The sequence below is a fragment of the Oryx dammah genome, unplaced genomic scaffold, assembly GCF_014754425.2.
Source record: "Oryx dammah isolate SB20612 unplaced genomic scaffold, SCBI_Odam_1.1 HiC_scaffold_16, whole genome shotgun sequence".
Classification (NCBI taxonomy): domain Eukaryota; kingdom Metazoa; phylum Chordata; class Mammalia; order Artiodactyla; family Bovidae; genus Oryx; species Oryx dammah.
In genome coordinates, this window is record NW_024070200.1 from 55,868,832 (window position 1) to 55,940,920 (window position 72,089).

The 72,089-nt window shown below is 40.2% G+C and overlaps 1 long non-coding RNA gene across 1 annotated transcript in view; it reads right to left on the minus strand.

Annotated features, from left to right (window-relative positions):
• Window positions 1-72,055: 72,055 nt before the first annotated feature.
• The window catches only part of LOC120875236, an 854-nt gene continuing 820 nt past the window's right edge, over window positions 72,056-72,089 (minus strand). The window contains exon 2 of the long non-coding RNA XR_005723877.1: window positions 72,056-72,089. This exon is cut by the window's right edge and continues 608 nt beyond it. This is a non-coding gene — a long non-coding RNA (uncharacterized LOC120875236).

Sequence of the window (72,089 nt, forward strand, 5' to 3'; positions counted from 1 at the left end):
ATTCCATGAACAGAGGAGCCTGGCTGCTACAGTCACAAAGAGTCACACAAGACCCAGCACATAGCACTCTTACAGTCTTATCCAATAGCATCTTACCTGTCGGATTCTATCCAGTGATGTTCCGGCAAATGTTTAATAACCAGTTCTCTTAAAAAATATAGACATGTATGTATGCACATAAGTTTATTATGAATTTTACCTGTATAAATGGTATATAACAACATATGTATAATATATAACATACAAAATTGTTGTTGTTCAGTCGCTCAGTTGTGTCTGACCCTTTGCGACCCCATGGATTGCAGCGTGGTTGCAAAATACTCTGTTACAGATTTCATATTGCCAATTGATTCTCGTAGAATACTTTTGTTGATATTTTTCCTGAATCTAACATATCCAGAACCAGTCTGTAACTGCAGTAGAGATGATTGAATGTAGTTTAAACGCGAATGCTGGTAGATGCTTTCTTTTCTTTTAGCAGGAAATATGAAGGTGAAATAACCAAGATGTGTATGGAAATTCCACTTACTCATTCTCTTCCTGAATCAGATAATAATCTTCAAAAAGTGGAAAGAATATTGTCTTAATTACTTGTGCAGTTCACAAGGTAACAGATAAAGACTTGGCACATTTTAAATTTAATCTGCACTATAAATACTTTTCCCACAATCACTTTCTTAAGTCTAGAAAACCAGAAGAATAATAAATGAGTCAGCTCGGTGCACCATGAAGACCTGGAGAGGTGGAATGGGAGAGTGAGAGGGAGGCTCAAAGAGGGAGGAGGTATATGCATCCATATAGCCGATTCATGTTGCTGTATGGTAGAAACTAACACAACATTGTAAAGTAATTATCAGTCAGTTCAGTTCAGTTGCTCAGTCGTGTCCGACTCTTTGCAACCCCATGCATCGCAGCACGCCAGGCCTCCCTGTCCATCACCATCTCCTGGTGTTCACTCAAACTCACGTCCATCGAGTCGGTGATGCCATCCAACCATCTCATCCTCTGGCTTCCCCTTCTCCTCCTGCCCTCAATCTTTCCCAGCATCAGGGTCTTTTCCAATGAGTCAACTCTTCGCATGAGGTGGCCAAAGTACTGGAGTTTCAGCTTTAGCATCATTCCTTCCAAAGAACACCCAGGGCTGATCTCCTTTAGAATGGACTGGTTGGATCTCCTTGCAGTCCAAGGGACTCTCAAGAGTCTTCTCCAACACCACAGTTCGAAAGCATCAATTATACCCCAATTTAAAAGCTTTTCATAAAAGATAAGAAGTCAAGCTCATACAAAGACACAGCTGCCTGGCCCCAGTATATCTAATTTTATGTACTTTGTGTATTTTTAGCTGTTCCTGATGTCAGTGGTGTACATGTTCCCACTACAGCTGATTTCAAACCATGAATCTGAAATCTTTAAAACTAGAATTGGGAAGAGAGGCAAAGGAGCTCACCATTCATTCCAGAAAAGACAGGCACAAATAATTTTCACAGCATAGAAGTAATAAACATCACATAGTAATTAGGAAATGAGCTTTCAATATTTATTACCTTTGTTTTAAGATAATTCATTTGATTGTAATTTATATATTTTCTTGTTTAATCATGACTGTGTTTAACAACCAGCACACAAAATTCCTGAAAATGAGGTCTCTCTCCCTGTCTACCACTTTCCTCTAAAATGTTAGCCCTTTGATGACAGTTTTTGTTTGTCTTTTTTTTTTTTTTTTTCCAGTTCCCTGTCTCTTCTTTCCTCATCAAGGGTCATTTCAGTCGACTGTTTTTGTTGTTATTGTCGCTCTGGGCTAATTTTTTAATTCTTTCACCCTTCAGTTGAAACAGTTGGGATTTTAGCCATCTTTTCTCTTGTCCTTTTTATCTTGAGCATTCCCTTGTGAAAAGTGCAAGTTGCTTGATAGTATATGACTCTTTTGGGACCCCATAGAAGCTCCTCTGTCCACGGAATTCTCTGGGCAAGAATACTAGAGTGGGTATCCATGCCCTCCTCCAAGGGAACTTCCCAACCCAGGGATCCAATCCGGGTCTCCCGCATGGCAGGCAGATTCTTTACCATCTGAGCCCCAGGGAAGCCCTCAGCACTCCCTTAGGCTCCTCCAATAATAACTAAACATGATGAGGGTCTAGGGTTTGGGAAATATCATTGGATATGGTTTGGCTGAAAATTAAACCTATGAAGCTTCTTATATTGATGAGGAAAGAGTGTCAGAAAGATCAGAGTAACAGCGAAGTCCCAGGCGACTTGTGTGGTCTCCCGCCTCCCCTCGTCTGGAAAACCAAGTGGACCTAAGCTTCCTGAAGTCTCAATTTAAGGCTCACACCCACCCGTCGCCTCCTGCACGCCACCTGGCACAGTGCTGGGCCCATCTTCCACTTTTAACACGTGTGGTTGGTTAGCTTCTGCTCCAGGAGGGCAATTTTCAGTCTTTGCTATCTAAACCCCCCTGCTGGTTTTGACTGGCTCGGCTTGATCCTTCCTCACTTCCACAGATGTGTTTTGGGACCTATTTGAATAGCTTGTCAGACTCTTCCTGCCAGATTTCAGCTGCCTAAGCTGGAAGGGATGGTTCCAGACCTCCTGTTTATGATTCCCAACTCTGCTGACTTTGGCCGCAGATGGTGGAATCTGCGCTCGGCTGGAAAGTCGATTGGACGGAGCGCCTCTCCCGTCCTGTCAACTTTGACCTCGAGGAGTGTGTGTCCTGGCACGACAGATGAAGTTCCATTTTAAAACTCCAATTCAGAACACCCTGCAGTTTCTACTGGAGAATTTAGGGAGTTTACAGGCTAAGATCAGGTATTCCAGGACGGTACCTTGTAAATCCAGGAAATAAAAAATAGCCCGGAGTCCTGCATGCTGCCCTGCTGTTAAGAGCTGACACAGTGTTCTCTGATCTGGGGAGAGGAGGGGTCAGTCCTTCCCACGTGCTGTTGAAATGATCCTGACAGGCTTCATGACCACGTCCTGTCACCCTCGCTGATAACACCAGGACACAGGTCACAGACTTGAAGAGGTTTAGTGTTGCTGTGTAAATATCACTGGGCTACCCTGAGATACCATCAGACTGCAATACTAGAGAATAATGTTGAAGAACCTGGGTTGTCTTTGACAGACAGCGAAGGAGATAAAGAAAGAGTACCAGTGACCAGGGGCACGTGGCATGCATGTCCCTTTTATATATATTTATAAATTTTATTTACTTTTGGCTGTGCTGGGTCTTTGCTGCTGTGCAGGCTTTTTCTCTAGTTGCAGAGAGTGGGGACAGCTCTCTACCTGTGGTGCATGGGCTTCTCATTGCGGAGGTCTCTCTCGTCACAGAGCACAGGATCTAGGGTGCAGGGGCTTCGTTAGTTGCAGTGCCTGGCCTGGGCTCAGTAGGTGTGCCTCCCGGGCTCGAGAGCACAGGCTCAATAGTTGTGGCATATGGGATCATCACAGATCAGGGATCGAACCTGTGTCTGCTTCCTGGGAAGGGGGCTTCTTTACCACAGAGCCACCAGGAAAACCCTGTGTGTTCCTTTGTAAAGGATCTAGTTTAGTCATCAAATCAGATACAAAAATGTAAGTCCGGCTTGGGGAAAAAAATACTATATAATATTTGCTGTTTGTTGTTTAGTTGCTGAGCCATGTCCAACTCGTTTTGCAAGCCCTTGGAGTGAAGCCTATCAGGCTCCTCTGCCATGAGATTCTCCAGGCAAGAATACTGGAGTAGGTTGCCATTTCCTTCTCTAGGGGATCTTCCTGACCCAAGGATCAAATCCTGTCTCCTGCTTTGACAGGCAGATTCTTTACCACTGAGCCCAGGAAAGCCCACTATATAATATATATGATATGATATGATATAATATGACATGATCTAATATAATATATACACACATACACAGAACACACACACCTACATTACATACCGACAAACACACATAGAGACACATACAGGCAAATTGTATACACTAGTCAAATTATTTAGTATTTCCTCCCAAATAATGGTCCCTGGTGGCTCAGATGTAAATAGAAACTAACACTGATGTAAATTTACGTAACACTCATCGAACAGAGAGAGTTTGTTTTGCCAGCAAACACTGTAATAATTAATTTGTAAATAGTAAAATGCAAATGCTACTTGACCTAACATAGAAACGTTTTAACCAGGCTCTGGATACTATCATGCATGCATGTTACAAATGTTAGAGAGCAACCCATACAAAATTCTGGACTTCATTATCAGACCTCCACAAAAAACAAGCAAAACAAACATTGTTTGGGAGACAAGTTTCATAAGACCTGGGCCATCATAGCAAGGAGTGTGTGTGAGCTCAGCCCCTCAGTCGTGTCTGACTCTTTTGCAACCCCATGGACTATAGTCCGCCAGGCTCCTCTAGCTTTGGAATTTTCCAAGTAAGAACTCTGGAGTGGATGGCCATTTCCTCCTCCAGGGGATCTTCCTGACCCAGGGACTGAACTGGCATCTTGGGTCTCCTGCATTGGCAAGCTAGTTCTTTACCATTGTGTCACCAAGGAAGCCCAGGCTACTCTAATTTATAAAAATTCATTTTTTAAGTGGAGGACATTATCCAATACAGAAAGGTGGAAAATGAATCATAAAACACCATCCTTGTGTCTTTGAAGTTTCAGAGTCACAAAGATGGTTTTCAAGAGGCCCCGTTGCCATCTGGAAACTTGAAACCAAGTACATGAGCAGCAGAGCTCTGGGTCTCTCCCGGCCTAGCACTGCCTGCCGTGCCAGGGACAATGGCGTATCCCTCCTTTGCTGCCTTGGGAGCTGTTCCAGAGAAAGGGAGTTGGTGCAGATACCCAAAGGGTCACCAGCTTCCTGAGTCTTGAGATCTAAACTTTGATTTGCTGGAGATGACATGTTTCCTATTCTCTATGAGCAAAGAGACAGAGGTCTTTGGGCTTCAGCACAGATATTTGCCAGGGGGGCCCTTTGCCTCTTTGGCAGCTCTGCTAACAACCTGAAATTCAGAAGTTCTTCAAGATGTCAATGTTTCTTTTGTACCTTTATTTTTTTTTTTTTTTTTTTTTTTTTTTTGTACCTTTAAATAACATTTTTTTTAAAGTCTTAGAAGCCACCTAAAACTCTTCATGGAAGCTGAGAGTCCATACAGTATATGAAAGTGAAAGTGAAATCACTCAGTCGTGTCCGACTCTTTGCGACCCTGTGGACTGTAGCCCACCAGGCTCCTCTGTCCATGGGATTTTCCAGGCAAGAATACTGGGGTGGGTTGCCACTTCCTTCTTCAGGGGATCTTCCCGACTCAGGGATCAAACTCCAGTCTCTCACATTGCAAGCAGACTCTTTACCATCTGAGCCACCAGGGAATCCCTGGAAGCTGAGTGTCCATATAGCATATAACACATGAGAATGATGTGGATTAGGACTGCGATAAAGAAAAGTATCCAAACACAACTACAGAAATAAGCCAGAAAGGAGGAGCTGATCTGCAGTTTATTCAGATGGATTTTCTCCTAGAGGAACAGACAGGAAAATGAAATGGATGGCAAGAAGAGACGCTCTGCCCCAAAGAATATGGCAGTGATCTAACGATTTAGGTATCTTCGCTGTCGCAATTACTGTAAGAAAGCCAAAGTCGGGCTTATTGGAGAAACTAAAAATACCTATCTCTCCAAGAAAAGTTCTGCATCTCAACTCTTTTTCTCCAGTTAATGTGGCTGTTCGTGTGTGTGTGTTAGTAACTTAGTTATGTCTGGCTCTCGGTGACCCCATGGACTGTAGCCCACCAGGTCCTCTGTCCATGGGATTCTCCAGGCAGGAATACTGGAGTGGGTTCCCATTTCCTCCTCCAGAAGGAGAATGTATCTAATTGTTCTCAATTGTGTAACTAAAATTGCATTTTATGTCAAGAAGAGGGTATTTCTACCATCATCACTGTTGCTTGATCTTCCCCCAAATTTCAACATCTCAGAAGGAATAATAATACCACCTATTTTGTTTGACTTTGGTTTCAAAAAGTATCTGTTTTTATGGAATAAACTGGAGCTCACCAGAATTTGGAGAAGGAAATGGCAACCCACTTCAGTATTCATGCTTGGAGAATCCCACGGACAGAGGAGCCTGGCGGACTGTAATCCATGGGGCTCACAAAGAGTCGGACATGACTGAAGTGACTTGGCATGCCCCAAACCAGAAATTACCAACACAGTCAACAAAATATTGAACTATGGAAGAAAAGGCATTTGTGTAACAGATGATAAAAGCTGTGTTTTGAGATGGTAAAGATTTTTACAAAGCAATTAACAGATACAATATCAAAAAATCAAGATTGATTGATTGATAATCATCATTATAAGTTTATCTAACCACAGGTGTTTTTCTAGCTTGATGAAAAGTATACTTTCTGTTTTGGTCAAAGTTTTGGGAAACTAATGTAACTTATATGATGTAGGTTTTATAATTTGTATAGTGGATTTTACATCCCTTTATAAGTTCTATAAGATTTCCTAACTCACCCTGTTTATCTGTTTTGAAAACTGAGTGGGCTTGGACCTCACCTTATCCAAGTTTTGTTTTGTTTTGTTTTTTAACTTTAAGTATTTTTTATTGAATGGAATTGAAGAAGATACTGTGTATATAATATCCAGACAACTAAATACATAGTAATTAGGAAATGAAATGACCTAAGATATCTGTTTTGTTTAAATGCCTTTTTTGTTTCAACAAATTCATTAGTGATCTTCATTTAAGATGAAAATGTTTAAAATTGCATTGGCTTTATTGTGCTTCACAGATGTTGCACGTTTTTACAAATTGAAAGTTTGTGGCAACCCTGCGTGGAGCAAGTCTTTCATGCCATGTTCCCAAGAGGCTTAACTCATTTCCTGTCTCTGGGTCATATTTGGGTAATTCTCAAGACCATTTCAAACTTTTTCATTATTGTTACATTTGGTTTTGGTTTTATTTTAAATTTTTAATTGAAGGATGATTGCTTTGTGTCGGTTGTGTTGTTTTCTGATATACAACAGAGTCAGCTATAAGTATACATATATCCCTTCCCTCTTATATTTCCCTCCAACCCCCTCATCCCCACCCTTCAAGGTCATCAGAGAGCACCAAGCTGAGCTCCCTGTGCTAAACAGCAGCTTCACTCTATCTATCTTACATATGGTGGGGAAGGCCTGGCGTGCTGCTATTCATGGGGTCGCAAAGAGTCAGACACAACTGAGAGACTGAACTGGACTGAACTGATGTGTGTGTGTGTGTGTGTGTGTGTATGTCAATTATACTCTCTCAATTTGCACCCCCTTCTTTCCCCAGTTTCTTAATGTCTGTACTAATAACAAAATCATGTCAGAAATACAACTAATTGTGGCCACCCCAGGTCCTTTCTAGGAATAGAATAAAACTGCCAGGAGCAATGCATGAATTCATTCAAATATTTGCACTCTTTCATAATTATATGTGCTGTGTTTACCTGATAATGTATAAAAGTTCACCTTAGGGAATCTTTAAACTCTGAAAATTACCTTGGGTATTTAAAAATCATTTCTAATAGCATATTGACATTTACATGTGGACATTGTTTTCCTTCTGTCACTCTTTTTTCATGATTCAGGATTATCTTACACATACACTTCTGTGTTCTGTCTTTTTCTATAACGTTTTAGCATAATCTTGTCCGATGTTTTCGAATAATATTTTAAAGCACTCATTCTGATGTGGATGTGATATTTCATTATTTAAAGCCATCACAATTTTTGTAATCATTCTTCATTTTTAAAGTGTGTGCTTTCCTCCCATTTGTATTAATGAATAAAAATTTTCGTGAACATTTTAAAGCATAGTGTTTATGTCTGTTACTTTTTCCAGTAGTTTCATCATTAAAGGGAGAAGTATCAGGTCAAAAATTAAAAACTATTTCAAGACTCTTGATGTATATTTCTAAATATACATACTAAGTATACTTTCTAGAAAAAAACATACCAGTTTATGGTCTCACTAAATGTGTGTGGCACATATTTACCATTGCATCATTACAAAAATTAAGCATCTTTAATCTCTCCTAATCTGTTAGTTAGCAGGTTAATTCTTAACTTGAATTTCTTTGATAATCATTGAGTTGAGCTTTTGTCTATAGATTTACTATTTGTGTTTCCACTTTTGTGAATTAGTCATGAGTTTAGTCACATTTGGGCTTCCCAGGCGGTTCAAGTGGTAAAGAATCTGCCTGCCAACATAGGAGACTGGGGTTCGATTCCTGGGTTGGAAAGATCCCCGGAGAAGGAAACAGCAACCCACTCCAGTATTCTTGCCTGGAGAATCCCATGGACAGAGGAGCCTGGTGGGCTACAGGTCAAGGGGTCACAAAAGAGTTGGATACAACTTAGTGACTGAGCACTTTACTCCATTTACATTTATTTTTTAATCGCCGATTTTCATATTTTTCAATGTTTTTTCAATGTGCACTTGTCCTTTAATCTTAAGGCATCAGCTGGTGTATTGAGAAGTTTTCCCTCTTAGATCCTCAAGCCTAGAAATCATTTTGCTTGTATCCTTCCTTGGAGTTATGTTAAGAAAGACTCTTTCACCCTCAATCAGATATACCCTCACATATATTTTCTTTCACTGCTTGCATCATTTCACTTTTATTCCATTTAACTATTCAGTCCATCAGATGCATGTAATCGTTCCTCTTTTCTCAATTATTTGTGATAGTAGGTTTCCCATGTATTTTAGAAATATCCAATATGTATGCATCAAAAGGGGCTGTTCATTTATTATAAGTTCAATTAATCTTCTTTTTTTTTTTTTTGCCCATTAGTTCCTGTATTATTTAACTAGGGCAACTATGCGTGATATTTTTATATCTGACATGACAGCAAATAAAGTTATATTCTTTTTTCAAGAATATTTTTGGGGCAATTCTCTAATATTTATTCTCCCAGATGTATTTTGGAGATTCATTATCAACCCTTTTCCATCTCACGCTTGCTCGCACATAAATAACATTTTGAGTTTTATGATATTAAACCTAAAATTAATTTTGGAAAATAAACATCTGGGTAGTAGTCTTATGCAGTAACAGCCACATATCTCTCCAGGTCTTCCACGTTTCTTGGTTAAGTTATATTGTGTCTTTATTGTTGTACCTAGTTTTGGCTGAAGTTATGCCAGAGTATCATTTTGTAATTTTTAGTTGTTCTCTGGTTATATCAAGAGGGCTGATAAGTCATTTGTAAGAATGATAGATTCTTATCATGCTTTCCAATGTTCATAACCTCATATCTACTCATGGCATACTGTATTGGCTGGATCTTCTGGAACAAAGTTAATTCATAGCATAGCACTGACAATGAACATTCTTGGCAAGAGAGAAACGAGTCACAAATCATGTTAATGGGGAGAGGGAGGGGGTTAATTCTTATATTACATATTAAATAGCTTCTTGGCATATCTACAAAACAGAAACAGACTCACAGATATAGAGAACGAGCTTGCGTTACTGGGGTGGGAGGAGGGAAGGACTGGGAGTTTGGGATTACCATATGCAAATTGGTATATAGGGTGGATAAACAACAAGGTCCTATTGTGTAGCACAGGGAATTCAGTCAATATCCTGTGATAAATCATAAAGGAAAAGAATATGAAAAAAAAAGATATATATGTATAACTGAATCACTTTGCTGTGCCGCAGAAATTAACATAACATTGTAAATCAACTATACTCCAATACAAATTTTTAAATGTTAAAATAAGTAAATAGGTGTTGACATTTTCCTGTGTACCTCTTCCACAGAAAGACAACAGATTGCATTTAAAAATAAATGTATTCAGGAATAAATATTCTTGTTACAGGAAAGGGCTTGAGCAGTAGTATTTGGTGATTTTTATTCTATACATCATTTAAAAAATACCAGATAAATATCTGCTAGTCAGTTGAAAGTTAAAAGAGAAACTCACATTCATGTTAGAACATAAAAGCTTTTGAGAAGATCGTTTTTGATAGAACCCTTCCTTTTTTGACGCTTATTCATGTGTTTTACTGTGTCTTTTTTTTTTTATCCCAAATCCTGTGTTTTTTTTTTTATCATGTTAAAATACTATTTCTACTTTAAAATATGTTTCTTAAAAAACAGGAATGGGCATGAATTTGTTCAAATGCCTATTCTCACTTGACTTACTAATTCAATGTATTATTAGTGATGAGTGTCTTAAAAAATATATGAACTCATGGAATAGATCAGTTACCCATCAGAGACCCTTTAATATTTTGCTAAATTTGACATATTGGACTTTCATTTGATATTTTTGCATTTATGTTCACAAGTAAAATTACCCTTCATACTTAATTACTGGGACTCAGGTGTTGGTAGCAGAATTTTGTAATCTTTATTAACTAACTGGGAAACTTTCTGTTGCTTTTCTGTAATGAAACAGATTGCATGCATCAGGATTAACGTGTGTATATGAATGCATATGGGAAGACACACAGAGTCCCCAGAGAGTTCGTCTGTTTAGTGGGTTCACAGTGCTTTTCCTGTGTTTTCACAGGCACTCTCTGCCTAAGCTGGAAGACATTTTAATAGACATTCTCTTTTAACTTTCAACTGACTAGCAGATATTTATCTGGTATTTTTTAAATGATGTATAGAATAAAAATCACCAAATACTACTGCTCAAGCCCTTTCCTGTAACAAGAATATTTATTCCTGAATACATTTATTTTTAAATGCAATCTGTTGTCTTTCTGTGGAAGAGGTATACAGGAAAATGTCAACACCTAAAACAAATTTTACAAGATCTCTTCTGCCAGTCCCCACCATTTTTTTTTATTACTTTACATACAAGGATGTCATTTCTAACTTCTTCCTGCTCTAACATTTACAAAAGGGGACTCACAGATTACCTGATGTGCCTGACTTACTGGGAATGTGTTTTCCATATCTGTCAGTGTTTGGAAGAAGAATTGCTAAGAGACACATAGCGAGCTGAGCAAACAAAAAATTCAAAACTCCAGGAAAAGCACAATTGTCTACAAGAAAGGAAACATAATCATGGCATACTACAGGATTTTGTTTGTGAACGTTAGCTAAATTATGCTATCATAATAATATAAACTCGGGGACTTACTTGGCTGTCCAGTGGCTAAGATTCTGTGCTTCTGCAGTAGGTGTGGATTTGCTCCCTAGTGGGAGAACTAAGATCCTGCCTGCTGTGCTGCATGGCCAGAAAAACCAAGCATTAAACAAAAATAAAAAAGGTAAACGTTTGCATGCATGCTAAGTCACTAAGTTGTGTCCGACTCTGAGATTCCATGGACTAAAGCCCACCACTAAATCCCTGTCCATGGGATTTCCCAGGCAAGAATACTGGAGCGGGTTACCATTTCCTTCTCCAAGGGATCTTCCCCACCCAGGAACGGAAACCATGTCTCTTGCATTGGCAGGCACATTCCTTACCACTGAGCCACCAGAGAAGCCCGATGTAAACACACAACTCTGATATTGGGAGAATGGAAAGGGTGGAGAAAGGAAACAAATCCAGATCCAGACTGGGGGTATCAGGATGCTGAAATCCTCATCTTCTTTGGTGGAAAGCAATAAATGATCTCTAAAAATGAAAACATAAAATGCATATATAAAATTGGTTATATACCAGTAGTATGTGGTTGTTCCTGGGAGACATGAATTTGGGGTCTTAGATGAGTGAAATAAATACTACACTTTTAAATAGAATTATTTGACATTTTGAAAGATGAATGTATTATTTTATGTATTAACTTTAAAAAAAGTGAATGCAGGCAATTTCTAGTCGTTGGAAGCTAGATAATGGCTTTCCTGCTTAGACCACCCTGTTACATCAACTTGGGAAATGTTAGAGAAAACCTTGCTATAGAGTGAGAGCCTACAGTCAGTATTCTCAGCTTCAGTTGCCACTTCTGCACTTCCTCAGGTACAATCATGCATATTTTAATATGGTAATAAGAGAGGGCAAGTCCAAGGCCGTGAGCTGCTAGCCACCACTACCTAGAACTGCAAACTTTACCTTTCCTACAATCCTCTCTGAGCCAGAGCAACTTTGAAATGAACATATTGAATTAGACTGTCCTAATTTACATAATGTCAACCACGAGGCTTGCCAGGATCTCCCTGTGAAAAGCCCCTTAGACACAGGCTTAAACAGGATGGGTGGAGCAGGGTGTGGGGTCTCAAGAATTCCCTGGTAGATCTAAATGATGATTTCCAGAGATAGAAAATGTTAGTCACTCAGTCATGTCCAACTCTTTGTGACCCCATGGACTGTAGCCTGCCAGGCTCCTCTGTCCATGGGATTCTCCAGGCAAGAACACTGGAGTGGGTTGCCATTTCCTTCTTCACAGGATCTTCCCTACCCAGGGATTGAACCGGGTCTCCTGCGTTGTAGGAAGATTCTTGACTGTCTGAGCCACCAGAGAATAGAGTCACCTTGATATTTACCAAGGGGCACTGACCTTGGGGAACCAAAGGGCAGAGAAATAGAAGGGACTCCTCCAAAGCCATTTGGGTTTAAGCAGGAGTCAATGCCACTATAGCGTGAGGAATTCCTTGGAGCAGAATCATACACAGAGGCTGGTAACTCAAGGAATTGGTCCAAAGCCGGGAAAAGGGAGCCAGTATCACTGTGAGACAGAAATGGCTGAAGCTGGGCCCTTTGTTTAGGGCTCTTCACTACTATAAGTAAGAAAACTAACATTCTGATCTGTAGTTGAAGAGGAATTCAACTGTAGAAAGTTTATGAACCAAAGTGAGGATGGCAAGGGGTGCAGGGGGGGAGGTACCCATGGAAATACCAACTGGGCCATTTTTCAAAGAGCTAATGGGAGAGAATATGGCCCACTGGGGACCAGAAATCAGAACAGACTATGAGTGGTGGACTTGTGGACTACGACCACATTGCTTGCTTCACTGTTCCTTGAACCCATCAAGTGCGCATCATTCCCAGGGCCTTTCTCCTGATATCCGCAAAATTCTCCTGAACTGGCATTCTCCAGGTCTCGACTCAAATGTCTACCTATCCAACAGGATTTCCATGAGGGCACTTTCCAGGAGCTATTTCCTGTGCACAGAAGACTCCTTCCCTTTCGTCTCACTGAACTGACTCCCACAGTCCTCCAGATCCTCCTAGAAACTCCCTGGATTTCTTTGACATCCCCGAAGACTGAGATGCCCCAGCTGTGTACCCCTACCGTCGTCTATGCTCATCCCTCTGAGAGCACTTGACCCATTGTTCCTAACAGGCTTCCCAGGTAGACAGGTTGATACTGGCACAGGTGTAAAGAATCCACCTGCCGGGGCAGGAGGTGCAGGAGACTCCAGTGCAATCCTTGGGTCAGGAAGATCTAGAGAAGGAAATGAAAACCCACTGCAACATTCTTGCCTGGAATATCCTGTGGACAGAGGAGCCTGGCAGACTACAATCCATGGCGTCGCAAAGGGTTAGATATGATTGAGCACACACCACACAGCCTTTCTAACTGCCTGCTTCCTTGTCTAAACCGTCCATGAAATTATCAGTGCTTGGAGAGAACAGCTCATTGCTTTATTCTCAGCACTCAGCACACAGCAATCTGTCAAAAGTATCTGTTAAACAAAGGCAGTAAAATGCGAACATATGTTTATTCTTAGACAATGTATGCCCTTGTATTTATGGATCCTCGCATTCCCAAGTCATTGGGAAGAGCCGTGTGGTCCCCAAATGTCACTGCACCACTCAGCTTGGGATATGGACCCCAAGAATCTGATGCCATATGAGATATTCTTAGATCTCATCTAATTTTAAAATAGACAATAAAACAAAACTGCAGTCCTCAATCCCTTAAGCTCAACCTTTTTACAACCCTATTCTTTGCCCCTTCCTTGCAACCTCAAATATTTCGTTTGTTTAATATTTATTCATTTTATGTGGCTGCTCTGGGTCTTAGTTGCTGCACGTGGGATCTTTAGTTCCACCATGTGAACTGTTAGTTGAGGCATATGGGGTGTCATTCCCTCACCAGGGATCAAACCCCACCCCAACCCCCACGCCCACCTAGCACTGAGAGCTTGGAGTCTTAGCCACTGGAGGTGCCTGTGTGCTAAGCTGCTTTAGTCATGTCCAACTGTGTGATGCTAGGGACTGTAGCCCACCAAGTTCCTCTGTCCGTGGGATCCTCCAGGCAAGAATACTGGAGTGGGTTGCCATTTCCTCCTCCAGGGGATCGTCCCAACCCAGGGATCTAAACTGCATCTCTTACGTCACCTGCACTGTCGGGCGGGTTATTTACCGCTAGCCCCACCTGGGGAGCCCAGATCACCAGGGCGGTCCCTCAGATATTTTAAAGGAGGGTCCACACAGACCTCCTGCACTTCCCCACAACCTTCTCCGCTGCATCCCCCACAGGGCTCTCTGGAAACTTCGTACCTTGAAGCTATCCAGTGGGCATATCACCAAATTCAATGGCCTTTTTTTTTTATTAGACATTCCCCGCATCCAGCCTTGGTTATTTCACAGGAGGTGAAGAAAACTCTCGAGACCTTTCCCACATCAGAGAGCTGGAGGCTTTAAGACTACCCCACCAGTGCTTCTGCAAAATCACACCCACAACGCCCCGTGAACTGTGCAGTTGGCATAGACACTTTGAAACTAGACAGACCTTCTACAGTGTTTAGTTTTTGGCAGAATTTATGTTTTTGGCTGGCCGCCACTGTAAAATGTGTTTAGCTTTAACTGACAAGCCTGGTCAACACCACAGGTCATAGGTAAACCTGGCTGGTCTGAACTAGGCAAAGCCAAATTAAAAGGTAGACTGTCTTCCATTCCCGATTTTCATTTGTTCTCCATACTGCTTCGGAAGGGGTTGATACTGGCGAAGCATTTTGTGCTCCTACCTGATTCACTTTGACAAATACTTCCTGCATCGTGATGACACTCTTCCTTAGAAACCAGGGATCCAGGGAGAGGGTGAGATTTTCAGAGAGTAGAATGTTAGCTTGAACACGGGGAAATAAGACTCTGGAGAAGACAGTTACTGTAAGCAATCCTGAGAGATGTAATACAGCATTTTTCCTCCTGAAACCTGGACCTGGGCAGCGTCCAGGAGCAATTCACAGGATGCTGAGGAGCCAGTGACAGGAGCCCTGCCAACTGGACATGAGACTTTGATGTTTGCACACCAGTGTCCCTGGGACACTGGGAGTTTTTGCTTTACTTTTCCCCTAAGAGGGATTTGCAATGATCCATCTTGGGACTGCTTATTTTATTCAGTTCAGTGAAATGACTGCGCTTTTTCCTACTATCTCAACCAGAATCTGTACATGCGCCAGTCTAAGAGAGCATATACTCCCAGAATGAAAAGTGTGATCCAACCATTATGAACTCCAGACAGGCTTTGTGGGTCAGGGAATGGGTCACTGAATTGTAGGATGGCACCTGATGCTAGGAAAGATAGAAAGCAAGAGGAGAAGGGGGCAACAGAGGATGAGATGGTTGGATGGCATCACGGACTCGATGGACATGAGTCTGAGCAAATTCCAGGAGATGGTGAAGTACAGGGAAGCCTGGTGTGCGGCAGTTCATGCGGTTGCAAAGAGTCAGACAAGACTGAGCAACTGAACAATAATGTAAATGTGAGGCTCAATAATGGTTGCTGGGTGACAGGAGAAAGACACCCAGAAAAGTGTCAAGGTCCAAGGTCACTCACAGAGTCTAAACATTTATAATCTTAAAGCTAAGAGAAGCCATGATAATATCACAATGAGATAGCAATTATCATTTCAGTTAGCAATAATAATCACTGAATCTTAAGTATTCAGTGTCTTCATTTTCATTATTTGAAAGAAAATAAGTAAAAGATAATTAATATTGTGAAAATATATGTTCCATGAAGTAAGTAGTTTAGTCTACATAATTTTATTGTTCACTACTAAATGGTAAATTTAGCCTGACACATAGTAGACATTCAGTAAATATGCCTCAAATAATGAACAGATACATTAATTAAAAGAATATTTTTACATGCCACTTCAAATGGGAAAAATTAGCATTCATCACATGTCTAATAAAATTTGAATTGAACTCTACCAAGTAAAACATCTGCTAATATGAGAGATTTTACCATATGAGTAATGTTATTCTATTTCTGGGTGTATAATTTAAACATTTGTATTGTTTTCAAGTGCGATACAAAGAATCAGACTGGATTTAACTGTGTTAATTCAACCTGAAGTTTTATGTGTAAATATACAGAGAGGAATATACAAATGTACATAGACACTCATGCTATGTTTTCTCTTTATATATATAACGAAGGAGAAAGAAATAATACTCAGGGACAATAGTAGGCACAAAAATCACTAAAACTATCAAACACAGACAAGCAGGTGAAACAGAACCTTGGATGCAAAAGGCTTGGCTGCGGATTTCAGGGGCAAATGAGGCTTCATCAGAAAAAAGGGACTGTACTTGCATTCATTTCTTTCTCCCTTCTGCTGGCCCTTGCTGGATTCTGGCCATGACTTCTGCTAATGTGGGCTCAGCCAAGGAAGTTATTGATCATGAGATACATGCCCAGAGGATGAGGAGTTTGCATCCTATACTTCAATCATCCTTTGGTTTCTGAAGGAGTCAGGAGAAGAAGTGGAATTCAGCAGTCTTTTCATAACAGACCTGCGGTTCAGGAATTGCTTGGAAAGGGTCCGGCACTGGCAGGCACTCCGGTAGAATTTTCCAGCAACAGTGTGGCTCCATTTGCCTCCTTCAACAGGTCTTCAGTTGGCTCTCTTAGTTCATCGACTTCAGACTTTGAATTGGCACACATGCATTGTACAGATGGGGCAGTCACATCAGCCAGCCTGGAACTAATTAAAAGCTGGAATATGTTAGATCAGGAGGAGGAAATGTGGCCAGATTTGGAGGGACAGAGCAAGTGAGCTGAAAGAGCAAATTGACCCAGCCCTTTGAGAAAAACTTCTGCTGCCTGACCTGAGGTAGCCCCACTGGGGCTTGGACACGTCCTAATGGGAGACAGTCCCAGCTAACCCAACAGGTTCTGAACCATTTCAACAGGTTAGAAAACACCCTTATTAAAAAAAAAAATCTTCTTATGGCACATTGTTTTGTTAGGAAGAACAAATTTTCCAAGCTTGTTAGCTTCAGGGAAAGATGTTTAAGTGAGTGAAGGCCTATGAAAAGCATTTGTAATGAGGGAACTTACTGCTTACTTGGGTGTCAGGAGCTGCTTTCAGTGGACTGGACTTTAGATGGGCTGAAGGCACACCCAGCAGTCTCCTGCCACAGTGGGAAACCAGTCACAAGACTCCCCTCTATGTCCATCAACAGAGGAATGGATAAAGACGACATGGTACATATTTACAAGGGAATATTACTCAGCCAAAGAAAGGAATAAAATTTCCCATTTGCAGAGATGTGGATGGACTAGAGACTGTCATACAGAATGAAGTGAGTCAGAAAGAGAAAAACAGACAGTGTAATAAATGCATATATGTGGAATCTAGAAAAATGGTACAGATGAATTTATCTGCAAAGCAGAAATGGAGACTCACAGGTAGAGAACAAACATATGGACACCAAGAGGGAAGGGGGAGAGGTGGGATGAATTGGGAGATTGGAACTGACATATATCCACTATTATATATAAAATGGATTAACTAGTGAGAACCTACGGTGCAGCACAGAGAACTCTACTCAGTGTTCTGTGCTGACCTAAATGGAAAGGAAATCCAAAAAAGAGTGGATATTATGGAGGATATTACGGATATGTACAACTGATTCACTTTGCTGTACAGCAGAAACTAACACAGCATTGTAAAACAATTATACTCCAATAAAAATTAATTCAAGAAAAAAAAACTTCCCTCTGGCCTTTCTTCCCAGGACTGTCTGGACTCATGTTTCCCCTTTGCTGCCTCTTGTTGGCTCTACTCTGGATTCATCCTGGGTCTCTGAGAGATCAACCCTCACCTTGGCACAGTCGTTCTTGTCTTGTCTTGTCCTGTCTGTCTTGTCTTACAGCCTTGGCCTGTCTCTAACTGCTGTTCCAGTCTGTTTTTTGAGGAACGACTGTGGCCTGTTTTCAGCCTTAACAATCTGAGCTCAGAGCTAACTGTTGTGGATTCACACAAGCTCCACTGCTTGTTGTTGTTGATGTTTTGTTTTTGAAATTTTTTTAACTACAATTTATTTGATTTATACTTAGGTGCCCCACACCAGAGTATATCATAAAAGACATTATTCCATTTAATCCTCTCAATGGAAAAAAAGTAAAGACATTGATAGTTATTCTGGTTTTTTAATATTTTTAATTGTGGCAAAATACACATAACACAGGACTTCCCAGGTGGTACTAGTGGTAAAGAATTCACCTGCCAGTGCAAGAGACATAAGAGATCTAGCTCCAGTCCCTGGGTCAGGAAGATCCCCTGGAGAAGGAAATGGTAACCCACTCCAGTATTCTTGCCTGGGAAATCTCATGGACAGAGGAGCCAGGCGGGCTATGGTCCATAGGGTCGGACAAAGAGTCGGACATGACTGAAATGCCTTAGCATGCATGCTCAACAAGCAAACACACAAGCCTCACACACACACATACACACATAACAAAATTTACCATCCTAACCACTTTTAAGTGTAAGGTTCAGCAGCAGTAAATATATTCACATTGCTGAGCAACTGTCAACATTATCTATCTTCCAGAACACTTTCCATCTGGCAAAACTGAAAGTCTGTACCATTAAACAACTTGCCATTCTTCCCTCCCTTCAGCCTTTGGTAACCACCATTCCACTTTTTGTCTCTATGAATCTGGCTACTCTGAGTACCTCCTGTAATTAAAATCATACAATATTTGTCTTTTTGTGACTGACTGATAGCTCATCCACGTTGTAACATGTGACAGGATCTCCTTCTTTTAAGGCTAGCTAATATGCTATTTTGTGCATGGACCACATTTTGTTTATCCATTCATATGATGCTGGACACTTGGGTTGATTTTATCTTTTAACTATTGTGAATAACACTGCTATGGGCATGCGTTCTTTGAGATGCTATTCTGGTTCGTAGGTGAGGAATCCAAGCCTCAGCATGGAGAAGGTAAATAATTTGCCTTGGGTCGCAGAATGGTTAAGTAACGAAACCAAGATTTAGACTCAAGTGTTCTCACTCCAGAACACGCCCTTTTTATCTCTGTCCCCACCAACCTGTGACCGAAGAACAGATGTCTGTCCCATGGTGATGGATTGTATATTATGGAGCTGAAGAGTGATCTAACAGTGAATTTTCCAAACTGCATCTTTGATGGTAAATTATACTACATCACTCCAAAAATATCAGGATTCGATAAAAAACAGTAATAATGATACTACTGAAAGGAACTAATCATTTGATTCTTTCTATGTGTAAGTCACTGTGAGAGTGTTAGTCACTGTGTTGGTCACCCAGTCACTGTGACAATATCTGCAAGGCACTAGCACAAAGCAGTCCTTTATATATTTTATTCCACAAAATAAATATTAATGCACCATTTTATGTATGAAGAATGCAAAACGCAAAATGAAAATCTGGCGTGTAATCTACCATGTGTCTGGTCCCAATACCCAAGTTCCTTCTGTTACCTTTTATATCCTAGGCATCGCTTGCATTGAGTCATGCAGTTGAACTTCAGTGAATCAGAGACAAACAAAATATTTGTCCATAGGCTGCTGTTAATTTTAGATAAATGGCTTTTGGGAAGATTTAGAATACCTTGCGTGAACAATTTGTGAAGGTCTTTGAAGGACAGAGACGTATATAAATTCATTAGTGAGTGAGCTCTCAAAAAAGATGATCCATATTTAATATCTAGTAAAATTCCATAAATCCCACCACATGACAACTCAACTTTCATAGCAGGCTATGGTCTGGGAAGCTTGTTCAGCAAGCCCTTGCTTAGGCCACCTGGCTCCTTTTCAAAATAGTTCCAGTGTTTTAGCCTCCAACTCAACTCTTCAGCCTGGAAAAGTCTGTGTCTCATTCCAGCTCCATGCTGTGATTTATTTATGGCGGTAAAGGGAAGAATTAGTCATATCTACCCTTCTATTTGAGTTTAATGGGAGCATTGTGGCTGGTGGTAAAGATGGTAGTTTATCAGGCTGGTGACTTGTAGAGTTTATAGCATGGGCCTCCTCACTTCTCTGAATTTCCCTTCCCTTGTGAGTCACTTTACAATAATAATGAAGAGGTGAGGTCCAATGCCTGACTGGATCTCCTTATACTGGACTTTGGGCATTGCAATAATGTCCATATTGTGAAAGGAAAGATGATGTCACCCTCTCGGCAGCTGAAAACAAAGAAGGGCAAATAAAAATGACCAGGGCCACCCAAAGAACTGCCAATCAATACTATTGACAATGAAGAGGAAAGCATTCTTTCTGTTCATCGTAAAGTAGGACTGAGCTTAGCAGTATTGACCTTGGGGATAAAGCATTTCCTAGCATTTAATGAATGGTCAGAAAGCTGATGGACTTTTAGCCAAACTGGCTATTAACTGCTGAAAGTGCCTGACCCTGGAAGTCATAATTGCTGGTACAAATACAGAGCACATAAGAAAGCCCGTCTGGTACAGACAATGTGCCGTTGTAAGCGAGTCCCAATGCCGGACCATCAGACCGACCCTACAGAGCAGCTGGAGTGCCCTCTGCCACAGAACCATTCTTAACGGACATCATTCTATAAAGACTCACTGCTAGGTATGCGTTCAAGAAATATAAATGAATTGCAGTTGCGCAAAACAGAATATTATACACTCTAGGTATAACAGTGTACTTAAACCTGAGAGGTTGAACTACTATCACTATGAGTACTAAGGTCTTCTCTGTCCAACAGAAATATAATGTGAGCCATGGATATGATTTATAAACTTCCATTGGCCACACTGAAACAATAGGTGAAATGAATTTCAACAATGTGTTTTCTTAACCTAATATATCCAAAATATTAACATTTCTATATGTACTCAAGAAATTATTAATGAGATAGCATATGTTCATTTTATATACAAGTCTTCACAATCCAGTATGATAAAGTTAAAGTACACCTCAGTCTGGACCAGCTGCATTTCAAGTGTTCGAGTTCTAAGGGGTTAGTGTATACCATTTTGAATAGTATAAGCTAAGGAAATTGGTTTGGTTTAAGCAACATATTAGAATGTTTAAATGGGTGAAATGGTAACAATGATGGGATATGTTTTCCCATAATGACCAGAAAAGATATAACTTAAAAAGTGAGGCTAAATAAGTTTGAATTATATGTATAAGATGACAGACAGAAATGAATTATGGTATTTAAGTTAGAAAAGAGTTTTCACAGACAGTGACTCATTTTTGCCATGGTCTCAGATACTGTGCTGACTTAACTTTGCTTACAGAAAGGTTTCTAGGTTTTAGGAGCAAGAAAACCATGGAACCAAGCTGCAAGAGAAGCAAGTAGAGATATTCTTTGGAAATACCCAAGGTTTGGGAAAGAGACAGACCTACCTGCCACTTTCCCACTTGATAACGTAGGGCAGACTATTTTACCTTTGAGGAGCTGGGTCTCCTAATCTCTGAAGTGTGGATGATAATATTTACCTCCATTTTGTTGTTGTGTAGACTGAGATTATGACATCCGTGACAAACTTGGGTTTTTGTATCACCATCACCATGTACAACAATGTCAGAAAGTAGTAGAAAAAGCACTCACTAATGTGGCTCCTCAGGCAGGTTCAGGGAACGCTGGGTGTGAAGGTACATTTTAGGAATAAACTAGGAAGATCCCATTAAGTAACATAATTGTTGATTTGCTAAATGGTAAGCCAGATTAATTCGGTGGGGTGGGAGCTTCTGGAGGAAAGTGGCCACAGACTAAGAATGAGGAGCTGAAGACAGAGGGTGCCTGGTGGAGAAGTGATGGATACAGCTTCGAGTAGAAGGCGGACACAGGTTCAAGTAAGCTGGTTGTCAGTAAAGGGTGGGTCAGAACGTGAAGAATAGGATCATGGAGGAAAAGGGAGTCACTTGAACAGCAAGACCTGAAGGAAAACCAGGGAGTCAAGGGACTCTAAAATGAAAAGTCAGTCCACAACCAGAGATTAAAACTTCAAAAGATAAACTGAACTTCCTGAGGAGGAAGATCAAGTTCTATTCCATTTTGTTCTTTAGCAGTACCTGGTACACAGCAAATATTTGGTAGATGTTTTGTGAATGAATGATTGGCAGTCTGCCTCACAGGTGGAGAAACTTTGTGTTTAGACCCTGAGCAGCTCCAAGCTCGTCTTCAAATCATCCAGATTAATAAGGTACAGAACAACACTACTGGAGAAACCAATTCCCATCCTCAGCCCCTCAAATGACCTAGCACTTTCTGACTTCTGTAACTTTATCAAATTAATTCCATTTTTTACCTAGAGTCCTGTCTTACATTGTAGCCTTTTGAAATATACAAACCACATAAAGCTATGCTTCTGCCTAAGAGTACATAAGCTTGAGTCACAGGCAGACACCCTTTAAAAGAAAGACAAGCACTGATGTGCATTCTCAGAATTGATGCAAATTGTTTTTAGGCTAATATAGTGGTAAATAAAACAAAATCAAACTATAAAAACCAGATAAACTTATAATTAATACACAAAAACATGTTGGTAACCAAGAATAATAGCTGAATATTAGAGAAGACTCTTGAGAGTCCCTTGGACTGCAAGGAGATCCAACCAGTCCATTCTGAAGGAGATCAACCCTGGGATTTCTTTGGAAGGAATGATGCTAAAGCTGAAACTCCAGAACTTTGGCCACCTCATGCAAAGAGTTGACTCATTGGAAAAGACTCTGATGCTGGGAGGGATTGGGGGCAGGAGGAGAAGGGGACGACAGAGGATGAGATGGCTGGATGGCATCACAAACTCGATGGACATGAGTCTGAGTGAACTCCGGGAGATGATGATGAACAGGGAGGCCTGGTGTGCTGCGATTCATGGGGTCGCAAAGAGTTGGACACGACTGAGCGACTGAACTGAACTGAAAGATGAGTTGCTAAAACCAATTTGCTGTATTGAGTTAACAGAAGAAAAATACAACCAGAAATCTAGTTCAATAATTTTTCATTCACTGATTTGTTTATTCAACAAGTATTTATGACTGGTCATGCTTCCCAGGTGGCTCTAGAGGCCAAGAATTTGCCTAACAATGCAAGAGATGTGGGTTCAATCCCTGCGTTCGGAAGGTCCCGTGGAGAAGGAAATGGAAACTCACTCCAGTATTCTTGCTTGGAGAATCCCATGGACAGAGGAGCCTGGTGGGCTACAGTCCGTGGGGTTGCAAAGAGTTGGACACGACTGAGTGATTAACACGTTTATGACTGGCCATCTACTAAGCATCAGTCACTGTTCTGACTACTGGGAACTTAAACAATATAGGCAGAGTCTTCACTTTCACAGACTTTGCATGTTTTTTGCAGACACATACAAAACACAAGAAAAGCTAAACAAATAATGAGGTCATATCAGATAGTGAAATTGCTACAAAGAAATTCACACTGGGCAATGACAGAATTCAGGTCATGAAATGGGTGCATGCCTGGTTGTGTCAAGGCGGTGAAATGACTTTAGAGTGCCTGGTTAGGAAATGCTCCCTGTGTTGATGAAAAGGGTAAGAGGCATCCACCTTGAGCAGATCTGGAGATGGAACAGCATGCACATCAATATTTTGATTTCAGTAATGCAGTGTGTTCATGTACCAAGATTGCTCTGTGTGTGTGTGTGTGTATGTGTGTGTGTGTGTGTGTGTGTGTGTGTGTGTGTGCTAAATCACTTCAGTTGTGTCTCACCCTGCAAACCTATGGACTGTAGCCCACCGGATTCCTCTGTCTGTGGGACTCTCCAGGCAAGAATACTGGAGTGGGCTGCCGTGCCCTCCTCCAGGGACTCTTCTCAACCAGGGGTCAAACCCATGTCTCTTACTTCTCTTGCATTGGCTGGTGGGTTCTTTACCACTAGTGCCACCTGGGAAGCTAAGATTGCTACACAAAATAAAAATAACGTCAAGACTTTATTTCCTACTTTGGGATGATCCGATCTGACACTTAACTGTAACTCTGCTGGCAAGGAGTTGTTAAATGCCAGTTTCACAACTATCACTCATATGTGAAATCCTATGATACAGATAAATTTATTTTAAAAAGCAGAAATAGACTCACAGATGTAAAGAACAAATTTATGGTTACCAATGCGGAAGGAGGAATTGTGGTGAATTGGGAGACTGGGATTGACCTATATATATATGTGTGTGTGTGTTTGTATACATATATATGTGTGCATACACATACATATACATACACACACATATATATATGTACATTATATACATACACACAAATATATATATACTATTGATACGATGCATAACATAGATAACTAATGAGAACCCTGATGCTGGGAAAGATTGGGGGCAGGAGGAGAAGGGGATGACAGAGGATGAGATGGCTGCATGGCATCACTGATTCGATGGACATGGGTTTGTGTGGACTCTGGGAGTTGGTGATGGACAGGGAGGCCTGGCGTGCTGCAGTCCATGGGGACACAAAGAGTCAGACACGACTGAGTGACTGAATGGAACTGAACTGAATGAGAACATACAGTCTACCACAGGGAACTCAATGGTCTGTGGTGACCTAAATGGGAAGGAAATCTAAAAAATAAGGGATATATGTATATATATAAAACGAATTCACTTTGCTGTACAGCAGAAACTGAAACAACATTGTAAAGGAACTACACTCCAACTTTTTTAAATGCCAGTTTTAAAAACTGTGCTGAGCTTTCTGTGATGTTGTCATTTACTCAAGAAATCAGCTTAGCATCTTTCCTCAAAAGGAAACCATTATGGTTTAGCAAGACTCTTGCTAATCACTCCCAAAGGCTTTCTCTCCTGGGCAGGATCTAGAGAAACCCTATGAAATTCTGGTTCCTGACTTCTCTTTTCCCTTGTTTCAATCTGATTATCCTTTTCTAATCTCATAGACTCTCCAAATAGAATCAAATTAGATTCCTATTCACCCCACTCCTATCACAGTCTAGTCCTATTGTAGTTGTTGTTCAGTTTCTTGGTCGTGTCCAACTCTCTGCGACCACATGGAATGCAGCATGCCAGGATTCCCTGTCCTTCACCATCTCCCGGAGCTTGCTCAAACTCATGTCCATTGAGTCGGTGACTCAGTGATGCCATCCAACCATTTCATCCTCTGTTGTCCCCTTGTCCTCCTGCCTTCAATCTTTCCCAGCATCTGGGTCTTTTCTAATGAATCGGTTCTTCACATCAGGTGACCAAAGTATTGGAGCTTCAGCTTCAGCATCAATCCTTCTAATGAATAATCAGAATTGATTTCCTTTAAGATGGACTGGTTTGATCTTCTTGCAGTCCAACGGACTCTCAAGAGTCTTCTCCAACACCACAGTTCGAAAGCATCAATTCTTCGGCACTCAGTTTTATTTATGGTCCAACTCTTACATCCATACATGACTACTGGAAAAACCATAGCTTTGACTAGACAAACCTTTTTTGGCAAAGTAACGTCTCTGCTTTTTAATATTCTGTCTAGGTTTATCATAGCTCTTCTTCCAAGGAGCAAGCGTCTTTTAATTTCATTGCTGCCATCCCCATATGCAGTGATTTTGGAGCCCAAGAAAATAAAGTCTGTCACTGCTTCCGTTGTTTCCCCATCTATTTGCCATGAAGTGATGGGGCTGGAGGCCATAATATTTGTTTTCTAAGTGTTGAGATTAAGTCTGTCTTCATGATATCCTATCTTCCTGATATCTCAACCAAGATAAGTGTTTGAGAGACTCCCAGCTTTTCCTCCCCACTTTGGTACAAAAGTTTCTGGCTTATCCACTTGTATGGCTCAAACATACCCTCCCATGTATTTTTCTTAGTTTAGATCTCAGAACACAGCTTCATTTTCTTATTGCTTCCACATTCACTTTCTGCATATGAACCACCAAGTTGAATAACATGTTGTTTTTGTTTTGCGATATTTACAGCACTTTGAGTAGGATTGAAGAGCACAAAACAGGGCCAATAATTTTTCCATTTTTGCAAGTACAGCAATAAAACCTATTACTATTCCTGATTTTGAGAAATTCAATAAGATGCTGTTCAAATTTAAAGCTCTCATCTCAGGCTGGTTACCTCTCCCTTACCTTTTCCCAACTGGGTTAGAAGTCGAAAGGTTTTACTTTGAAACTTCTTCTGAGAACTACTTCCGCCAGCTGTATAGTTCTTAAACAAGATGGATTCAGTCATGTTTCTATGTGTGTTTCTCCACTTACTTAATTCATTAAAACTTCAGGTCAAAAAGCATCAGTTTAGAACTGGAAGACAAGATTAGTTTCAAGTTCTTGTTACCAGGAGATCCTATCCATACTTACTGTTACACTCATAGATAACATCTAAGGATACAGATGAAAAACACAAACTATGGATGGCACTAGATAATGATGACAGTTACCATTTATCAAAAGTGTTTCATACATGTCAGACCCTGTGTTAAACCCTTTTCATCTATTATCACATTTGGGTTTCACAATAATTTTATGAATCATAGCATTAGCCTCATCTCACAGGTGGAGACAGAGGTTCAAATAAGTTAAGAGACATTTCAGATTCATACAGTTTGTAAGTGGTGGAGTCAGGATTCACACCCAGGATTGACAGACCCCGGGGTCCATGTTCATATCCATATCAACATACAGGAGCCAAACTATAAACCAGCATTAGCAGCCTAAATAGTTCCTGGAAGAAGACACAGTTAAATACCGGTAAATAAAAATGAATCTGTGCTAGCAGAAATAATAGAAAAGGTAGAAAATGTTCTTTCCTTCCTTTCCTGTTTAGCCAAATACATGGAAAATAAGAAGAGAGAATGGTGAGCAGAGTAAGAAACACAGAGGAAAGGCTGGAGTAGAATGTGGTATGGAGGACGTTGAAGGCATCCAGAGAAGAAAATGACTCACTGTGCTTATTCTAAACAATCACGAGGGGACAAGCCTTGCACTTTATCAAATGGTTCCAACATGCCACAGCTTACGTTACTATCAAAATTATTTAAAAGCAACTTATGCTTAGAAGTCCTTTTGGTGGCAACTTCAAAATCTGCTCAGTGTCCAACCAAGACTTTCTCCAGTTTCCAAATAAACAGTTTCAAGACATAGCTCACAGGGAATTTATTTTAACCTGTTTTTATTTGATGGGTGTTTTCCAAGTTTTACATGTGAGCTACAAAGGGACAAATGTTTCCCATCAGACTAGGAGGAGAAGAGATGGGGCATAAACATAATCCAGACTAAAAATACAAAAACCATCTTGGGAGAGAAAATATTTATAATTCATGCATTTGAAAAAAAAACCCACACTCCTTAGCCTGGGGAATCATTCCTGATTATCGGTGATTTAGTTGCTAAGTCATGTCCAACTCTTGCAACCCCCATGGACTGTAGTCTGCCAGGCTCCTCTGCCCATGGAATTCTCCAGTCAAGAATACTGGAGTGGGTTGCCATTTCCTTCTCCAGGGGATCTTCCCAGCCTGGGAATCAAACCTGGGTCTTCTGCACTGCAGGCAGATTCTTTACTAACTCCAGCTATGAGGGAAGTTCTGATTGTAAAGTATCTAAAAAAGGACTCCCTCTTGGGCCATTTGTCATATTTTGTCCACCGCTTTACAGAAGCCATTCATGGAGCAACAGCTACGCGCAAGCGTGAGCTCTGGGCAGCGTGTCCCAGAGTTACCTGAACACCACTGCATCCGGCCGTTCTGACCTATACACACACCTCTAAGTATGTGGTGTCACAGCTTCCCTGGTGGCTCAGTGATAAGCAATCTGCCTGCAATTGGATCGAACCCGTGCTTTAAAAGACGGGTTTTAAAGAAGAAGATCCCCTAGAGAAGGAAATGTCAACCCGTTCCAATATGCTTGCCTGGGAAATCCTGGGGACAGAGATGCTTGGTGGGCTACAGTCCATGAGGTCACAAAGAGTTGGACCCAACTTGGCGTCTAAACCACCACCATGAGGTATCAGTAGACCATGATGGAATCCTTGGCCAAGGAAGGATAAGACTGTGGTTACACATTTTCTTCTCTCCAGCTGAAGAGCAGTTTTGCGATACTCTTATTCCATTTGTCTCATCAAAGTGTCCCTGCCAGGATCCAGACCCTACTTTCCTTAGTCACAATCAGCTTGAAGTACCCTATTGGGTTGGTTTTTCTTTTTCCAATTCTCTCCTCCTCTGCTTTGATTTCACTGCCGCAAACAACCAACCTGAACCTGAGCACTTGCCTCAAGCTTTGCTTTTTAGGGGAACCTAAGCTAAGAACATGTTATTACCACATTTTATCACTGAAGCAAACGATCTGTTTAGTTTCTCTTGAAAGTGTTGGATGGTGCATATTTTAAGCAATATCTAAAAACTTATTTTTATTGGAAATCTGTTCAAAATACTTGCTACCCCTTACATAAGTTAATTTTCCTTGGGGCATGATAAAACTAGATTTGGCAATCACTAGTCTGGCAAGAAAGGCATAAAATTTTAGTCTACACATAATTTTATATTTCATATATTCCTGTTTTGTGGATGGTAAAATTCCTTATAATTGTGCAAAACATATTTACCCCTGTTTAAGACTTAGTTTACTTCTGAAAGATAGATAGAAAGTGACATTTAAAAAATTAACCAAATTCATCTAAATTGCTTGATTTGACAGATGGCATCTCTTGAAATAGAATAAACAAAAATCTTTGAGACTCCCTTGATACACACATCGTGTCACATCTCTGAAAAACATTCCCATGAAGATTAAAGATGGTAGATGTTTTAATCTTAAGTTTTATTTTTTAAAAAGAATCTCAGAGAGAGTTAACTGGAATTTCAGATCTTCCAGCCACATCAAGATGAGTCCAGGACTGCACCTCTTTAATCAACTTCTTAGGAAATTCTGACACAGGTGATTCTTGGACCACCCTTTAAGAAATGTCATTTGTGGGACCTTTGAATTTCAAAGATGGAAATCCATCTTACAGCTAAACCATTTGTTTTGCAGATTAGAAAGATGATCCCAACAGCACTCTTTTTGTTATTGTTGCTGACCAGCTCACTTAGAGCACGGCAGGAGACCCGGGTTCGATCCCTGGGTTGGGAAGATCCCCTGGAGAAGGAAATGGCAACCTACTCCAGTATTCTTGCCTGGAGAATCCCATGGACAGAGGCGCCTGGTGGGCTACAGTCCACAGGGTCGCAAAGAGTCGGACATGACTGAGCGACTTCACTTTCACTAAGAAAACAGAAACTACCTTAAGTATTCAAAGCAGAGGGAATTCAAAGTAGAATATTGGTTTCAGAGGCACTGAAGGAGTTCAGAAGCCAAACAGGGCGCAAGGAGGCAACTGGGGAGTTAGCAACATCAAGTCATTACCATCCTGAGGCAGCGTGATTGAAGAGAAAATGTCATGTTCCTGCATCCCTGGCACTGATGACATCCTAAAGAATTGGGTACCACAGTCTTGTGCAGCGGTAAAGGGAGCAATGGAGGGAACATCACTGCTGATACCACCACTTAGATACCACGAGACAGTAAAAATGGGAGAAAAATGTCCTGGCGTCTCCCACTCTCCTCTTGTCATTGCCTCCCATTGGCTGAATCCTTCTGGAAGCTAGATGACAAGGGGATCTGGGAGACAAAGCCTGCAGATTTCCATCCCTCCAAACTCCCATGGTTCAAGGCAAAGCAAAGGAAAGAATAGGGATATGTGAAGCAAGCAGTCCCAGTAGTATCACAGGTACCTATCCGTTTCACCATGCAAGCTCCTGCTAATATGGTGGGTGTTCACCTTTTATTTTTTTCCCCTCATACACTGGGTACCTTGGAAACTGAATCTGCAGATGCCATGCAGATTTACCAGACAGTGTGGCTCACTTGACTTAATGCAAATGGACCACACCATGCTGGCTTTATTTGGTTGCTATGTCATTATCTAAGATGGTTTTTGCTTTGTGAAAAATGGGTTGTTATTGTTCAGTCACTAAGTCTTGTCCAGTTGTTTGGACTGCAGCATGTCAGGCTTCCCTGTCCTTCACTATCTACCAGAGTTTGCTCAAACTCATGTCCATTGAGTCAGTGATGCCGTGCAACTCTCTCATCCTCTGCCCTCAATCTTTCCCAGCATCAGGGTCTTTTCTGAAGAGCTGGCTCTTCACATCAGGTGGTCAAAGTTTTGAACCTTCAGCATCAGTCCTTCCAGTGAATATTTAGGGTTGATTTCTTTTAGGACTAACTGGTTTGATCTCCTTGCAGTCCAAGGGTCTCTCAAGAGTCTTCTCCAGTACCACAGTTCAAAAGCATCATGAGCACCGCAAAATGGATGCTTTTGAATTATGGTCCAACTCTTACATCTATACTTGACTACCGAGAAACCATAACTTTGACGATATGGACCTTTGTCAAGACAGTGGGCCTATAGGTATTTTGCAGGCTATACAACTTAAAAGGACTAAGCAGATGTAACAAAGGACTGAGCAGAACCTTCCCAAAGAGAAGTTCCCCCCATGTCCTGGGGGAATTAGAAGTTCTTTCTAATTCCAATATACTGATTCTAAGGAAAACACTAATTCTAAGAGTTAAAGAGTATGAGGGAAAATTAAATTTGGGTATGTTGGATTAAAAAAATTAAACAGGTATCTGTATTGACATTAATATGCTAACATGGATCATGAATCACCAAAACGGAGACACAGTATCCAGTATTTTCAAACTTCTGTAAATTTGTGCTTACATTCACTCAACAAAGATTTATTTATTGACTATTCTGTGCCTGAAACTCTCTGCTGCTGCTGCTGCTAAGTCGCTTCAGTCGTGTCCGACTCTGCGATCCCATAGATGGAAGCCAACCAGGATCCCCCATCCCTGGGATTCTCCAGGCAAATATCAATATACAAGTAGACAAAATCTTCTTCCTCATGAAGGATAGATTCAGTGGAAGAAGATAGTAACAAATTCAAACAACAAATAAATGAATAACTAGTATTTGCTTTTTTTTCCACAATGATTTTCCTCAAATTAACATTCAACAAGTATACTTTGAGTAATGCTATAACACTTTCAAGTCTATTGTTAAGCTCCTGCCAAATCTATCAGATTTCAGCATCTTCTTCTTCGACTTCAAATGATGTATTTTTCTTTGTAGCATAGAAGTTATGATACTACTTAAATATAATAGAGCTGGGTATATATAGCTATAATATAATGTTTAAATACAATATGATAATACTTAAAAATGATATAACACCCCTTGTCTAATTCTGGCTCTGCTCTTTCCTGGGAGCATAACCTCTGTGCCTCACTCACTCCCTAGTTCATTCATTCAATGTATAGTTCATCTTGCCAGTCCCAGTGCTAGAACCTCAGGATTCATCGGTAAGAAGAGGAATAACCTGTCCTCGAGGAACTTATGTTTCAGAGTCAGGGCCTTCACTGGAAAATAGTATATGAATAGCATCTGCCTCATCAGACTGTCCTGAGGATTAAATGACTTAATCCATGTGAAGCCCTTATAACATTATCTGGCATATCCTTACTGTTAGCCTTATTAGTCCTGTTACCCTCCTGTTTAAAACCTTTCAGTGATTCACTGCTTCCTTTAGGGCAAATTCCAAGCTGCTTAGCACAATAGACAAAGCCTTTAGGATCTGGCTCCTGATTTTGCCTCTAGCTTTACTCCCCATCCCGAACCCCCCCACCCCAGCCCCACACACCCTCCTTCCCCTCCAGCCATATAGAAATATTCATGGATTTCACCTTACACTGTAGTTTCCTATCTTTTGCCTTGAAACATCCTGTCCTTTCAATCTTGCATCATCCTCTTGTGTTGTTCATTAGCTCAGTTGTGTCCGACACTTTGTGACCCCATGAACTGCAGCACACCAGGCTTCCCTGTTCTTCATCATCTTGTGGAGTTTGCTCAAACTCATGCCCATTGAGTCAGTGATGCCATCAGACCATCTCTCCCTTGTGAGTGAATGTTTTTTTTCTTTTCAAAAGTTAGCTCCCATTATCCCTTTGGTTAAGACTATTAAACTGGTTCTGGTTCCTCTGTGAATATCCATGGAGCCAGCTGGTCACATTAACCCTCTTTCCCAGAAAGTTTTCATACCTGATTCTATTGAAACTTCTCACATGTAATATTTCAGCTAACTCATTTATGTCTCACACTGTGCCACAGTGCAAGATAGTCTTGTGAAACCAATGTCTTGGAACCCAAGGGCAGAAAGACGGGCTGAAAAAGAGAGCAGCAACAGGAGGGGAACTTTCAACAAATGGTCGTAGAACTGAGCTCATGTATTTATTTCCCATCCTCCCCAAATTCCCACACAAATAATAGTTAAAAATCCTTTAAAGAACTTAAATTGGTAACATTAGTGGATCAGAAATTTTGAGCTATATCTTCATGGTAGAAAGCAGAAAAGGTTGAATGAAAGTACAACCAAGATAGAGAATTCCATATGATTGCGGGAAGGGGGAAGCATGCCTTCCAGCATACTAATCAGACTAGAGCTTAATATACTCAAGTGGCCAAAAGTCACAGAGCATTTGAGGAAAACCAAGGGTTGGCAAGAAAAGATTTCAGTACAAAAACCAAGGTTTGCAAGAAAAGATTTCAAGTGAATAAAAAGAATAACAGCTTTAAGAAACAAAAAATGGAAAACAACTAAACATTAAATATAATCTAAGCTAAACAAAAATATAGTCAGCATTCAAAGAAAAGTTTGAGACTTTCATAAAACAAGAACAGAGTATCGTGAAAGGTAGAATAAAAAATAAGCAAATGCTATTAAGAAAATACTTATAAATATAATTACCAAAAAAAAAAAAAAAGAAAAAACACCAATAATAGCACAGGAATTTCTGAAAATCAAATCACTGATACAAAACATAAGCCTCTCAAAACAGATTAAAAATTTTTTTTAAATCAAGCATCATCATGAAAAAAAGATATGGAAGATGAATATAGAAAGTATATTTGTCTACTAAAAAAGGAAATAATCACAGAAACAAGAGACAATAATTTCCAAGCGTGGAAGAAAAGGTTGAGTTCACAGATGAAATGAATACATTAGATGTCAAGCAGAACTCTCATGCAGACATGAATAGTGAGAGGAATAGGGACTCGTGTGGGCTCTTCAGATGAATGGTGATGGAATGTGTTTAAAAAGAGGCGATATTCAAGTTAACACATAAAAGATATAATGTGTCAGGGTAAGACTATCTCAAGCAAGGGTAGGAGCTTCTACAAAAACTCCAGGTAGGAAAGAATTGAGTTAGCCAGTGGAATTCCAAGACCAAAGTGGGTCAAGAAAAGATTAAATTATTCATGGCTTTACAGACCCCATTAAAGTACTTCAATGTTACTTCATATGAACAGGGATACATTAGAGTATTTAAGAAATAGAGTAAGCTGATTGAATTCATTTCTAAGAAGATCACTTCTGTTTCATGGAGAATGTGTTAGAAATGGGCAGAGTGGAATCAGAAAGTCCAGCTGCAGAATTCCAAATGGGAGTTGATGAGGCCAGACCATCCTGGTGACATGGAGACGAAATGAGTAGACAGGTGTGCCATATATTCTGGTGGTAGAATCAATAAGATATATAACTGATAAAGAAAGGATAAGAAGGAGTGAAAGAGAGGGGCCAAGAGTAACTAGTGCATTTCCAGTTTGAGTAACAGGGTAAGTGGTAGAGTCATTTGCCAAAACAGGGAAAGACAGGATGCTAAAATATTTTTTTCTGAAAAAGGGGGAAATGTTTTGCTAAGTATGGTTAAGTTTGAGACATTTAAGAACTATTTCAAGGTGGGTATGTGCAAGGTAGTTAAATAAGTATCTACAGCTCAGAGAGAGAATTCTGAATTTGCAGGCACACCTTCAGATATTTTCTAAAACCACTAATTATAATACTTGAATCCTGGAGAAGAGATCACTTAGAGAAAAGTGGAGCTGTGGAAGAGACCAAAGACAGAGTCCTCAGAAATCAGCCTTTGAGGTCATATAGAGGTGCATGCATGCATGTGTTGTCAGTCACTTCAGTTATGCCCAGCTCTTTGCAACCCTATGGGCTGTAGCCCAAGAGAACCCATGGGGATTCTCCAGGCAAGAATGAATACTGGAATGGGTTGCCATGCCCTCCTTCAGGGGATCTTCCTGACCCAGGGATCAAACCTGTGTCTCCCGTGACTTCAGCACTGCAGGTGGATTCTTTACACACTGAGCCATGGGGGAAGCTTCATACAGAGGTGCAGACACCAACAAAGGAAACCACAAGGAGGGAAAAAGAGAAGAGCACTGCTGGGAAGGTCAAGCATGGAGGACAGAAAATGTTTCAAGAAGAGATCAGGTGATGATATTGTCTGCCACTGGAGGAAAAGTAAGGTGAAAACAGAAAAGTGATGGTTTGGCATCAAAGAGAAAATCAGTAAACATGGCATAAGTGATTTAAGTGATGATTTAAGTCAGGTGTTTCCATTTAGTGGTGGGACTAAAAACCAGACTGTAATAGATGGAGACTTGACTAGGGGTGAGGACACAGAGACTATTTCTAAACCGATGGCTCTGAAGACAAGTAGAGGAACAGTCAACTGGCTGGAAAGTGATAAGTGATCAAGGAAGGATACTTATTTTCTTCACAAATGGATATTTGTATACAGATGGGCATGACACAGTAGTGAAGAGGATAAAATTGTAGTCAAGAGGTAGTAGCTGAATGTGCGATACCTATCTTTTAAGTGGTCTGATAACAGTTTTCAAGGATTTTGCTTTACCACAACCCTCAGTGTCAGCCAGTGACAGCAGACTAAGTACCAGTATTAAGGGATTGGAGCAGGTGAATAACCACAGTGATGACGTCTGCATTCCTCATTCTCTGTTTATCAGACTCAAAGCAAGAATATGCTCTAGAAAACTGTTAGATGCCATAAGCTATGTGGTTTTTAAAATATACCCTTCCGTAAGCCTCTGAAGAATATTGAATAAACTGCAGTGACTATTATATTACATCCCTGACAGATGTGTTGTGGCTACTGCTAAAATCCTTAGAATGCAGCAAGAAAGCCTTGGTTAACATCATTCTGGGGAGCCACTTTGTAAGAACATGCCCTCAAGGATGAGCTGTGCAGTCACTGCGGTCAGGATTCTGCAAGGAAAGATTTTAATATGCATCAAAAAGTTCATTCACTATTGGAGTCATCTTGAAATTGTTAAATTCTTGACTTCACGATGGAACCAAAATTTTTAAAGGCAAGAACTGTGGGATATTCTCATCTGTGACTCTATCATCTAACTCAGCATCAGACAATAGATGGCTCTTCACTGGGTCTTCCTTGCAGGGCTGTGTGGTAGGTGGGCTTTCTCTTGTTGCGGCACATGGGCTCTAGAGTGCAAGCTCAGCAGCTGGGGTGTCCAGGCATAGTCACACCTTGGCACGTAGGAGCTTAGTCCCCAGACCAGGGATGGAACTTGCGTTGCCTGCATTGGAAGGTGGATTCTTAGACACTGGAGCACTAGAGAAGTTCCCTCTCAGTAAATATTGATTGAAAGATGAAATTAATAAATGGATTCAATGACCAAAATAAAATTATAGATGTTATAAACACACATTCATGGTTCAATAGGTGAGTATTGTTCATATTACTGTGAAAACCATACTCTAGAAATTCTGAGGCATTCCCAGTTTCAGATTTGACCCATATTACATCATGTGCCTCATTATAGAGTTATAGATAGATGATAGATAATAACACTAACAATGAAGAAAAATAGAAGGAAGAAGAGAGAAAAAGAAAGATAGCCCCTGACAGAAAACTTTTCCATCTAGCATCTCATAGAATAATTATAATTATCATAATCTCAATTTTCTCTCCTCAGGTGAGAAAAATGAGGCTCATAGAATTGTTATAGTTGCTGCAAGATCACGGACCTAGTAAGTGGTTGATTAGTGGATTGCGAGACAGAGAGAAAACAAGGTCTGACTTAACCAGAAGAATGTAAATAATACTACCTTGCTGGAAATCTACATCCCTAACGCTGTGGTGAACGTTGTAGTGGCCCCACAGCCGCCCATATTTGGGGAGCTGAGACAGGGGTAAAGAGGAGGAGGAGGAGGCGGGTGGGCCGTGCATGTTAAGTCGCTTCAGTCGTTTACGACTCTTTGCAACCCTATGAACAGTAGCCCACCAGGCTCCTCTGTCCGTGGATTTCTCCAGGCAAGAATACTGGAGTGGATTGCCATGCCCTCCTCCAGGGAATCTCCCCGACCCCAGGAATGAACCCGTATCTCCTGAAGCTTCTGCATTGCAGGCTGATTCCTTACCACTAAGCCACCAGGGGAAGACCAGGATTGGACCAGCAGTTAAATAGCAAAGCACAGACTCTGGAACCTAGAAAGAAATGTCAGAGGTTTGACAGAAAACATAATCTATGCTCCAGAAACAAGCTAACCTATTTCAAACTGGGTCTGTGCCCAGCCCTTTGTCTTTGACTTGCAATCTGTGGCCAGTGCCCTTGCTGGAGAGAGAATTTACAATCCTAGAGGGACATGAGCCCTTGCAGAGACTGCACGATGGGAATAATGACCTGTACTTTCCTGAGGAGAGCTATTCCCAAAACTCTGACTAGTTTCAAGCAGCTTTGGGGTTCCTTTGCTCTGAATGCTGACTTCATTTTGGATAGGAATTTCTGCATTACTAATTTACTATATGAAATAAGGATGTTAGAGAAATGGTAGTATTCAGCAGGGAAAAAGGATGGAAATCTGTATAGATAAGCTAGTCTGGAAGTTTTCAAAGATGGATTTTGGTTATTAGAAAATGTTCTTACTTATGATATATTTCCTTGACCTTCCCTGCCAGGCATTTCTCCCCCTACCTCCCTCCAACTTAGAGAATTAGCATATGATTTACTTTCCCTCTTAGAGCTCCTCCCCAGTGAATCGCTCTGATTGGCAGCAGACTTTGCTCTGAAAACCTGGTAGAAATATTTGAAAAGGCATGAGGGACCAGATCTGCTTAGCACCCTGTGCACCACCTCATTTATTTTCATACACCTTCACTATGTTGGAGAAAAGGAAATTATGCTAAAGTTGCAGCTGCACAGCTCCTCAAAAAGCACGTTTCATCTTGCCCCAGTTGGTACTTACCTGTTTAATTGTCCTTTCCCTTTCAACTATAAACTCAGCTGGAAATGGTGGAAGGGTTTATGCAATCAGATACAGTCCAGGGTGAGAGACTTTTTGAAAAGCAGTATTGCTTGTGTGAGCTTCCCTGGGGGCTCAGACAGTAGAGAATCCACCTGCAATGCGGGAGACCTGGATACGATCCCTGGGTTGGGAAGATCCCCTGGAGAAGGGAATGGCAACCTGCTCCAGTACTCTTGCCTGGAGAATTCCATGGACAGAGAAGCCTGGAGGGTTATAGTCCATGAGGTCGCAAAGAGTCGGACACAACTGAGAGACTAAAGCTTTTTAATCACACTGTTGCTTGTGTGCACATAATTGGTGTGTACATAATTTCCTCTTGGGTCATTTGTCTGAGAAGCCTGGGTCTTACATTTGTGAGAAGCCTGTCTCACAAGCCTTTGTCTTCTGAGAGACAAAGAGGTCATGTGCTGTTCCAGATGGGATAAAACGAGGCTCCACTGAGGACTGGTGGGAAGTTGATCTGAAAATTGTGATCATGTTTGTCTCCATCATTTTAAAATGGGTTAGGAACTTCCCTCGTGGCCCAGTGGTTTAGACTCCATGCTTTCACTGTAGGGGGCATGAGTTTGATCCCTGGTCAGGGGTCTAAGGATCCTACATGCCACACAGCACAGCCAAAAGAGAAAAATAAAAAGAGTTCCTAGAAAAGGCCTACTAACTGGTGTGTGGAATATCCTTGGCTTCTTTTCTTTATCTGGTGCTCAGTAGCAGGACGTGTGGATCATCTCATGTGTATTTCTATCCATTATCTCTGCTGAATTGTCACTAATATTAATAACATTAGTTAAAAATCTTGAGGTAGGAAAATTTAAAATTAATTTTCTTTTGTTCTTTGGTTAATTTTGTTCAGCCCAGTAACACAGTGTATAGACAGATGGATTTATCTCCGGAATCTCAATCACCAAATTTGCTCTTTTGACGGCTCCCTCCCAACATGTTCCTTTCAAAACCAATGCTATTCTCTCATCCTTTACCACCTTTCCTGTCAAGCATTTATCCAACAAATATTTGTAATCCACTAAAACATGCCAGGTACTGTGTTAGAATCTGGATAAAGAGATGGCAGAATTTGTTAACGGTCCTTCTCTTAAGAAAATATTTCAACAATCAAACCGTACAACTGCTAAATAAGCCTGGGTGTGTTCATCACTAGGATTGGTTATACATTAGGGAAAGATAAACTCTATGGGTTATTTCATCTAAAAAAAATCCCATCTTCACACGACTGAACATGGAGAAAACATGTAGCCAAGAAAATAATGTAAAAACTGGTTTAAAAAGAAAGAATAATAAAAAAGATGCAAACTTGAAACTAACCCCATGCCCTTCAAAAAAAAAAAAAAAAGCACACACACCTCTGCTTATTAAAAAGAAGGACATGTCCTGGATTATCTGAGAAGTCAACAGAGGAAGCAGTAAGCAGCAAAACCCAGAAGCAAACGGTACTGTGAGAGAAAGTTGACTGGACCAAACGCAGGGCAGTTCACTTCCCATGGCAATATGAAAGCCACTTGGAAATAAGTATGTTTAAGATATTCAGAGAGAGAGCAATGAACAATATAAATGATACCTGAGAACATGTAAGTGGAATAGGAGAATAAAATGCTGATTTGAAAGTGTATCAGATAAACTCTTGGTTAAATATCCTAAATATGGCTAAATCTCTATTCAACTCATAAAGCCAACTAAAACAGACTTTAAATATATATATATATGTATATTAATATATTATATTATTAATATATTATATATTAATATATATATATATAAATCCAGTATTTCCCTGGTGGCCCAGTGGTTTAGATTCCACAAGCCCAGTGCAGGGGGCCAAGTTTTGATCCCTAGTCAGGGGACTAAATCCGGGTGCAGGAACTGAAAGACCATTTATGCTGCAACTACGGATCCCACAGGTGGGAATGGAGCTCAAAATCCCGAGTGCTTCAAAGAAGAGCTGTGCAGCCAGACAAATAAATAAATAAAATATTAACCCTCAAGTACCAAAAAAAATAATGACAAAGTGACTGTAAATAAAGGACATAAGTGTGAAACAAGAACAAGAAGAAGCAACTAACTGAAGTCTCAGAATGCTGAAAGTTCACGCATTAAAAATGCCATGACCCTCTGAAAGCAGAGGGAGGAATGGATTTGCATTGATTGAAATGTACTCTAGAGGAGCTGAATCCCAGGTAGCCCTCACTTCTTCCTCACTCATCCCCCTCTTCCCATTCCCTCAACCATAACAAAATAGAAGATTCTCAGGACAATCCTGAGCAATGGGATGGGGAGGGAGGTGGGAAGGGGTTCAGCATGGGGAACACATGTACAGCCATGGTTGATTCATGTCAGTGTATGGCAAAAAACACTACAATGTTGTAAAGTAATTAACCTCCAATTTAAAAAAGGAAGCAATTTTCTCCAAAAAGCAAGTCAAGAAAACAACTATAGAAACGATCCACCACTTATCATGGTTAGATTTAGGATTTTTCAGCTTTACAATAGTGCAAAAGCAATACACATTCATTAGAAGTTGTATTTAAAATTTTGAATTGTAATCTTTTCCCAGGCTAGCAATATGCTGTGGGCTACTTTCTTGTGATGCTGGGCAGGGGTGGTGAGGTTGCTTGCAGTCAATCATGAGATCATGAGTGTAAGCAACAAATACACTGAATAACCACTCTGTATGCATGTAACCATGCACTGTAACCACTGGGGAAGGGAATGGCAACCACTTCGGTATTCTTGCCTTGAGAACCCTGTAAACAGTTTGGAAAGGAAAAAAGATGTGACATTGAAAGATGAGCCCCCAAGTCCATAGCTGTCCAATATACTAGTAGGGAAGAGCAGAGAAATAGCTACAGAAAGAATGAAGAGGCTAAGCCAAGCAGAAACAACATCCAGTTGTGGTTGTGTCTGGTGGTGAAAGTAAAGTCTGATGCTGTAAAGAACAATATTGCATAGGAACCTGTAATGTTAGATCCATGAATCATGGTAAATTGGATGTGGTCAAAGAGGAGATAGCAAGAATGAACATCAACGTTTTAAGAATCAGTGATTTAAAATGGATAGGAATGGGTGAATTTAATTCAGATGACCATTGTCTACTATTATGAACAAGAATCTCTTAGAAGGAATGGAGTAGCTCTCATAGTCAACAAAGACTCTGAAATGCAGTACTTGGGTGCAATCTCAAAAATGTCAGAATGAATTTGGTTCACTTCCAAGACAAACCATTCAACATCACAGTAATCCAAATCGATGCCCAACCACTAAGTTCAAAGAAGCTGAAAATGAATGATTCTATGAAGACTTACAAGACTCCAAGAACTAATACACAAAAAATATATCCTTTTCATTGTAGGAGAATGAATGGAAAGGTAGGAAGTCAAGAGATACCTGGAATAACAGGTAAATTTGACCTTGGAGTGAAGCAGGGCAAAGGCTAACAGAGTTTTGCCAAGAGAATGCACTGGTCACAGCAAAGACCCTCTTCCAACAACACAAGAGAAGACTCTACATATGGACATCACCAGATGGTCAATACCGAAATCAGATTGATTATATTCTTTGCAGCCAAAGATGGAGAAACTCTATACAGTCAGGACAAAAAGACCTGGAGCTGATGGTGGCTCAGATCATCAGCTCCTTATTGCAAAATGCAGGCTCAAATTGAAGAAAGTAGGGAAAACCATTAAGCCTTTCAAGTATGACCTAAATCAAATCCCTTTTGATTATACTGTGGAGGTGACAAATAGATTCAAAGGACTAGATGTGGTAGACAGACTGCCTGAAGAATTAAGGACAGAGGTTCATAACATCATATAGGAGGTGGTGACCAAAACTATATCTCAGAAAAAGAAACACAAGAAAGCAAAGTGGTTGTCTGAAGAGGCTGTACAAATAGCTGAGGAAAGAAGAGAAGTGAAAGATGAAAGAGAAAGGCAAAGATATACCCAACTGAATGCAGAGTTCCAGAGAATGGCAAAGAGTGATAAGAAAGTCTTCATAAATGAACAATGCAAAGAAATAGAGGAAAACAATAAAAGAGGAAAGACTAGAGATCTCTTTAAGAAAATTGGAAATACCAAGAGAACATTTCATACATGATAGGCACAATAAGGGGCAAAAACAGCAAAGACCTAACAGAAGCAGAAGAGATTAAGAAGTGGCAAGAATACACAGAAGAACAGTACAAAAAATATCTTAATGACCTAGATAACCACGATGGTGTGATCAGTCACCTAGAGCCAGACATCCTGGAGTGTGAAGTCAAGTGGGCTTTAGGAAGCATTACTATGAACAAAGCTAGCTCCAGTTGAGCTATTTCAAACCCTAAAAGATGATGATGCTAAAGTGCTGCACTCATTACTCCAGCAAATTTGGAAAACTCAGCAGTGGCCACAGGACAGGTAAAAGTCAGTTTTCATTCCAATCCCAAAGAAAGGCAATGCCAAACAATGTTCAAATTTTTATACAATTGCACTCATTTCACATGCTAGCAAGATTATGCTCAAAATCTTTAAGCTAGGCTCCAGCAGTATGTGAACCTAGAACCTCAGATGTGCTGGGTTTACAAAGGCAGAGGAACCAGAGATCAAATTGTCAAAATCCTCTGGACCATAGAAAAAGCAAGGGATTAAAAAAAAAAAAATCTACCTCTGCTTCATTGACTATACTAAAGCCTTTGACTGTGTGGATCACAAAAACTGTGGAATATTCTTGAAAAATGGGAATACCAGACCACCTTACCTGCCTCCTAAGAAACCTGTATGCAGGATAAAAAGGAACAGTTAGAACTGGACATGGAACAATGGACTGGTTCAAAATTGGGATAGAATTATGTCAAGGCTGTATTTTGTCACCCTGCTTATTTAACTTCTATGCAGAGTACATCATGAGAAATGCAGGGCTGGATGACTCACAAGCTGGAATCAAGATTGCCAGGAGAAATATCAACAAACTCAGATATGCAGATGATACCACTTTAATGGAAGAAAGTGAAGAGGAACTAAAGAGCCTCTTGCTAGATGTGAAAAGGAGAGCGAAAAAGCTGGCTTAACACTCAACATTCAGAAAACAAAGATCATGGCATTCAGTCCCATCACTTCATGGCAAATAGATGAGGAAAAACTGCAAACAGTGTCAGATTTCATTTTCTTGGGCTCCAAAATAACTGCAGACGGTGACTGCAGTCAAGAAATTTAAAAACAATTGCTCCTTGGAAGAAAAGCTATGACAAACCTAGACACTGTATTAAAAAGCAGAAACATCATTTTGCTGACAAAGGTCTGTATAGTCAAATCTATAGTTTTTCCTGTAGTCATGTACAGATGTGAGAGTTGGACCATAGAGAAGCCTGAGTGCCAAAGAATTGATGCTTTGAACTGTGGTCCTGAAGAAGACTCTTGAGAGTCCCTTGGACTGCAAGGAGATCAAATCCCAAAGGAAATCAACCCTTAATATTCATTGAAAGGAATGATGCTGAAGCTGAAGCTCCAATATTTTGGCCACCTGAAACAAAAAAACAGACTCATTGAAAAAAAAACAGTGATGCTGGGAAAGATTGAGGGCAAGAGGAGAACAGAGGAAGAGGTCGTTGGATGTTATCACTGGCTCAATGGACATGAGTTTGAGCAGACTAAAGAAGAAAGTGAAGGACAGAGAAGTCTAACGCGCTGCAGTTCATGGGACCTGAAAGAGCTGGATATGACTTCATGACTGAACACCAACAACATGTTGCTTTTTATTTTCATCACAGTATTCAGTACATTACATGAGATAATCAACACTTTATGATAAAATAGGCTTTTCATTAGATGATTTTGCCCAACTTTAGGCTAATGTAAGTGTTCTGAGCACATTTAATGTAGGCTAAGCTAAGCTAGGATGGTCTGTAGATTGAGTTATTGAATGAATTTTTTTCAGCTTATGATGGATTTATTAGGATGTAAGGAAGATGTATATATTGAAAAGTAAGACCCCTTTTTCTCCTCCCCTACTTTTATCCTAGAGTGCCAGTGAAACTGAAAGTGATAGTCATTTAGTCGTGTCCAGTTCTTTGCGACCCCATGGACAGGGTCCTCTGTCCATGGAATTCTCCAGGGAAGAATACTGGAGTGATTACCCCAGCAGATCTTCCCAACCCAAGGATTGAACCCTGCGTTACAGGCAGATTCTTTACCATCTGAACCACCAGAGAAGTCCCTGAGTGCCACAGTGTAACTCAAAACCCTACGGGAAGGTGCTTAAGGATTCTAATTTAGCTAAATAAAGCCATCCAAGGGAAAAGCCATACAGATATTAATATTCAGGCATCCCCAAAAGAAACTTCTAGATCCATGTTCCATTTCCCTCCAGTGAAGTTTGCCAGTTGAAAAATCCTTCTATGTACACTCAACATTTCAATGTCTCCTTATTTAGGAATAAAACATAGATCACTTGTTATTTGTAGAAATCCCTGCAATAAATTCAATGGCCAAAAGAAGCAAAAGATGAAAGAATGCAGAGGAAACAAAAAAAAGTGCATAGTATGGAAACAAAATATACACACTCACACGCCAAGGCACTTCATCTTAAAGTTTGAGTACTTCAGAGGAAAAGGAAATCATCCTAAAAGCTTCCAGAGGGGAAAAAACCAGATTTTATGTAACTGGTGAAGAATCAGGGTAGTATGCAATTTCTCAAGAGCAACTCTGAAAGCTAGGTGTCAATGAAACTGTGTAACCCACCGCCTAACTATAGCAATTCTGAACGTAACAGTACAAAATAAAGTGTCAAACTGCTTAAAGGAAAACATGATTTATGTGACAAAATTGACACACACAATCATAGTGAGAGATTTAGCACCACTCTCAGTAAATGATAAGTAAGACAGGCGAGAACAGGGCAAGAAAGCCAGATATGAAGGTCTGCACAATTAACAAGCCTCAGTTAAAACAGATGCAAATATTTGTGAATTTAGGAGGGGTATTATTGCCTGGTGGTTGAAAACAGACAATTTCGAATAAGACATCTCACTAGATTCAAATTCTTGCTCAGTGGTGTATATTTGTTTCCTTTACTTCAAAATAGATGTAATAATAGTGCCTACTCCATAAATGTGTTGTGAAGATAAAATTAGATAATGCTTAGAAAAGTGCCCAGTGTTGAATAACAATAAGTGTAGAAAAGTGCCCGTGTTGAATAACAATAAATGTGTGTGTGAATAATTCTGCACTAAAACAGAATATTTTTCTAAATATTTTTTTGAGAAAATAGAATATTTTTAAATTAGCCATAAAATATATATATATATATATATAAAATAAAATTTTAGAAGCATACTATCTTGAGCCAAGTACAAAGTCAGAATCACTATACTATTCAAAACTGCATTAGATGCTCAAACCAAAAAAATAAGGGAAAAAAATAACTGTAGTTAAGAGGGCTAGGAAGAAAGAAACAAAACTGACATTACTCCTAAACAAATGATTGTCCAAAAAGAAGGTATGAGTAGCTATAGTCAAACTGACAGAATTAGTTAGGGACTTCAGCTAGCACACTGAATAAAAAGACAATCGTAGGAAAATGTAGTAGTAGTCCTAAACTTTAAAAATAGTCAGCTGGAAAACTATTAGGTAAAATAAATATATCATTCAAATAAGCAATAAGCTACATAAACCTAAAAAGGAGATATAAGACCTGTATGTGGGTGAAAGTTGCTCAGTTGTGTCCGACTCTTTGCGACCCCATGGACTCTACAGTAAATGGAATTCTCCAGGCCAGAATACTGGAGTGGGTAGCCTTTCCCTTTTCCAGGGGATCTTCCTAACCTGGGGATCGAACCCAGGTCTCCAGCATTGTAGGTGGATTCTTTACCAGCTGAGCCACAAGGGAAGCCCAAGAATACTGGAGTGGGTAGCCTATCCTTTCTCCAGTGGATCTTCCCAACCCAGGAATTGAACTGGGGTCTCCTGCATTACAGGCAGATTCTTTACCAACTGAACTATGAAAGACCTGTATAGAAAAACAAAAGACCTACATGAATAAATTAGAAGAAATAACATGTTCATGAGTGGGAAAAAAAGCTATTTTAGAGTGCCAAATAATCACATATAAGCTGTACAAAGTTGATAAAATTTTCATTAGAAAAGATCCTGATACTGGGAAAGATTGAAGGCAGGAGGAGAAGGGGAAGACAGAGGATGAGATGGTCAGATGGCACCACTGACTCAATGGACATGAGTTTGAGCAAATTCCAGTAGATGATGAAGGACAGAAAAGCCTGGCGTTCTGCAGTCCATGCGGTCACAAATAGTTGGATACGACTGAGCAACTGGAAAACAAATATGTGATAGAATTACTGTTATTGGTTGATAATAACATCTAAGCACCAGAAGAGTGATGAATTGTATACATACTATTGGCTTTTTTTTTCACCATATTAAAATAATAGGTATGAAAAGATATGCTACATATGAAATGAAATGGTAGTCACTCAGTCGTGTCTGACTCTTTGCAACCCCACGGACTGTAGCCCACATGACTCCTCTGTCCATGGAATTCTCCAGGTGAGAATACTGAAGTGGGTTGCCATTTCCTTCTCCAGGGGACCTTCCTGGTCCAGGGATCAAACCTGGGACACCTGCATTGCAGGAAAATTCTTTTCTGTCTGAGGCACCAGGGAAAAAAAAAAAAACTTTTTAGAAAAAAAAAAAAAACTTTAATTAGAGTAAAACATAAAAGAGCATAGACTAGAGAAAGTTTTTCTAATAAGACTCAAAATCCCAAAAGAAAATTATTTAAAATTTACTACTTATCTATGTATAATATCCAATGAATAACAAATCTTTAAGTTTTTTTTTTTTAAACAAAGAAAGAAAAAAGAGAAAACACACTATTGAAAAAGGGTCCAAAGTTTTGAACAGGAAATTCATCTGTTCAATCAATTCATAGGAAGACGGTTCAGACTCTTGTAATTAAAAATTCACAAGAAACCACTTTTCATCCATCAGTTTGGCAAATTTTAAAAATGATAGCAATTGCTGGCAAGTAGGTGAGAAAAGTGAAGAAACAGGAAATCTTACTCACAGGTTGTGGGAGTGCAAATTTTTTCAAGCTCTCTGTAAAACTTGGAAAAACACACTACAAGAAAAACATTTACATCTACTTTCTGTTTCAACTCTGACATGTAAAAAGCATGGAACTCATCACGTTCATCCCTACAACAAGAACAAACAGAAACTCAGTAGCTTTTCTTGGACCTACCAGGGAAGTGAGACCAGAGGGCAAAGCACCTTACTGAAATCTGGAGAGAAGTTTGCTTCAGAGAGATACAAGAAGTGAGATTGGCTTACCTGGAGCAGAAGCCAATGAATGCCAAAAGCCAGTAGAAACACTTAACTCGTTATTTTGACAAGTTGCTGAAGGTCTGGTATGTGGACTAGGGACCAGTCATCGATATCCTCATACTTTGGGTTCCTTCAGGATCTCACCAGACTCTCACAGGAACGATCCAAGAATACCCACCACTATCACTTCCCACCTTAACAAAGATGGGGAATAGTAGTTATGATAAAACTTTCCCAGGACTATCTCCTTAATAAAGTTCCAATCTTCAAGAATAAGAACCAGGAAAAAAGCAAATGTTGCCATCGAATTTTAGAGAAAGGGAGCCGCTCCTTACTTCAGTCCTTCAGCCTTCCTATCTCTTTAAAGAGGGATGAGGGGAGTTTTGCTGCTGCTGCTGCTGCTAAGTCACTTCAGTCATGTCTGACTGTGTGACCCTATAGACGGCAGCCCACCAGGCTCCCCCGTCCCTGGGATTCTCCAGGCAAGAACACTGGAGTGGGTTGCCATTTCCTTCTCCAAGACATGAAAGTGAAAAGTGAAAGTCTTAGATAACAAGAAAAAAGGCTCCACCCTATGGAGAACAGTACGGAAGTTCCTTTGAAAACTAAAAATGGAGCTACCATATGACCCTGCAATCCCACTTCTGGCCACATATCCAGAGAAAAACACGGTCCAAAAGGATACATGCACCCCAATGTTCACTGTAGCACTGGTTATAGCAGTCAAGACATGGAAGCAACCTCAATGCTCATCAACAAAGGAATGGATGAAGAAGGTGTACTGGACATATATACCATGAACTATTAGCCAGTCATTAAAAAGAATGAAATAATACCAGCATTGCAGCAACATGGATGAACATAGACGTTGTCAGACTGAGTGAAGTCATTTAGAGAGAGGAGAAATATTGTATGGCATCCCTTATCTGTGGAATCTAAAAAGAAATGATACAAATGAACTTATTTACAGAAACACTCACAGACTTAGAGAATAGAACTTGTGGTTGTTGAGGGGGAGGGTGGGAGGAAAGGACAGTTAGAGTTTGGGATCACCATGTATACTCTGCAATATTTAAAATGGATAACCAACAAGAACCTACTGCATAGCATAGGAAACGCTACTCGATGTTTTGTGGCAGCCTGGATGGGAGGACGTCTCGGGGAGAATGGATACATGTGTATGTATGGCTGGGTCCCTTTGCTGTTCACATGAAACTCACTAGATTGTTAATCTGCTAAACTTCAATGTAAAATCAAAGGTTAAAAAAATAAAAAAGGAAAAAGGGCTCCAAGTAGGTAGAAGAGGGATGCTGCAGCTAAGAAAAGGAGCAGATAGCAGAGTGGGATAAGGCTCTACCCCTAGAGAGGACTCAAACACTAATGAAGGCAACACTCTCAAGACACAGGCCCACTGTTCACATCAAAGTCTGAGACTTAATCTGAATATTAGAGAATGACCCTCTCCCCCACATCCTACTACCATACTAATAATCCTCCAGAATAATAGTGAATTGCAGTTGAAAGATAGAGATTCCTTATGTGAGGAGTGGTTCAAAAGGAAGCCTCAAAACCTAGAGGGGAGACAAAAGCAAGATTACTAGAGGAATTTGAAGCTTCTGCTGCCTATAGACAGACATTAAACACAGCCTAACTCCCAGGTAGAAAATTATAAATCCTCACATTCTCCATATCTGTTATTCAATACTACATGCCCAGCTTTCAACAAAAAATTACAATACACTCCAAAAGCCAAGAAGAATCAGTCTGAGGAAATAAGTCAATCATCAGAACCACATTAAGATCTGACACAGCTGTTGAAATCATAGAGTTGCCATGTGACCCTGCAATCCCACTTCTGGCCACATATCCAGAGAAAAACATGGTCCAAAAAGATACATGCACCCCAATGTTCATAGTAGCACTGTTTATAACAGCCAAGACATGGAAGCAACCTCAATGCCCATTAACAAAGGAATGGATAAAGAAGGTGTTGTACTGTTGTACATATATACAATGAGCTATTACTCAATCATTAAAAAGAATGAAATAATACCAAAATTGCAGCAAAATGGATGAACCTAGACATCATTGTACTGAGTGAAGTCATTTAGACAGAGGAAAAATATTGTATTGCGTTCCTTATATGTGGAATCTAAAAAGAAATGCTACAAATGAACAAATTTAAAGTAACTACAATTAATACTTTAAAGGTTATAGTGGAAAAAGCAGGCAACACACAAGATCAGAGAAGTAATATCAGGAAAGAAGTGGAAATTCTAAAGGAGAATCAAAAGGAATGCTACAAATAAAATACAGCAACAAGTATGAAGAGTATCTTAAAGGGAGTCATCAACAGACAGGACATTCAGAGGAAAGAAACCTTAATCTTGAAGATAGGTTAAAAATATGCATTTTTATTTACACCAGAAGCCAATTCTCTCCCTCAGAAGACAGCTTTAAGAAACTCTCACTGTTGACATGCTCCTGTACTAAGTAGCTTCAGTCGTATCTGACTCTTTGTGACCCCATGGATTGTAGCCCGCCAGGCTCCCCTGTCTACAGGATTCTCCAGGCAAGAATACTCAAGTGGGTTGTCATGCCCTCTTCCAGGGGATCTTCCCAACCCAGGAACCCAACTCACATCTCTTTCATCTCCTGCTTTGGCAGGCGGGTTCTTTACCCACTGAACCGCCTGGGAAGCCCCTCACAATTGGCACCTAGAGATATATATGGTGCTGATAATTGTCATGTTGTGATTTTACTCACAGTTTTAAAATGATTATTAGTGGAGGAAGGGATAATATCTTCTGTAGTGTCCCCATCTATATTATACAGTTGTTACACACGTGTTGCATATGTGCTATGTATTTTTAGAAACAAACATATGAAGCAAATATGGCAAGTTATTATTTAAATTACTTGGTTTTTATATTATTCCAAGTAGTGGGTCAAAGAATTCTTGCTACATGAAGCTCTTTACTCTTTTATTTTTTTCAGGTTTTTAATTTTTAAAAAAATAAGGAAGTTAGGTTGTTAGTTGATGAGAGTCTCTGGTGTCATCCAGGCTTTGGGCGTACCCCAGCAGTGCTCCATGTCACAGTACTTCTCTTGGAGTTCTGTAACCTCAGATGAGGCTGTTACTTTGGTCCTGTGTCTCCCTCCCTGTGGGTACTCCGCCCCTCTCCTCCTGTGCTCCACCCAAAATTTCTCCCAAAGGATTCTGCTCCCTTCTTCCAGAATCCAAAAGAATCTCTTTTCTTTTCTCTCAAAATGTCCCCAGATGTTTCTTCTGGAAGAAAATAATTGTCCTTTGATAATGAGAATGCCTTAAATCAATAGCATGTGAAAACTGTGTGCCCCTAATTTGGAAGTAATGGAGCTATTTTTTGTTTTTTCCTGGGAGACTTGCCTTATTTTAAGGCTAAGATACACGACTTCTAAAAAAGAAGAAAGGATAATTTTTTTTTCTGTTGGAAATAGGTTGAGAATTCACACTAACCTCTATAAAATGTATAGGAGTCTCCCTGGTTGCTCATATGGTAAAGAATCTATTGGCAATGCAGGAGACCTGGCTTTGAGCCCTGGATTGGGAAGATCCCCTGGAAGAGGGCATGGCAACCCACTCCAATATTCTTGCTTGGAGAATCTCATGGGCAAAGGAGCCTAGCAGGCTACAGTCCATGGGGTCGTAAAGAGTTGGATAGGACTGAGTGACTAAGCTCATACACACGCATGCGCGCGCACACACACACACACACACAGGAACACTATATACTTTGGAACTGCTAACATGAGGAATAGGGAATATTCTTCTCTCATGAAATCTGCAGACAGTCTGACTACCTTTTAGGTAATCAGAGAGTGGTACCAAGAAGACCAAGGAGATACCCTTAAGATGCATCTTCACAGAGATTCATGAAAACCCTTATTAACTCAGGGAGGCAAAGAAGGAAGCGACTAAGACCTATATACCTAAAGGCTGTCCTTAGCCCCGGTAGCCCAGTAGTCCTTTTACTGCATTGCAGTTATCTTTTTGCTCACCTCTCCTACAAGGGTCTGAGTTCCCACAAGGCAAAAGTCCTAGTAAATTTTCAGAATTAAGCATTGCTGCCTGGTCCATAACAGGTCCTCAGTATACCCTTTATGCAGGACTGACTGAATGAAAATGAATCAATGAAAATGTTACAGAAGCAAAGGTTAAACAGGAATGAACAAGGGTCATTCAGTACTTAGCATATTTCACTCAGTCATGTCTGACTCTGTGAATTCTCCAGGCCAGAATACTGGAGTGCGTAGCCTTTCCCTTCTCCGGGGAATCTTCCCAACCCAGGGACCAAACCCAGGTCTCCCGTGTTGCAGACAGATTTTTTTTACCAGTTGAGCCACAGGGAAAGCCCAACAATACTGAGGTGGGTAGCCTATCTCTTCTCCAGCGGATCTTTCCAACCCAGGAATTGAACTGGGGTCTCCTGCATTGCAGGCAGATTCTTTACCAATTGAGCTATCAGGGAAGCCCTCTTAGCATGTTTTCTAAGGGTAATAATTCATTTCAGGACTCTTTCTTTCGATAGCTATTGATACATCAAATGGAATGGAAACATCAGTTGAAATACAGATAGGTGTCCTGTATTATTGACAGGAAGCAGACTACTTAATTTATTTGGATCAATACTTTTCTTTCTTTTGTGAGTAAAGATTATTTTTTTAAGGTAGTAAACTAAAAAATGTTTCAGTTCATATTAAAGTAACTCATACATAATTAAATACTTACTAGTGAAATGATATGTCTTAGATTTGCCTCAAAATAATATGTGTGTGAAGGGGAAAGTGAGTCAAGGAGAGGTGATGCTAAATTGGTCATAAATTGGTAACTGTTGAGCTGTGGGATAATTATAGCACATTTGTTTACCTCCTATTTCTTCTCTCATATATGTTTGAAATTTTTATTTAAATAAAATGTTAAAAAGATAAAACAATTCTTTATATGTAACCATTATTTTACATAGACACAAGAAATCATTTGTTGCAGAAGATGAGAATCCATATGTTTATGATTTACAAATATGACTCATAAACTTAGTTAAGAAATAGCCTCATTTCTTCTCTTAAGAAAAGCTTTGCAAAAAAAAAAAAAAACAAAAAATATGAGCATCTGCTTTCCCTTTTTTCCTATAAAAGGCACTTGAGCAAAATTGCATCATCTACAATTTGAGGAATATAAATGACACATATTGAAGACAGGGGATTGTGAAGAAATATGTGAAAAGTCACAGCCAAACTTTTGTTTAAGGCTCTGAGTGCCAGTGTCTTGGTAACTTCAGATCTAGCAATTTGACTTCCCACACCAACCAGGCCAAAAATAGCACCATCTTTTCTAGGCTGTGTCTTGGAGAAATGAGTCTCCCAGAACATCTGACCACCACTGTCAGAATAGAAGAATCACATGAGATTTTAGAAGTTGCCAGGCTTCCCTGGTGGCTCAGTGAGCAAAGAATCCACCTGCAGTGCAGGAGACCCAGATTCAATCCCTGAGTTGGGAAGATCCCCTGGAGAAAGAAATGGCAACCCTCTCTAGCATTCTTGCCTGGAAAATCCTATGGACAGAAGAGCCTGGTCGGCTCCAGTGCATGGGGTCACAAGAGTCAGACAAAACTTAGTGATTAAATCATCACCACAGCTTCAGCAGTACCTTCACTTTTGTGAAAGTGCTGTTAAACTTTGAGTATTTTAAGTTTTGCTTGTCTTTCGCTGCTTTGTTTGACTTATCATTTGAGTGGTTTGTTTGTTCACCAATTGTGGTCACTTCTCAAGAGATTGCAGAGAAGTTTCTTGTGATTATTTCAACATAACATGCCTGGTTTTTCTCTGAGTTTACTTATATCAAGTGGCTATCAATATTATAATTTGCTAAGGGGGATTTGCACAGTCTCTAAGAGTTTCAAAGAGCCCAGGGCCCGGATATAGATAGCACCAGTCACTTTTGCCTTTATTTTCCCTGCTGTACTCAAGGATCAGATAAAGCCCCACATTCTGGACACTGGCTTTGACATGGAATTGAAATCAATAGTGCAAACATGCATTCCCCACTTACGTTTCTTCATGTGTTTCCCACAGGAGAGACAATCTCTTTTCAGTGGCTTTCGCTGATAACTCCAGGTGATATTTACAGTTATTGTTTTGTTTGATGTAAAAACATGAACATCTGTCTTGACTTTCATTCAAGAACTATCAAGCAGTTACTCAGGTTTAATTACGTACCCAGCATAATAAAATGAAGAATAAAAGAAGACAGATTTTGTTCTTGAGGAGCTCAGAATTTAACAAAGGGGATAAACAAGCGAAAACAGAGTTAGCCTTGTGACGGGCTCCATGATATATGCAGGTGTGCCCAAGACACTGTGGAAGCAATGATGAGAGAGTTATCAGATGGAGAGAGTGTGAAGTGTTTCAACTCTTTAAATTTCTTTTAAATTGGAGTATAATTGCTTTACCATGTTGTGTTAGTTTCTTTTGTACAAAATGTGAATCAGCTGTAGGTATGCATTTATCCCTTCCCTTGTGCATCCCTCTCACCCCTCCCCCTGCCTCCCCCACCAGCTCACTTCTCTAGGTCATCACAGTGCACAGTCCACTGTCTTGAAAGATAAGAAAGTTGTTATTAAGTAACGAACGGAGAAAAAGACATGTTATGAAGAACAGCATAGGCAAACGCCCAGAGATAAAACAGTGCATGGCATAGAGTGCGGGTAGGTTGGATAGAAGGCAGGATGAATATGACAAGCACTGGAAATGAGGTTAGACAGATGGGCAAGGGTCATAGAGACGTGACTGTTAGAAAGAATCTTACACAGTGCTCAAAGTACACATCCCTCAAATATTTCTGGATCAACAACCCTAGACATACCTAGGCGATTTACATATCTAAGCATATCTGACAGCAGCCTGTTGGCCAGATCAGCCAAGAGCACATCCATTCAAGGGCTGGGATGGGGAAATATCAAGGGAAACATTTCAAAGGAAAGAAGGAGCCAGGCATGAATTGATCAGCTCTGGAGCTGAGTCTTGGTTGCTGGAAGAATCAGCGATTCTGAACACAACGTGGTTTCTGATAGTGTCGCGTGACTTCAGCCCAGCTTCAACGATCCGTTTTGGGATCTAGAGTAGGAGGGAATGTTGATAAAGAGATGGGGAAGTTCAATAAGTACCATCTAGTATCACTGCTTCATAAATTTCTTTAAAATATAAGACAGGAACTGTCCTACTTAGAATGCTCTTTAAACACAGGAAGGAACATTCTCTTTTTCCACTTGGCCAGGGAGCACAGGGCACAGTGGCATCCTAACAGCTGCATTAATGCTGCTGCCCGTGAGGATAACAATGGCTACATCAGACAGGGACCCAGAAACTATCAGAGCAGGGGCAGCATGGGCAAGAGAACTTGCCCTTCCTTGAAGCCTGGCTGCAGACCAGTTCAAACCCATCTGAATCACCATTTGGGGTAACCAGGAACTCCTCTCTTCATGGTTTTTGCCTTGCAATCGCTACTGTATTATTTGAGCTGATTCTCACACCAGACACTCAGCAGATGCTCAATAACCATTTATTATATCCAGTTCAATTTACCTTTGCATCCACTGCAAAGAATTATCAACTAAATATAAATCAGCAAAGCCTCAGTTGTCCATATTTCAGACAAAATATGAGATATATAAGCTACTCTCCTTCCAAAAAACTGTCACATAACGTCTCCCTTCAAGAACATTCTATGCTATGTTAAATTTTAATTTTTTTATCCCAGAAACATCATTGACTCTCCAGACTGCTCTCCTATAGAAACAGAGTTATCCTCCAGACCTCTGCAGGAGGATGGTCACCATGCCCCGTTCCTCACTCTGGTTCCCTGATATACTCTATGAATTTCAGTTCTGACTTTCCAGTAAGATGTTTAGCTCACAGCAAAACCCAGCACAGAACAATGAACACTTTTACAAGACATTCCTAGGTTTGACCTATTGAAGGTAGAATTCCCTTGATTCCAGACTGTCACAAAGTGGTGAGGAAGATGGAAGGAAGGAGCAGAAAGGCTCAGTAAGGGTCTTAGAATAAGCTCTCCAGACATACTGTATTTTTTTTTTTTTGCTCACTTTAAGCTGTCACCAATATTTCAACATTAATGTTTGATTTCCTGTTTTCTTCCTGCCTGCTATAGATGTGGAGACAAAGTCCCCTCTTTGCAGAAAGTATCATATATATATATATTTTTTTTCCCCTGTGCTCTGATCGGTGAACATCTTAAATAGGGCTTCTTTTGCAGATTGCGTGTGAATGTCATGGAGGGAACCTGACATGTGAGTGCTGTCACACATCAATCATTTCCTAGTGTTCTGTGCTGTCAACTGTGCATTGATTATTCATTGCCGTATCTTCTTCCTGAGCTCCCCTGGTGAAGAGAAAGAGCATGCTTTAAATATGGAGACTTTAAAGAGGAGCACAGTTTAAAGAGAAGCATTTTACAAAGGGAATTACAAAATCTCACTTCACAATCACTGGTGATTTCATGTGCCATTCTGAGACTGTTGAGTGTCCCCTGCCCAAATTCTGCACCATTCTCCAATGATGCCTTTATCTGCTTCACTGATGTTAAACCTCTTCAGGGATTTCCTTCCCAAAGTTTCCACCTATCACCAATAGTTCAGGGGGAAGAAAAAAGAAATCGTTTGCATCTCTTGAGAGTTGAATTATGCCAGAATAAAATTGACAGGGCAGGAGTGATTGAGGGGAAAATGCTTTTTAAGAGAAGTCTCCAATTTGGTATCTCACATTCTGGGCTCTGAAGTTCCAAGGGGGTCATTGCATGAAATGGGGAAGCCAAGGAAGATATTACTGACAAGGCTGACTTCTATTCCCTATTTCTAGAATAACTGTTGCATTGTTTGCCTCAAATTATCAGAGCTAGAGCTTTATGCCTAAAAACTTGCCCCCGCCCCCGGCATAAACTGTAGATCTTAATCAGCTGGTCAGTTCTAGGAGAATTGCAATTCTTTCAAATTCCTCAAAAATAAAGATATTGTTTGCTTTCTGCAAAAAGTAGCAATATAAAGTACCATGTTTTAAAGACCTTCTATGGGTTTCCCTTCTGAATCAGCCAATAAAGAATCTGCCTGCAGTGCAGGAGATCTAGAATCAAACCCTGAATTGGGAGGATCCCATGGAGAAGGGCATGACTACCCATTCCAGGATTCTTGCCTGGAGAATTCCACGGACTGAGGAACCTGGTAGGCTGCAGTCCATGGGGTCACAAAGAGTCAGACACAGCTGCTTGACTAACACTTTCATAGCGCAGATATGATAGTAGAATCATCCACACACATTTATGTTGATCCATCTTAAAGCTGAGAGTGATCATCTTGTGCAGTTTAGAGACAGGCAAACAGATGATCAGGCAAGTTCAGTGCCTTGGCCAAGGCCACAGACTGGTAGGCAGATTCAGCCTCGTGCCCACCTGGCTCCTTCCCACTTTGGAACCTCTGGGACCTTTCCCTACCATCAGGATGTAGAGAGACAGGCACACGTCTTAATGTCAGTGAATGAGTTACATTATTTTTCTGTAAAACAATACACAGGATGCATGCTGTTAGGTTTAAGGTTTTTCTAGAGCAAAAAAGGTAAGGTGTTGATGGGATCTTGGTATGAAAAACCTTGGCCATTTTGCTTGTGAGCTGGAGTGTCGCAATATAGCAGAAAACGTCTCAGAAATGTTTGGTTATTTATTGCTGGAGAATGAATCACCCCTAACTTAGAGATCTAAACATAGAGAAACAGCATTTATTTGCCAACAGTTTTGGAATTTGGCTCGGGCTGCAGTCTTCACTCCTTATAGCATCTGAAGGGACGGTTTGACTCCGGCCAACAGATCTGCTTTCAAGATGGCTCATAGCACTTCTCAAGTTGGTGCTGGCCGTCCCCTGGGAGCTCAGCCTGAGCCTGGAATTGCTCCCAAATGGCTCTCCATATGGCTAGCTGGACTTCCCTCAGAATGAGACCTGGGTTCTGACAGGACATGTACCAAGAGCTAAATTCAAAAGAATAGGACCCACGGCGCAAACACAGACCAAGCCTCAGCTTACGTTACACTAGCAGTACACTAAAGCTATGGGCTTCCCTGGTGGCTCACGTGGTCAAGAATTTGCCTATAATGCAGGAGACCCAGGTTTGATCCCTGGGTCAGGAAGATCCCCTGGAGAAGGGAACGGCAACCCACTCCAGTATTCTTGCCTGGAGAATTCCGCCGACCGAGGAGCTTGGCGAGCTACAGTCCATGGAGTCGCAGAGAGTTGGACATGGCTGAATGACTAGTGCACAACACACACACACACTAAAGCTAGGTTCATGGCCGAGCTCAGCCAGTATGGGAGGAAATCACACAAGAGAGGGCATACCAGAAGATCTGGTTCACTGGGGACCACCCGAGTAGCATTATTTTTATCAGAAACATATTGACTTTGATCTGAATAGAGGTTCTAACCAATCCTTCCTTTGTAAATTTGAGAAAGTTGTTTTTTTTTTTTTTTTACCACCTCTGCTCTTTTCTTTCCCAGTCTGGAAGGATGGGTTAACAAAATTTACCTCACACATTTGATTAATTGCTGTAACTTCCCCATTCACGTGGGATTAGTGTTCACCTCTTTCAGAGTCTGGTAAGTCTTAATTAATACTAATAAAAGAAATCAGGGACTGATGACCACAGAACATGGAGATCCAGAAGTTGGGTAAGGGTTGCCAACCTCAAATCATTCAAATCACAGAGCCCTGTTGCGTTTTCTTATGAAGAAAAACCAAGAGGCTTCAAAGCGCTTTACAGGTGGTTGGCATGAAAGAAGACTGACTATGTGGGAACAACACAACTGATTGCAAAGATTACAGTCTTGGGAGCAAACAAAGACTGAAAATAAATCTCACTCTTGCAAGAAAATTCACTCAGTGAATGCATTTCCCTGGAAACACAAATGTTGTTAGCTTCAGTTTGTATATTTTAAAAGTGAAATGTTGAAAAGGTAAATAAGGTATTAACTATCAAGTGTCTCTCATACAGACTTATGCAACTGTGTGTACTCAATAAATGATACTGGTCTTGCACTTGTTATCACTATTAAATGACTAGTGACAAAAAAATATCAAAACCTTAAAAGATGCCAAATTGCTCATATCTTCATTTTCTTTGGACTTTGAGTCAGGCTTTCAATACATCTGTTCTAGATGGTGCTTTGTAATCAGTCTCAAGTTCCATCCATTTTACATGATATTCTACACACTTCTCTCTCAGAACCTAACTTTTTCTTATAAAACGTGTAAAAGAATGCTTCAGTGAGATAGGGAGTAATTTTACACACTATTCGGTGTTTTATAATTGAATAAGAACTTTTAATACTGTAATTATTACCCTGTTCAGTTCAGTTCAGTTGTTCAGTCATGTCCAACTCTTTGCAACCCCATGGACTTCAGCCTGCCAGGCCTCCTTGTCCATCAACAACTCCCGGAGTTTACCCACACTCATCTCCATTGAGTCGGTGATGCCATCCAACCATCTCATCCTCTGTCATCCCCTTCTCCTCCTGCCTTCAGTCTTTTCCAGCATCAGGGTCTTTTCAAATGAGTCAGCTCTTCACATCAGGTGGCCAAAAGCATTGGGGTTTCAGCTTCAACATCAGTCCTTCCAATGAACACTCAGGACTGATCTCCTTTAGGATAGACTGGTTGGATCTCCTTGAGTCCAAGGGACTCTCAAAAGTCTTCTTCAATACCACAGTTCAAAAGCATCAATTCTTTATAGTCCAACCCTCACATCCATACATGACCACTGGAAAAACCATAGCCTTAACTAGATGGACCTTTGTTGGCAAAGAAATGCCTTTGCTTTTGAATATGCTGTCTAGGTTGGTCATAGCTTTTCTTCCAAGAAGCAAGTGTCTTTTAATTTCATGGCTGCAGTCACCACCTGCAGTGATTTTGGACCCCCCAAAAATAAAGTCTGTCACTGTTTCCATTGTTTCCCCATCTATTTGCCATTAAGTGATGGGACTGGATACCATGATCTTAGTTTTCTGAATGTTGAGTTTTAAGCCAACTTTTTCACTCTCCTCTTTCACTTTCATCAAGAGGTTCTTTAGTTCTTCTTTTTTTTCTGCCATAAGGGTGATGTCATCTGCATATCTGAGGTTATTGATATTTCTCCCGGCAATCTTGATTCCAGCTTGTGCTTCATCCAGCCCAGCATTACGCATGATGTACTCTGCATATAAGTTAAATAAGCAGGATGACAATATTCAGCCTTGACATACTCCTTTCTTGATTTGGAACCAGTCTGTTGTTCCATATCCAGTTCTAACTGTTGTTTCTTGACCTGCATACAATCTTTCATTGGCTCAGTGTTATTTCTTAAATTTTCTCATGAAACATCTTCATGTGTCAGAATCCTGCTAAAGAAGGATGCTTAGCAGTAGAGACAATGGTTAAAAGGAGGCATAATTCTGCATTTGAATAAGAAGTAGCATGTATTTTTAAAATTTCTCAGTGAGACAGTTCCATATTTTAATAAGTTAATACAGATTTGTGGTGTGGGCAAGGATAAGGGTTGGGGCAAGGAGGTTCTTGGGAGAGTAGTTTACTTATAGGTATGGACAAAAACTTTTTTTTTCATTTATTTATTTTTTATTTTACTTTACAATACTGTATTGGTTTTGCCATACATTGACATGAATCCGCCACGGGTGTACATGAGTTCCCAATCCTGAACCCCCCTCCCACCTTTCTCCCCATATCATCTCTCTGGGTCATCCCAGTGCACCAGCCCCAAGCATCCTATATCCTGTATCGAACCTAGACTGGCAATGCATTTCTTACCTGATAGTATACATGTTTCAATGCCATTCTCCCAAATCATCCCACCCTCTCCATCTCCCACAGAGTCCAAAAGTCTGTTCTGTACATCTGTGTCTCTTTTGCTGTCTCACATACAGGGTTATCATTACCATCTTTCTAAATTCCATATATATGTGTTAGTATACTGTATTGGTGTTTTTCTTTCTGGCTTACTTCACTCTGTATAATCGGCTCCAGTTTCATCCACCTCATTAGAACTGATTCAAATGTATTCTTTTTAACAGCTGAGTAATACTCCATTGTGTATATGTACCACAGCTTTCTTAGCCATTCGTCTGCTGATGGACCTCTAGGTTGCTTCCATGTCCTGGCTATTATAAACAGTGCTGCCATGGACAAAAACTTTTAAGGGCCAAATAGTAAATATTTTAGGCTTTGAGGGACCATCTGTCTCTGAAGCAACTGTGAGTAGTTTCTGCCTTTGTAGTACAAAGCAGCCATAGACAGTACACAAATGAGTATTATTTTGTTCCAATAAATCTTTACTTACAAAAATGGGTGGACTACATTTGGCTCATGACTGCAGTGTGCCAACTACTGCTTTACTAGCCACAGAGCTTAATATTTAACAGCAAAAATGTTCTATCTCATCTTTATTGAAATCTTCTGAGAGTTACCATGTCATTATATATGTTTATCTTTGATTCCATTGACTACTTATTTTGAGCAAAGAGAAGATCTTCTATACAGCAACAACTGTCACTCAGTCATTGACTCCAAATGAAACATAATATAGCAATTCTTGGTCCCTGAGAATAACTGGTTGGATATTTGGAATAAATCACTTTATAGAATCACAGTGTATATAGGTAGAAAAGCCAGTGTCTCAAATAGTCTCAATCTTGCATCTTCTATTACTCAATTATTTACCTATCAAGTTGCGGGATGGGACATACTCAGTTGTCAATAAAGTTGCTCCTAGTTCTAGATATCTAGGATTAGTTGTAAAATTTAGTACTGTCAGTTCCTCCAGAAGAGTTCATTCATTCATTCATTCATTCATTCAGTAAATATGTATTAGACAATTATGAAGGCTCAGTCACTGTTCTTGCCTATGTATATAGTGGAGAAGGCAATGGTACCCCACTCCAGTACTCTTGCCTGGAAAATCCCATGGATGTATATAATAGTCATTGAATAAAACTGAGTCAGTTTTTGGTCTCATGGACTGTATGTTTTAACAGAGGGGAGGAAAGAAGGAAAGAAGGAGGGAGGGAGGGAAGAAAAGAAAGGAAACAAAGAAGGAAGAAAGGTCATTCATAGGCAAGGGGATCAACTAGTACAAAGATAGGAGCTGGACATGTTCAAAAAACAGAAAATGGTCCTAAGTAAACGTGGCATGAGATAAGAGTGGTGGCAGAGGAGGCTGAATATGTGGATGCTAAATGCATAACACAGGATTTAGTAACTCATGGTAGAGTCTGTTCTAAATCCAACAGAAATCTATTGGGGAGTTTGAAGCAGAGAAACCACTGGGGGGAAGGAAGGAAAAATTATTTCCTGAGACAGGAAAAAAGCTCAACATTTTCAAAATATTCAACATTTCTTTAGTATGCCTGCTACAGTACAGAAGTTATTCCAAGAGGAAAAATAGCCATAAGAAATAAGTAAATGGTGTTGTCACAATGGGCAGGCATTTAGGAATGGGATGTCAGAGAAAGGAAAGGTGGAGATTCATGTTATGCATTGTGAAACATTTGATAAAAAGTCTTTCTGAACTTGTAGCTCTGGGTTTCCCTGGTAGCTCAGCTGGTGAAGAATCCACCTGCAAATGCAGGAGACCCTGGCTCCATTCCTGGGTCAGGAAGATCCCCTGGAGAAGGGATAGGCTACCCACTCCAGCATTCTTGCCTGGAGAATCCCCATGGACAGAGGAGCCTGGTGGGCTACAGTCCATGGGGTCACAAAGAGTCAGCCACCGCTGAGTGACTTAACAACACAGCACATTTCTGGGGCAGTTGGCTGGCAAAATTTAATGCATTCATATGCATTGACTACTGTTAGGCTGTCTTTAGAGAAGTATCACAAAGAAGAGGTGAGCTCAGGTGAAAACTAGCTCTTTGCAAGCAGAAACTAAGAATTAAGAGATTGTGGATTTTCCAGAGTTAGATAAGCCATATGACTGGAAGAGCGGTTGATAGGGTACCCCCCTACCACCACCAGCTCAACCGCATCCAAGATCCAATAAAGATATTGGCACAACAACTAGAGATCCTGAATTTTGAACAGTGCTTTGCATCAGAGGATGAGGAGGAAATGGATATGTTCTGGCCAAAAAGGTGAAACATATAGAAACTAGGTAGTTTTCTCTTCATCCTTTTCTTTTTGGCAGTTCAGTTTAAAATTTAGCCATGAGGGACTTCCCAGGTGGCCCAGTGGTTAAGAGTCCACCTTGCAACGCTGGGGACGGGGGTTCGGTCCCTGGGGGGGAAACTAGGATCCCACACACCTCAGAACAACTGAGCCCATGTGCTGCAGCTGGAGAGCCTGCAAGTCCAAACTGCTGGAGCTCGCACTCTGGAAGCCACACGCCACAACCCTGAGCCCCTTCATGCTCTGGAGCACAGGGGCCACAGCTGGAAAATCTGTGCACTACAACAAAATATCTCACGATGACACAAGGAAGATCCTGTACGCCCAATGCAGGAACCCAATGCAGCCAAATAAATACATAAATATTTTTAAAAGTAAAATAACATTTTGCCATGAAATGTAGTTACCAGTGATCTCTGTGACCTTTAGGACTGTCCATAGAAATCTTCCCTGCATGGTCCTCCAAGCTTTTTTTCCTTCTGTCTCCTTGATAAGGATGGACACGGTGATCTCAATAATTATCTGTTCTAGATGGTAGATGATGAGATTAGAACCCTTAAAGACCACCTTGAAATGAGCCACTGTTGATCAGGAACACCTCTTTTTAGCTTTAACTGAATGAGAAACACACATCTCTGTTCTTGGACCATCATGAGGTTCTTACATCATTGCACGTGTGTGTGCATACTCAAGTCACTTCAGTCATGTCAGACTCTTTGTGACCCTATGGACTGTAGCCCACTAGGCTCCTCTGTCCAGGGAATTTTCCAGGCAAGAATACTGAAGTGGGTTGCCATTCCCTCCTCCCAGAGATCTTTCCAACCGGGAGATCAAACTTGTGTCTGACTTTGTCTCCTGCATTGCAGGCAGATTCTTTACCCACTGAGCCACCTGGGAAGCCCTTTACAGCATTACCTTAACTAAAATGAGAAACAGTTTTGGAAAAGAGGGAAGCAAAATTGGGAGTGTTTTACTATATTTGTTTGTTTGTTAGGTTCAAGATGACTGTTAGATCAGAAGAAAGACTTGTTAGCACTTGGAATGTTAAGTCTGGGACTCCAGGGAGAGGTCAAGGGTGGAAATTTGGAAGCCACTGAAGTCTGGATGATATTTAAAGCTGTGGGGCCCAGTTTACAGTTGAGACCCAAGGCTGATCCAGAAGTCAGCATTCACAGTCAGAAGAAAAGAAGGAGCCAGAGGGAAGGCCAGGAAGCACCATCTAGTGAGGAAGGAGGAAAGCTGGGAATGAGTGATGTCACCAATGGTAAATCCCACCCAAATACAAGTTCACATCTGAGGTTTCTAAACTACACACTACCTCAGGGGTCTCTTTGGGAGGCAAAACTTTGCAACCCCTGGGGTAGAATGTCAAAGTTTGTTTCTACAGGAATAAACTGCAAAGGAAACCACCAGCTCAGTAGACCGCACACCTGTATTTTCTGAAGTCCTTCTCTCAAGGGAATAGTGAGTCAGAACATTTGAATTTAACACTTATGTTGCAATCCCCTGAGTACCAATGGGGCTACATAAACAACCATTTCCTGTAACCTAAGACCATACATCCAGTTCTCACCTCGTGCTTGTCACCCACACACACTGACAGGTTTTCTTCCACTACAAGGTTTGAGCTATCCAAAAAAAAAAAAACAGCAGGTGAGCAAGAGAGAACAGTATAAGTGCCCACCATGAGAATTTCACAGGCAAAGCACTCAATTCCACAAAGAGAAGATAACAGCAGTGAAATAATCACTCTCACAGTCTTTTCACATTCAGATGATGGGGTTGAGAAAAGACCACTTGTTCAAGGCTGGAACAAAACATGGGAACACCAAGGAAATTTATGGATTGTTCCAAGTTCAGTTTTGGGTCATTTTCCATAAAGTATCTGGTCAATGAAGAAAAAACATGTTCCCTTGAAAGGTAATGAGTCTTTACCTTGTTATTTCGATACTTGAAGGATCAATCTAAAGAAACCCCAAATTTCCATGATAAATGAAACAAAAGGTAGCTTTCTCTCTTCCCCATCCCCCACTCAAAAGGGTCCAGAGGTGATGAGTGTTCTAGAGAGGAGAGGGTAGTTCTTTATCCTCCACAGGTGGCCTCCATGTTAGAATCCAAGGTGACTGTCTCCATTTCTTCCCTAAAGGAAGAAAGGGTAAAAGAGAGGAAGTGAAGAGCTAGGAGACGTTCCTTAAAGGAAATGACATCATGTCACACACACACCACTTCTCGACATATTCCTTTGGCAAGAACTTAAGCACACACCTATCTTCAAGGGAGCTGTGCAATGTGGGATCTGTAGCCAAAAAGCCAAGTGCTTTGATAAAAGTGACATGCAGTTTGTAGGGTAAGGCTTCCATTCTAAAAGCAAGATTGGGAGAATGGATTTTGGAGGATAATTAGCAGCCTGAACCATAATGTTCAAAACAAGATCCGAGTTTCATGGTCTCATATTGGACTGCCATTTTGGACTTCTGAAAACCTAACCTCAAGCTCTAGGCCACCATCATTCGACTTCTTTTCTCCTTTCAGGCTGCCCATGGATTCTTTTAAAATTAACCTCAATGTTATAAAGAAATTTATGGCATCTCATTATTAGTATTTACCCTGAACGTCCCTGAATCTCAGGCTTATGGTAGAAATAAAAACCGAGTTTGCTGTATGTGAGAAAAAACTCTATTCAATGGGTGAGAATCTTTCCAGGAATTGAACTGAGTAGCAGACCAAAGCCAGATTTCAGAAAAGAGACAAAGAGCCTGATGCATCAGTTTTCATAGTTCCCCCTTCTAAAGATTTTATAGAAGCCAAAACAACGTGGCCACATGGTCGTATAATTGCTTGAATATGTTAACATGAGAAAACTTAATTTTAGGTGTTTATAATTATCATGTCCGTGTGTTGGCAAGCTCGCAAGGTGGTTCCCAAATGTCTTAGTCACCTCCAACTGCTATCATAAAATTCAGTAGAACTAATTGGCTTAAACAAGATTCATTTCTCATAGTTCGGAGGCCTGGAAAGGCCAGGATTAAGGTGCCAGCCAGATTCAGTTCCCAGGGAGATACTGGCTTGCAGAGAGCTACCTTCTCAGCGTGTGTACCTTCTCACACGATGGAAAGAAAGAGAGCTCTGGTTTCCCTTTCTCTTCAAGGACTCTAATCTCATCATCATTATGATTTCATCTAAACTGAATCATCTCCCAAAGGCCCAGTCTCCTAATATCACCCCATGGAGGTCAGAACCTCAACATAGGAACCTGGAGAGATGCACACCTTGAGTCTATACTAATCATTGATCCTTATCTCTTAGTGTTTATTCCCATGCTGTTTTTTTATAATGAATAAGTCTACTTCTGCAACCATGAGTGAGTGTGACTTTTGAGAGCAAGTCATAGTAGACATTCTTGCTTCTATCTTGTACTCTTGGATTGCTTAGCAGAAAACCAGTCACAATAGAATGGCACTCAAGCAGCCCTGTTTAGAGACCCATGTGTACAGAAACCTTTTTGTCGGTACCAAATTGCCCTCCATGGAAATGAGCCAACATAGAGGTTGATTCTCCAGCCCAAGTCTTAATCTTCCAGCTGAAGCTCTGACATCATCAAGCAGAGATAAGTCATCACTTCTGTGCCCTGTCTGAATTCTTGAGCCACAGGAACCAAGGCATAATGTTTGTTTCAAGCCGCTAAGTTTGGGGGTGATTTGGTTGCCACAACAGATAACATCTTTTCATTCTTATTTCTTATCCATTACATTTTTTCTAGTGTTGAATGGCACTGGAATAGCCATGGGCATTTGGAGGATTAGCTAAGGGATATTTTGGGAATACTTATAGCTTTTGGTAACTGGAAAATATTTATGGGCTTTGCCGCCAATATTGTGTATAGATAAATTACTTACAGCTTTCAGCCTAAGTACAGCTCCGAAGTTTTCTATATAACCCACTATAACAACTCATATAGCATCAAGACATAAAGCCAATAGCCATTTCACAATAATAATATGAACTCTGGAAACTGACAACATATAGACCAAGTAGGAGAAACAAGGTGCAAACCACACAAAGTCAGAATAGCCAGAACAATCTGTGGAAAACTCCCTCATTCAAGCATGCAAGATTTTAAGTGGAAGATTCTTTTCTCATTAATACCCAACCAAAATCAGGAGGTTTTCTATTATCAGAAATATATATAATAATATGGTGTATAAAATTTCAAGCCCATCATACTTCTCTTTTTTATAGGAATTACACAAAATATAATTTAACAAAACTCCCCTATTCAGAGTAGAATATCCTATGGTACTACCACAAATAAAGAATATATCTGTGTGGGAAATCGCATGTTTTTTTATATCCTAACTAAGGAATTTCATGAAAAAAATCAACCATGTAGGAAAAAATATCTTTCAAATACTTTTATTAAAGTAATATAATAAAAGCATTGTAATATGAAGAAATGGTAAAAGAATACACAGCCAAAAAATGTTATAGAGAGGTTTATTAGGTTACTTTTTTCCTAAAAGAACATATTTATCATGATGACACAGAAACCTTCATATACAAAGCACAATCCTTTCACACCCTAAAATATATACATGCACACACTGTACATACATTTATATTATCAATATAAAATATGTAACATTTCTAAGGATGACAAATAGAAAACCAATAAATGTCTCAATTCTAAAACATCTACTTACAATTAAGTTCAGGTGAATAGTCTGACAATAAGAAAGAGGCAAGGACAGACAAGAAAAACAATTATATAGGTTTCAGTTATAGATTTGAGCTTGTTTGCAGGGATCTATCCTTTAGACAAAATGAAAACTCAACACACCAAAATTTATGGGATGCAGCAAAAGCAGGTCTAAGAGGGAAGTTCATAGTGATAAATGCCAAAGTCTGGAAACAAGTGTAAAGGATCAAATAAACAATCTAACTTCATGCCTCAAGGAACTGGAAACAGAAGGAAACCCAAGGTTAGAGAGAATGAAATCACAAAGATGAGAGCAGAAATAAGTGAAGTGGTAGCTAAGAGGAAAATGGAAAGGATCAAGAAAAATAAAAGCATTAAAAAAATAAGCAAAATTTAAAAGCCTGTAACTATTCTTCATCCTAAATCATGAAGGATAAAAGAACCAGAGCTCAAATAAAATAAGAAATGAAAGAAGAAATGTTAGAACTGATACCACAGAAATGCAAAGAGACTACTATGAACTAGCTGTATACCAAGTTTGACAGCCTAGAAGAATTAGAGAAATTCCTAGAAACACACAACCTACTGAAAATGAATCATGAAAAAATAGAAAGTCTTGAGAATGCCCTGGTTGTCTAGTGGTTAGGACCCTGTTTCCACTGCAGGGGGTATACATTCAGTCCCTGATGGGGAAACTAAGATCTGGAAAGCCATGCAGCATGACCAAAAAGAAATAAAAGAAATAGAAAATCTTAACAGATTGATTACAAGTAAGAAGACTGAATCAATAATAAAAAAAAAAACCCAAAAATAAATGTCCAGGACCAGATGTCTTCCCTTGTGAATTCTTCCAAACATTCAAAGAAGAATTACTATCAATCATTCTCAGACTCTTCCAAAAACAGAAGGAATGCTTCCAAATTCATTTTACAAGGCAAACCCAAACCAGACAAGTATGCCACAAGAAAAGAACATTATACAATATTTCTAATAAACTTACATGTGAAAATTCTCAACAAAATATTAGCAAGCCAAATTCAATAATACATTAATATGATCATACACCATCATCAAGTGGAATTTATTCCAAGAATGCAAGGATGGTTCAAATATGCAAATCAATCAGTGTGATATACCACATTAACAAAATTAAGAACAAAAATCCTATAGGAATCTCAATCAATGTGGGAAAATCATCTCACTTATTGTTGTGATCAAGTCTCAATGTATGTATCAATATATCTATCAAATCATCATGACCTATATCTGAAATTGATATAATGTTATATGTCAATCACAATTGAAGTAATGATGAAAGACTATATAGTCAAAAATAAAGGGGAAATGTATTAGATAAGTTTGTTAGTTACCTAATGAAAACTATATTATGCTGTAACTCCAGATTTTGTGATGCTTACAATGTTTTCCAGTTTTTTGTAGCATTCTTTCTTCCTAAATAGTATTTACTTTTTGGCTTAATTTTGCATTCATGATTTTTGTTGTTGTTCAGTTGCTCTGTCACGTCTGACTCTTTGTGACCCCATGGACTGCAGCATGCCAGGTTTCCCCGCCCTTCACCATCTCCCAGAGCTTGCTCAAGCTCATGTCCATTGAGTCAGTGATGCCATCCAACCATCTCATCCTCTGTCATCCCCTTTTCCTCCTGCCTTCAATCTTTCATGATTTTATATTCCTCTTAAGAAGGGTTCCCAATATTGTATAAATTTCAGACCCCACAAAACCTGAATCTTCTCCTACCTAGTAATCTTTGCTTTTAGAATTCCCTCAACATGAATGCCTCTCTATCCATGTCTTCTTTTTTAGTTAATTTTTATTGGAGTATTATTATTTTACAATGTTGTGTTAGTTTTTTTGTACAGAAAAATTAATCAGCCATACATATCCATATTGTGATGTGGTGGTTTAGTTGCTAAGTCATGTCTGACTCTTTGCGACCTCATGGACTGTAGCCTGCCAGGCTCCTCTGTCCATGGGATTTTCCAGGCAAGAGTACTGGAGTGGGTTGTCATTTACTGCTCCAGGGGATCTTCCTGACCTTGGGTTGGAAACCGCATCTCCTGCATTGCAGGCAAAATCTTTACCAACTGAACCACCAGGAAAGCCCTACATATACCTATATTCCCTCTGGTTTGGACTTCCTTCATTCACATCTTTGTTCATTCATTCATTGATAAATATCCAGCTCCACTCATGCCCTTACTGTGAGGAGCTTTTCAAATGCCATCACTGGGATGAAGCAGTCCTTGCTTTGGACCACAGGAGTCAGCATCTTCTGCCTTTTCTATGTTGCTGACGTTCTTGTTCCTCCCTCCCATTGGCAAGCTCCCTGAGGGCATACAGAGACTCCTATTTGTTTTTAGATCACGCACAGATTCAACAAATTCTGGTACTGAGGAGATGCTTGTTCACAAACAATCAACAGCACAGGTCCACACCGGGATCTGAGATTCACAGAGCATTCAGACCATTTATTCTGTTTTAATCTACTTCTAGCCTTATTCTTCTTTGCTGAATGTCACTAAAGATTGACTTTTTTCCTCAACTGGTTGACTTGAAACCTCAAGTGCCTACTAAAAGGTATGGCAGGCAGAATATTGGCCCCTGAAAACTCCACATGCTAATGCCTGGGTCCTGTGAATATGTTCCTTTACATGACAAAGAGGATTTAATGTTACAGATGGAAATAAGATTGCCTATTAGCTGACCTTAATGTAGAGATATTATCCTGAATTATCCAGAGAGGTCCAAAGGCCTTGGCTCAACATTACTGATTCTGAAGATGAAAACGAGGCCTTGAAAGGAATGCAGAAAGTTTCTAAAAGCCTGGTCAGGTAAGGAAAGGAATTCTCCTCTAGAGTCTCAAGAAGCTACACAGCCCTGTGTGTGTGTCCGCAGTCAGATCCAACTCTTTTGTGACCCCATGGATTGCAGCCAGCCAGGCTCCTCTGTCCATGGTATTTTCTAGCAAAATTACTGCACTGCCGTTTCCTCCTCCAGGGGATCTTCCCAATCTAGGGATCAAACTCCCATTGGCAGGTGGATTCTTAACCATTGAGCCATCTGGGAAGCCCAACACAGCACTGCTGACACCTTAATTTGAGCCCAGTAAAACCCATTTGGAACTTCTGACCTCTAGTTAGTTCAGTCGCTCAGTTGTGTCTGACTCTTTGCGACCCCATGGACTGCAGCACGCCAGGCCTCCCTGTCCATCACCAACTCCTGGAGTTTACTCACACTCATGTCCATTGAGTCGGTGATGCCATCTAACCATCTCATCCTCTGTCGTCCCCTTCCCCTCCTGCCTTCAATCTTTCCCAGAATCAGGGTCTTTTCAAATGAGTCAGTTCTTCGCATCAGGTGGTCAAAGTATTGGAGTTTCAGCTTCAGCATCAGTCCTTCCAATGAACATTCAGGACTGATTTCCTTTAGGATGGACTGGTTGGATCTCCTTGCAGTCCAAGGGATTCTAGAGCTCTAAGATAATAAATTCATATTTGTTTTTGTAAGTCATTAAAATTATGGTAATTTGTTATACCAGTAATTTGTTATACATACTATAGTATGTCTATGCAGTATAAACCTTTGTTTAACTATAAATCATATTCAGATAGTACCTCAAGTGTGGTGCTTATTGAAATCAATTTTGAAAATGTGTTTAGAAATTTGTATGAGGTAAATAACTCTTAGCTTACCAGCAAGTGTTCCCTTTGGGAGAAGCCTGGCCCTGCTAAAATTAATCCAGCAGGCTTGGAATCCAGCCAGATATCCCCAGGATTTTAGCTGAGATCAATTAAATGGAAAAGCTCGAATGGGTTTAAATACTCAGCTAAATAACATAAATAACCCAGTGCTCATGTGACATCTTGCACTTTGAAAGCTTTCACTTATTAATACTCCCTTGGGTTTGGTTATTGAATATTTACATTCCAAGGAAGGCAAAAACACCAGGAAAATAAATAATTTCTTCTAAGTTTAACATATTGGCTATTAATGAATGAAATGAGTTAGTGGAAGGTATGCATATTCACAAAATCTCTTCCAAAAACCAAAACTCTATTTTAAAAACGAGTCATTATATCAACGTATTTTTGAAGGTTTTCTGCTCTTGGGACAAACATTTTATCTGTCTAAGCCATTCAATGAATGGTCGATAAATTAACACAGTTTTTTCTTTTGTCTGTGCTGGGTCCTCGTTGCTGTGCGGGGCTTTCCTCTAGTTGTGGCAAGCGAGGGCTACTTTCTAGTTGTGGCGCATGGGCTTCTACTTGCTGGGGCTTCTCTTGTTGTGGAGCGCAGGCTCTAGACATATGGACTTCAGTAGCTGTGGCACTTGGGCTCAGGATTTGCTGCTCCCAGCTCTAGAGCACGGGATCAATAGATGTGGCTCACGGGCTTAGATGCTCCGCAGCATGTGGGATCTTCCTGGGTCAGGGGTCAAACCCGTGTCACATGCACTGGCAAGCAGATTCTTTACCACTGAGCCACCAATGCCAATGAAGCTCGTGCACTTGTGTGTATGTGTTTTAAGAATTTTTAGCTTTGAAAGGTTGAATTCAGGAAGACTCAGCTTACACTCAAGTGAGCTTTCTTTCTTCTATCTCCTCAAAGGATTGTAACAAAAATAACAAGAAAATTCATTAACATGATTTGCATTTAAAGGCTATCACTTGGAAATTAGAGGATGTATCAGAACGTATGAGACTAAAAGCGAAGAGTTAAGAAATTATTGTAGAAACATCTCTGATGTCTAGCAAGATCAGATATCTGTGCACTGGCATACTTAGCCACCTTGGAGAAAACAGAACTATTCCTGGTCAAACTGACACCATGTATACTGTGGGTTTCATTTTTCACATTAGTAGACTGAAAGCTCTTTAAATATAATAAATCACATTGGCCTACATTTCTATCTTATATGTTAAAATCATTGCTAATATGAGCAATAATAATCATCTTGTTGTTCAGTGGCTAAGTCATGCCCAGCTCTTTACAACTTCAAGGACTGCAGCACACGAGGCTCCCCTATCCTTCACTGTCTCCCAGAGTTTGCTCAAATTCATGTCCATTGAGTCAGTGATGCCATCCAACCATTTCAGCCTCTGCCGACCCCTTTTCCTCCTGCCCTCAACTTTTCCCAGCATCTGAGTCTAGGCCAATGAGTTGGCTCTTCTCGTCAGGTGCCCAGAGTATTGGAGCTTCAGCTTCAACCTCAGTTCTTACAATGAATATTCAAGGTTGATTTCCTTTAGGGTTGACATTTGATCTCCTTGAGAGTCCAAGGAACTCTCAATGTTTTCTTTCAAAACGGTTAATGCCTTAGATATGTGTCAGCTTCCATGTTTCTGGGGATGGTCATTGCAATGCTTTGATTGCTAGTCTCAGTATCTGAATTAAAGTGGCAGCCAGAAAAACAAAGAACAAGGAGAAAAGGAAAAACATATTTTCAAAGTTTTATTCCATTTTTCAGTCT